The 72,089-nt window shown below is 36.9% G+C and overlaps 3 protein-coding genes across 3 annotated transcripts; all 3 read right to left on the bottom strand.

Annotated features, from left to right (window-relative positions):
* Positions 1 to 14,186: 14,186 nt before the first annotated feature.
* LOC110730860 (glycerol-3-phosphate acyltransferase 1-like) lies at positions 14,187 to 17,679 on the bottom strand. Its single transcript, XM_021910692.1, has 2 exons — positions 16,565 to 17,679; positions 14,187 to 15,533 (listed from the first exon to the last, which is right to left on the bottom strand). Exons 1-2 carry the CDS (start codon positions 17,321 to 17,323, stop codon positions 14,640 to 14,642), a joined length of 1,653 nt encoding a protein of 550 aa, XP_021766384.1. The 5' UTR covers positions 17,324 to 17,679; the 3' UTR covers positions 14,187 to 14,639.
* Positions 17,680 to 29,401: 11,722 nt separating this feature from the next.
* On the bottom strand, positions 29,402 to 33,225 carry LOC110730859 (glucan endo-1,3-beta-glucosidase 12-like). The gene is made up of 4 exons (XM_021910691.1): positions 32,674 to 33,225; positions 30,907 to 31,362; positions 29,943 to 29,973; positions 29,402 to 29,852 (listed from the first exon to the last, which is right to left on the bottom strand). Exons 1-4 carry the CDS (start codon positions 32,747 to 32,749, stop codon positions 29,690 to 29,692), a joined length of 726 nt encoding a protein of 241 aa, XP_021766383.1. The 5' UTR covers positions 32,750 to 33,225; the 3' UTR covers positions 29,402 to 29,689.
* A 900-nt stretch (positions 33,226 to 34,125) lies between these two features.
* LOC110730858 (ribose-phosphate pyrophosphokinase 4) lies at positions 34,126 to 45,163 on the bottom strand. Its single transcript, XM_021910690.1, has 7 exons — positions 44,923 to 45,163; positions 43,759 to 44,074; positions 35,533 to 35,628; positions 35,349 to 35,417; positions 35,118 to 35,246; positions 34,705 to 34,804; positions 34,126 to 34,577 (listed from the first exon to the last, which is right to left on the bottom strand). Exons 1-7 carry the CDS (start codon positions 45,036 to 45,038, stop codon positions 34,447 to 34,449), a joined length of 957 nt encoding a protein of 318 aa, XP_021766382.1. The 5' UTR covers positions 45,039 to 45,163; the 3' UTR covers positions 34,126 to 34,446.
* Between the last annotated feature and the right edge of the window lie 26,926 nt (positions 45,164 to 72,089).

Below are 72,089 nucleotides of genomic sequence, written 5' to 3'. Positions count from 1 at the left end.
TATTATGCTAATTCTCGGACCATTCAGATTTCCTGGTCTCCTCCTCATCATGGTGTTGTTAAGATAAATTTTGAAGGGCTTGTACGTGGTACCTCAGGTGTCGCAGGTGTAGTTATCAGAAATCACTTGGGAAATCATATTTGTAGTCGGTCTTTTAATATTGGCATAAGTACGCCTCTTATTGCTGAAGCTACTACCCTTCGTAATGGACTTTTACTTGCACAGTCGCACAATTTTTCCCATATTTTAATTGAAGGGGATAACTTACTTATAATTAATGTTTGCAAAGTAAAGCTCAGCGCCCGTGGAAGATTCAGTTACTGCTTGAAGATATTAGGGAGCTCCTTCGTCTGTTCTCTTTAGTCGAATCTAGGCACATCTATAGAGAAGGCAATAGAGCAGCAGATTATGTTGCCTCTTTAGGTCATTTCATGCAAACGCACCAGGATATTGATCCTTTTTTAGATAGTAAATTTTCTTTTTTTTATTGCTTCAGATAGGGTGGGTTACAGTCTTGAGAGAAGACTAGCCTAACTTCTTCTATCTTTCCTTTATATATATATATATATATATATATATATGTATATATATATATATATGTATATATATATATATATATATGTATATATATATATATATATATATATATATATTGGTTTGGACTTATTTTTCTAGATACTTAAAATGGTTTTAAAAAATAAACTTATAAAATTAAAGAATATTAAAAAAAAAAAAAAAAAAAAAAAAAAAAAAAAAAAAACCTCTAACCTCCTTTTTCTCGCTCTCTCCTAAATCCTAACCTCCATTATTGTTTGGGAAGGAACTTCAATTGATTTTACCAATGGAAATCCCCAATCTTACTTTTTTAAAGATTTTTTTCGTTTTCATTTGTTTTTTAGTTTTATAATAATGTTTCATCTTGTTGAGAGGAACTAACTGTAATACCCCTTTGTATGTATTTTAATTTAAATGAGTATTTCATAAAGTATTTAAATAATTCAAAATGAACTATTTATAGTAATTTATTTATTTAAAAGGTTTATTTTGATAAAAAGATCCATTTTATTTATTTAATAGTGTTAAAATATTTAATTTCATGATTCAGAAACTTTGGGGTATATAATTTATAAAAGGAAATTTTAAAGTCAATGGGATTTTCAAGAAATTAAAAGACTAGGTTGATTAGAAGAAGAGATTATTAAGGGTAAAAGGAGAATTTTAGTTAGAAGGGTTTAGAGAGGGGATACAAATACCCATCACATGGGCAAATTGTACCTTGCCCAAGGTGGAGAATACCCAAAGGTAAACTCTCTCTCTCTCTCTCTCTCTCTCTCTCTCTCTCTCTCTCTCTCTCTCTCTCTCTCTCCTCTTATTTTCTCTCTCCTTTATTTTCTTCCTCCCCTTTCATTTTGCACACCCACACACACACGTGTGGTTGACCGGCCACCACTGCAGCCACCACCGACCGGTCACCGCAGCCACCGGCGAACGCGCCAGCAACAGCGACGACACCGGCAGGCGCGACAGCAGCCTAGCCGTGTGTCATGGTTGCGCGGCCTTCGGAAAAAAAAAATAAATAAATAAATAAAAATAAAAAACCTTCTCTTTTTGTTATAATCCTAATCTAGCTTTGATTTAAAAATTGATTTTGGGTTGTGTGATGATTTTTATGATCTTTGATTATAAGTATTTTGTATATAATTTTCTGATTAAGTTTTTAAATTAAAAAGCCCCAAATTGAAAACCCTAGGTTTATATAAAATATTAATATGTATTGATGGAAATTGATTATGGATGATTGAAATTATTGAAAAAAGTGATTTAAAACACAATTACAGCAAGTTTACATGTTTTTAATAAAGCTGAATTTTTTGTATATAAGCTATAATTATGTTTCTTGAAAGGATTCTTAATTACCATTAATTGCGAATAAAAGTAAGGGTTTTAAATTAAATTTCAGCTTATTTTAGAGAATTTACGAGTGATTTTAATAGTGTATATATATTGCAGGAAATTTATATTAGATAAGTATTAATGCCTCTTTGTAATTTTGGATTGTTGGAGATTTTTAAGTGAGTGACTTTATTTAGTCGTGGCGAGTTTGAGATCATATTCAAGGTACGTTTGCGTACTTGATAACTATTTGAGCATGTAGAAGCATGCTAGCTAGGCTTTGATCAATTTAATTGCAAGGATGCAGTGGCGGATCTATGTGTGTGCACGGTGAGTCACGTGACTTAGCAGTGAGGACAAAAAAAAATAAAGTTTAATTAAAAAAAAAAACAAAAAGTGAAAAACGCGTGAAAAGCGATGAGTTTTCACTGACTTACTACTAACTTTAGAGTTTAGACTACTGACTTCCCCCCCCCCCCAAAAAAAAAAAGACTACTTACTTTCCTCTTTCCTGACTTTTTTTTTTAATTTTTTTATTTTGAAAGATTCCTGACTTTCCTTCTTTCTCTCTCTTTCCTTCTTCTTTCTCTCACCTCCTTTTTTATTCTTTCTCTTTCCTTCTCTTTCTGCTCAAAAAGTTCAATTACTTCTCTAATGGCTTTTCTTGGCTCTTCTTGATCGCCCATTTGAAGTCAAAATAGTAAGAATTTGATGTTGCTACTTTTGGATTTTCTCACTTCAAATAATCAAATTAACCCCAACTTCAAACTAATGGAAAAAATTCAATCTTTTTCTCTACCAAGCTCTGGAGAAATCAATTTGTTATTTTTCAGGTTTCATTATATTGTTCTTTCAAAATTCCATGAATTTCACTTTTAATTTGTTGAATTAGGTTGTGGAAATTACAATTGGTTGTCGAATTTTTTTATTTTTTTTTGTTTTGTTGTTTTGAAACTCAATTAGTTGGGTTTTTTTTTTGTTTTTTTTATGTTTATATGTTTTAATTGTCTTTATGTTCTGGAGTTTTCTTTTGGTCGTAATTTGATCTTTTTTGGCTCATTCTTGAATCTTGATCGATGGAAATAATTAGGGTTTGTATCGAATTTTTGTTTTCACGTGAATTGGTAGCAGATTTGAGATGTTATGTTGTTGAAATTGAGATTTTTTATTGAATTTTGGGTACAATTATGGAGTTAGAATAAGGTTTATAATTTTTCCCAATTGGTGTTTGTTTGAGAAGTGATGGCTGATCAAACAAAATATTTGATGAATTTGGACTTAATTTAGGGCCTAGGTCTCCCCGTCACCCGTGTTAGGCCCGGAAACGAGGCCGTCATCAGGCGAGATGGGTGGGACGTGGGAATCACCTTATTATGTTAGCTAGGGAGGCTCTTAGGAAGAGAATTAGGCATCGGTGGAGTTGGTCGTTGGATCAATAATTCAGGGTGACTCACAAGCTCGGATATCCTGGATCCGCCACTGCAAGGATGCATCATGATAGGGGATAAGTATTGATTGGAATTGTTGTATGGATTGATGTTGGTGAATGATTTGTGGAGTATGGATTAATTATGGTGAATTGATAATTGGAATTAATTATGTTGACATGTTGGATATGAATCACACTTTTATTATTAGCATGATTGAAGGCAAGTTTAATTAAACTAAATGTTTAATTTGGTTTGGAATATTAAAAAGAAATTTTATTATGATTCATATAATTTTTATTGATGCTTTAAGCATGGGAATTGAGCTATCAAGTGTCATAGTGCACAGAAATTAATTATATTGTGGTGCCTATGTGCACTTAAGGTGTTTTCAACACCGAGGGATAGGTTTTGTGGCGCATTATGCGTTTAAGGTGTCTTTGACACTGAGGTAGATTAAAAAGGATTCAACATTAAAAATTATGTGGTCACTAATTATTCAAGAATTAAATTTGTATGATTGATTGTTTGAATGATTATAATTTTGGATTGTGTTTGGTTTGAGAGTCATCACCAAGTTTAAAAACAAGTAAACCACGTAAAATGAAAGAGATTACGCTCCAAAACTTGAAATGTATATACCTTGAGTATGAATATATGGGGGAGGAGTGATGTGACTTTATATTTGACCATAACTTCTACTGAGAATACAGGACGTTGCATTTTTATTTTATTATTATTATGCGCAGGACGTCCGTCACTTCATGTGACATTTGCCTATCTGGTTAGCTTCCGGTGTAGTTTACCTCAATTTATTTGGGCCATGGATTTGGTTAAAAACCCGTTCGATGCATAATCAAATTAAATGAGCATTTGTGTTGGTCTAGCTAGTGTTGTATGCTTGTATACAGGTGCAACAAGGTAAGTCGTGTGTTGATAAGAATAAAGCATGTTAGTGTGTTTTGTTTACGCTTATGTACTCAGCATTGCTGATTGTGTGTTTGTATGTTTGTTTGGCCTTGTCTTTATCTTGGTCCTACGACGACCCATTTCTAATGGCGAGTAATGGAGACAAGTAAAGAGAAGTTTTTCAAGTAATGAAACATAATCATGGGGGGGCATGAGTGAAGAGCAAATCATGCTTAGTTTCCATAAGTTTATGATGTGGTTTGTTGCTTTATATATTATATTATATTATACTTGTGAGACTAACTCAAAGGTTTTAAGTATTGTTTTGATTTAATAAGGGCCTACCATAGTTCCAAGTTGTTGGTTGACTTTATTTGACTTTGGTTTCGTTTGATTTACTTTTAAGCTGACTTTTTTTGAATGGTTTTAAATTAAAGATAGTCTTCTGTTGTGTATCTTTGATAGTTGTCTTAGCCGTTTTCACAGTGGTGGTAATGTATTAGAGTTTCCTAATTTGTATTTTAAAAGGAAAAAAGTGGTATTTTAAAGGAAAGAAATTTCTACGGTGTTATACTTACTCCCACAAAAGACATGATTTATTTGTTATATTTCCTTCGAAAGACAAAGTTTTCCATCATGTCTCGAAAGTTTTTTTCCTACTCTTTTCAAAAAAGACTTGTTTTACATTAATATTAAGGATTGTAGATCTAATGGTTTGCTTTGAAAATTGCTTTGTTGGTTATAATTTATTGGGGATCGTAAAAATTATTGATCGTTTTTTCTAATTACAATAAGATGAAGCAAATGAGTCATTCTAGCTAAATTAGCTACTATATATCATAAAAAAATAAAAAAAAATAAACACGGAAGTCATTCTTGTGATTACAAATAATCATTAGATTGTCCTTCTAAAAAGGTTGTATTATCTATCAGCGACATAACCAGTAAATGTCCCACTGTGTACGAATTACATGGTGATTGTGGTTATATGAAGGAAATCTTAATTTGAATCAATATGTTATGTGCTTTTTAATTAAAATCGAATTTCTTCTGTTAATATCGGACTTAATATTAATGGATTGATTTCACTATTAAAAAAAATACTTTGTTTGAAATTATCAAGGAAAAAATTTATTTTGTTAAGGCCTTATTCACTTCACCTCAAAAAAAAATATTCAATAAAAAACTAAGTTCAGTTAAGTAAAATTATTTTTTTCATTTCAGTAAAAATAAATTAAGTTTACTAAAGATAATTTTAGTTTAGTAAAAACCAGTACTTTAAAGAAACAATACTTTCTCCGTTTTTTTAATACTTACTTCGTTTCTCCATGCGTGGAGTTTCAAGAGAAAATTAGATAAAGTAATAAAATATGAAGGTTGTGGGTTAGGTAAAAGAATAAAAAATTGTAAAAAGCAAAAGTAGTGGAGAGAATTGGAAGAGAGAGAATATATATGAAATTCTTAAATATGATTTGGGTTGGGTTTACTAGTTGATAGAAATGAATTAAATATTATAAGGACTTTCTAAATAAGGAAATAGAGCAAGTATTTAAAAATGACCGAAAATGAAAAGTGGAACAAGTATTTAAAAACGGATGAGTAATATAAAAGAGAATCGATAAAAAAAATCATTTCAGTATAGTAAAAATAATTTAAGCTCAGCAAAAAATAATTTTAATTCACTAAAAATAATACTACCTCCGTTTTTTATTACTCCGTAGTTGACATGTGTTGACTTTAGCACTATTCACACGCTTCACTTTGACCGTGTTTTGTTATTTATATGTAAAGAAAAATATATTAATGTGAGATCTTGTTAGAATTGTCACGATATACGGAGTATATTTTCTAAATATCAACTTTTTATATTAATGGTTGAATTTGTGCATTGGCAAACGTGACTAAAGAAATATGTCAACTAAAAAGAAACGGAGGAAGTATCAGTTTAGCAAAAATGAGGCGGAATGAACTAGGCTTAAACCTAGTCAATTTGAACTTTTGTTTCTAAACATAATTAGACTAATTTATTTGGTTTAAACTCATATCTATCTAGTGTATAAGAATTTATATACGTGGTATATTTGAACTTATTTTGTTTGCACTGATTAATTTCGACACGTTATTTTTGAACTTATTTAGTTTAAATTTAATATATTCGAAATATGAAAAAATTAGTTAAATAAGATGAAATAAATAGACCCTTATGATAGGCTAAATAAGAATAAAAAGATCTCGTTAGGAATTCTTCATACTCTCCAAATTCGGCATTAGATTATCGGAATATTTGCAAATTGCAGCCATTTAAAGTTAGAATTTTGCTAATTGTAGCCATTTTAAAAAAAATGTAAAGCATGGGCTTGTTTGAACCTGATCTCTTAGGATTTTCAAAATTGCGCATCTCAGAAACGTAGCACCTACTTCCCTGATTTTCTTAATCATCCAAGTTATCGAAACATCCTTACCAAGGTTGTCCTACAGATTGTTAAGGCTGGGGATAGAGTCCAAGAGCTATAGAATTCCTCCCTTTCTCCTGTGCTTTGGCCCATTTCATTATTTCCAATCAAGCCCATGTTAACATGGTGGCCCATTTCATTGCTTCCAAACAAACCCATGCTTTGGCCTATACTTGTTTATTAATGTAATTATATGCATGTTAACCTACAATTCTACTGCCAAGATGTGTCAAAAGTATAATTCGAGATTAACCAAACGAACAATTAAAATAATAAAATTTATTTATATTCATGCTTATTAGCAATAAATTACGGAGTATGATTAAAGACTTTATGCATTAATGACGTAAACTAAGCTTATACTAGCTACCTCCGTTACATATTAGTTGTAACTTTGGACAGGGGCGGATAATTGAAGAGACTCAATGGGGCTTGGCCCTGATAACTTTATATATATATATATATTTAGGTCCACATTAATAACCTCTGAAGTAACCCCTCTAGTAACCTTCGTAGTAACCCCTGTCTAGTAACCCCTTAAGTAACCCCTCTAGTAACCCTCGAAGTAACCCTTGAAGTAACCCTTGAAGTAATTTCTCTAGTAATCCTCGAAGTAACCCCTGTCTAGTAACCTCCGAAGTAACCCCTGAAATAACCCCTCTAGTAACCCTCGAAGTAATCCCTGTCTAGTAATCCCCGAAGTAAATCCTAAAGTAACCCCTGAAGTAACTCATCTAGTAACCCTTGAAGTAACCCCTCCCCTAAAGTAACCCATGTCCGACCTAGTAACCCCAAACCAGATCTAGTAACCCTTGGCCAAATCTAATAACCCCTGGCTGAATCTAGTAACCCCTAACCTAACCATTAATTCCACCGCTAAAGCGCGGCCACGAAACCACCAATTCCAACCACCACAACAATCAACCACCACCCATTCCAACCAAAATTACCAGAAGAATACGGAGTAGTCTAATAATACTCACAACTTTCAATATTATGAAATAATTTTCACACACACAAAAAAAAACAAAACTGATTAAAAAAATTACTTGTAGTATTGTATAAAGTATAGAAATCATATTTCACAAAATATGCTTGCAGTATAATTTCGGCTATAATCGTTTGAGGAGCCATCAAAATCATCATCATTTTCAAATAATTAGATGAATTCCCGACCTTTTATATGCCTTGAATCTACCAAGGGATTATATGCTAATATTCTTGCGTGCGAAGACGAAGACGAAGACGACATAGACGAAGATGATGCCAGAGGTGACAGATCATCAATAGGAAATTGGAATGAAATTGATGAATTGTATCTAAATCTATTGAAATTTGGGGAAAATGTTTGGGGAAAATGTTTGGAGAATCTGTATATGAATCTATTGAAATTTGGGGAAAATGTTAGGGTTGGAGCTTTGAGGAGATCTGGGTTGGTTTTGAACTTCGAGGAGCTTCGACTCGAAGACGACGACGGTGTAGACGAAGATGACAACACAGAGACAAAGACGATGACAGTGGAAGTGAGTGCTCCAGCCATTGATGGTTAGAGAGAGAAAGTTAGAAAGAGAAAATGAGAGGAGAGGAGAGAGAAAACTTTAAAAAAAATTAAAAAAAAAAAAATTGTGGTTGGCCGCACCTGGTCAGCCACATACGAAACTTTGTGATACAAAAATCTTTTTTAAAAAAACAATCCTTGTTTTATTAATGGTAAAGTAGTATGTAACTCCATATATGTCATAAATTATGTTTAGAATTTTATGGTATCAATATATATTTGAAAAGATACATTAATCTTTTCTAATTTTTTTTATAAGGAAAATCTTTTAATCGATCTTTTATTTATGTATAAGATTTATTTCCTATATATTGTAGATATTACAAAAAAATTAAAAAAAAATACTAAGGGACACACCAGAAAATAACACGTGTTATTGCTGGTGTGTCTTTTAGTATTGATTATTGATGATTATTGATTATTGATTAAAAGAAGCATACAAAATTACAAACTACTCCGGACAAACTTCCTTCAAGTAATTACTCCGTACTTTGTATTAACATACTTCCTTCGCAACTTAAAGTTGCTTGATTTTTATTGTTCCATATTCACCTACTCTATCTAGATTATTTTGACGAGATTTTCTCCTATGAAAAAAAATGTAAAAAATACTCAATAAAAAAATACTAAAAAATGTAAAAGTCAACCCATTATAACTAACAAAAGTCAACCCATTAATTACAAAAAAAAGATAACGGAGTTCTATAACCAATTTTTAAATGAAGATTAAAAAAGCGCAATTAATTTATCCAGAAGATAGATGGCGAAGAGAATGGGGCAAAGCAATGTTTTTGGAGACAACGGATGAAGGCTAGCTGGGTTCGGTTCGGGGACTGCCCCACTCCTACCTTGTATAGGAAGTTTTAGCAAAGGCAACTTCTGAATGAGATATTGACCCTAAAAGATGATAACGAATCTTGGGTGGAAGGGCAAGTGGAAGTTGAAGAGGTTATCTTATCCTCCATTAAGGAGGTCTACGATCCGGGTACCATTGACGATCATGGAGAAAATATCGATCTCTTATTAAGGCAGCTTACCATTCCCACCCTCTCAGCCGAAGATCGTCTCTGGCTTGACAGGAGTTTTTCAGAGGGGGAAATTAAAAAGGCAATGCTAAATATGCATTGCTCTAAGTCGCCTGGGCCGGATGGTTTTACGGTAGACTTCTTCAAGCTCTATTGGGAGGAGGTAGGGGGGCTTGTAGTGGAAAGTGTTAAGCAATTTCTGAGGACGGGGAATATGCTCAAGGAATGGAATTAGTCTCTTCTGGTTCTGATTCTAAAGGTTAAGGTACAAGAGATGGCAAGTCACTTCAGACCTATCAGCTTATGCAATACTATTTATAAATGCATCTCTAAGTGCCTTGTTAACAGGCTCAAATTGGTACTTCCGAATCTTATCTCGGAATACCAACATGCTTTTATCCCAGGGAGATATATGGAGGACAACATTCTGCTAAGTCATGAGTTGATGCATCTGATAAACTCGAGGAAAGGGTCAAATTTCACATCAGTTAAGGTCTATATGTCAAAAGCCTATGATAGGGTGGACTGGCTCTTTCTTCTCAAAGTTTTGCAGGCTTATGGGTTCTCTATTCACTGGATAAAGATGATATCGCAGTGTATCTCTACGGTAAGTTTTAAGGCTGTTATCAACAGAAACACCTCGGAACACTTTGCTCCAAAGTGTAGGCTGAGACAAGGGGACCCTTTGTCTCCGTATCTCTTCATTTTCTGTATGGACATCCTGTCAAGGATGTTGACTTTGGCAGAGGACATAAACCAATTTCAGGGGCTGAAGGTTTCTCGGAGGTCTCCATCAATTTCGCACCTCTTCTTTGCAGACGTGCTATGCTTTTCTTCAAAGCAAATGAGGAAGCCTGTTTGTGTATTTCCGACATTCTCCACAGGTTTGGCAAAGTCTCAGGCCAACAGTTAAATTTTCAGAAATCTTTTCTAAAGTTCTCTCCAGGCCTTGATAATGATAAGAAACTTGTGGTGAAACGACTCCTCTCTATGCCTGAAATTGAAAATATAGGGATTCATCTGGGGGCACCGATTGATATTGGTAGAAAGAAGAGTTCTTTCTTCCAATTCCTTGTTGACAAAGTAGCGGGGAAAATCATCTCTTGGGCTCCATTACGCTTTTCCCAAGCCGCAAAGCTCATCCTTATCAACACGGTCCTGGTAAGTATGTCTGCCCATATTATGAAATTTATGAAACTCCCATAGGGGATTGTAAATAAGGTTGATTCCTTGATCTCGAGGTTTTGGTGGTCTAACAATGGGAACAAAGGTATGCATTGGGTGAAGAGGAGTGTAACCCAACTCCCGAAGGGTATGGGAGGATTGGGTATTAGGGGCACCTCAATTCTTAATGATGCCCTCCTTTTCAAACAGGCTACTAGAATGCATATGTAGTATCAACACTCCCTACTTCAGGAAAGGGAATGTCTCAATGGGTAGGTCCAGTGTTCAGAGAGTCACTCAAGTATTCAAGGAAGGGTTTGCTTAGAAGGTAGGAAATGGCAATCACATTAGGGCAATCAGCATGCCATGGGTGAAAGGGGAAATTCCCCTAGTAAACTCAAGCCAGACCTTGAGGGCTGCCTCAGAGTGGAAGGTGAGTGATTTTATTGATGAGGATTCAAGGGCTTGGAATGCAGAGAAGGTTAGGAAATGCTTCGATTGGAATAGTGCAAAGGCAATTCTGGCAACGGAACTCCCGTACTCTATGGAGGACGACTTCCTCTACTGGAAATACCATCCTTCGGGGAGGTATACTGTTAAAACAGGGTACTACTTTTTGTTTAAGGACTTGGGTTTAGAGTCGGCCAATTACTTGGCCAGGGATCGGGATTTCGTTAAACTAATTTGGAGATTGGAGATCCAACCAAAATAGAAGCTTTTTATGTGGCGGCTATTCCATGATGGTATTGCGGTCAAAGGTAATTTGGCCAAAAGGGGGATAGGTGTGGATGCCACCTGCGATCACTGTGGAGTGGAGGAGGAAGATAGCCAACACCTATTCCGATTCTGTATTCTGGCAAAAGAGGTTTGGGAGGATGGCTCCTTGACTATTTGCCATGACTTTCCTGGATTCGACTCTTTGAGAGGTTGGATCCAGCACTATATCCTGCTGTTTTATAGCGAGGATGGTAAACATAGTGCCCGATTTGTCATGTTTATAGCTACTCTATGGGGCATATGGAAAGGTAGAGATGAGAGATGCTTTAAGGGAGCTAGGGGATCGACAAGTCTGGTTAGGGAATTCATTGATCAAGCTATGCAAGACCATGAGAATTTTAATCTACAATCCAGTAGAACGACCGAGTCAGAGGCCTCTAGTAAGGATAACACGATTATTCCTCCGGGTTTCAATTATGTGCAGCTAGGTATAGTTAAAACTGGTTTTGAGGATTTCATTATGGAAGCTGATGGTTCTTGGGAAAAAGGGTCCCTACATGCAGGTATTGGTTGGGCAGTGAAGTCCAACCTGCAGGGTTTGGGGGTTGATGAAGGAGGAAAACATGGGACTGCCTCTTCTGTCATTCATTGCGAGGCTTGGGCTTGCCTTGAAGCAATGAAGTGGGCTAGGACAAAGGGTAGACAGGGTATTCTTCTGCTCTCCAACTCAACTTCTCTTTTGCATAACTTGCAGGACAACAATGGTAAGGACATTTCGATCAATTGGGTGCTTAAGGAACTGAGGGAAGTAGGGAGCTCGTTTCAAAGGTGTACGATTCTAAAGGTTCACAAGGATTAGGTTAAAAGGGCAAACGACATTGCTAGGGAATGTCGTGTTACTCTTTCTAACTTAATATAGTTTTCTTCTTGTTCCTTTGCTTTTATCAAAAAAAAAAAAAAAAAAAAAAAAAAAAAAAAAAAAAAAAAACTATACAAGTATATAATAGAGTTAGGTGGGGCAATAGAACAATGAGTCAACTATTAAGAGCAAAGTTTGTAATTTTGTATAATGTTCATTTCAAGAAAATCGCCAATGAGGCCGATTAATTAAGTTTATTGCATGATTATTGGACGGCTTTCTTAATTAATTATGTGCCTAGCCCAATAAGCCATCAATTTATCTCCGGCTAGGTAATAAGGTGAAAATAGTATAGTGCACCTGGGTGCACCATGCGCATGGTGCACCCGGAAAGAACATTAGACATATTTTAAAGAACATGGGCAAAAAAAAGAACATGCCAGTCTTTGAAAAAGAACATACCTGTGTTTGACAAAAGAACATGTTTGTGTTTGACAAGAACATGAAATTACAAAGAACATAAAGTCTTTACAAAAAGAACATGTTATTTTTCATGGTTATTTGGGTGGTTAAACGTGTTTGAAAAAGAACATTATATTTGACAAAAAAAAACATGTTCGTGTTTGACAAAGATATAGGTGATCATTGGGCGGACCGGGCCAAGGTTAAAAAATCAGCTCACTTCTCGAGTCGGGCCAAGTTTTGGGCTGAAGTTTTTGTGCCCAAATCTGCCCAAAATGGCCCGGCCGTGCGGGCTTTTCGTGTTGAGTATAAAAAATCAACTAAAATGCATAATAACGCAATCCCAAACCCGCCCAAAAATTTAAATTAACGGGGGTGAAATTTTTTTGCCCAAAACCTGTCCAAAATCAAGTCGGGTCAGTCTAACTTTGATCACCTCTAACCAAATAACATAAAGTCTTTACAAAAAGAACATGATAATACAGTAAAGAACATGTTCTTTAGTCTAGTTACTCGGGTGATTTTTTTTTTTTTTTTTTTTAATGTACATACATTAAAGAACATATTGTATAATGTAAAGAACATATAGTTCAAACTCAAAGAACATATTAATCAAAATTAAAGAACATATTATGCTCACGTTCTTTATAAATATCTATAATATTCTTTTTTTCGCCCATGTTCTTTTAAATATACCTAATGTTTTTTCCGGGTGCACCATGCGGCACCAACCATACATTAGTAATAAGGATGATTGACTCAATATAATTTCTCTAAATATAGAAGACCTTAGCCGTATAGGGTACATACACTTAAGTTTTGTGCAACGCACTGATGTTATATGTTAGTTTGGGCTACTTTATGAAATTAAAGTTACAACAAGTTGGGGTCATTACAGGAAATCAACAATTATACGTACATAAATTTTTGACTTAATCCTTTATTTTTTTATATCTATAGGGATGCCTTAGCATTTGAAACTACAATATTTGAAAATTTTCATCTTCCGGGATAACCTAGCATCCACAGACCTCAAGTATGACATTCCAAAAATGCATGTTTTTTGTAAAAAAAAAAAAAAAAAAAAAAAAATTACATTGAATAACTCGACGTTCTCTTATATTAAAGAAAAAACACATGTACACACGACGAGTCCTCAAACTAAGGTTGTTCATTGGTGAACTACGGGACAAAATCAAATCGGAATGAAGGTTGAAATTTGAAATTCAAGATCTGGATGATAGGATCGGATTTCACCTCCCGATTTCACACCAAGCCATTTTGGACCTAATTGATTAGAAGATTGAAATTTGAAATCCAAACCTATCTAGAGACTAGACAATGTGCTAGCTAGGATCGGACCGAATTTAGACCAGAACTCCCAAACTCACACCAAGCCATTTAATTTGGACCTATGTTTCTACATTTGTTAAGTATATATTTCTTTTACAAAAATATATAAAAAATGAAAATGTGAATAAAAGAAAACTAATTGTTTCATTTCTTTTTAACCCTAATATAAAAGATGAGTATTAAACGTATCATTACTTTTTTTCGCTCAAATTGATTTCTTTACCAATTCATGAGTGTATACGTATTTTTTAAAAAAAAATTATTTTTTTATTGTGAAATAATATTTTTACTGATTTACATAGATTTTTACGGATAAAAAAATACTTTGTATTTCTAAGGATTATAACCTCATATCAAAAAGTTTGATTTAACCAAAAAATAAAAATGAGATGACTGAGAAATGAGAACGGAAATAGCATTACATTGAGAAGAATGAGAACTTTATGATAAAACTGTCTGTCTATTTATAGTTATAAATCAATTGCTTGACATAAAATAATGTAGTTGTATCAGAATAATTAATGGATAACAAAATATATACTCCATTATGAAATATATTACATAAAAGAATAGTACACAACCAAATAATAAAATCCCACCTACTACAATAATATTAGTGCATTTTCGTCTGTGTTACATCGGAATATAGCCAAAAAAAAAAGGTTGGGATACATGATCCAAAAAAAAAAAAAAAACTCCTATTTATATATATATATAACTAATATTTCTAATATTCTATGTCCTAAAATTCATCCAAATTAGGATAAACATTCAAAATAAAGATAATAATAAAAATAAAAATAAAAATATACTATATGGTCATGGACCGACCTTTCCTTCATTTCCAGCTAACATTAAGTACTTGTCCTTCCTAGTAAGAGATGTACACTCGAAATCCAAGGCATTAGCCAATTGTCTTTGCAAATTGTTAGCCACTTCGAAACATGATTTACCACCAGCACAAGTCATTTCTTTTGGCACCTTCCCTAGCACATCTAGGTAGTAAATAGGACTTGGGTTCATTAAAAAGAATATTGGGTCCAAACATTTTAGCCCACTGGCGGTCGTCCCATAGAACATGGTCACCTTTGTCTCTAAGGCGACCGGTACAATATCATCCGCTAATTCCGCAAACAATGAGCTAAATCGTAACAAGTAGGGTTCCCTACACGTGGTCCCCTCAGGGCACACCACTAGGTCACCTTCACTTAAGAGCCTTTCCATTGTTTCGCCGTCAATTTTCCGATCACGTGTTAATCGGACAGTTTTAATTGGTGCGATTATTTCTGATGTTTTACTCAGACTATACGTGACAGCAGTCAAGGGTTTTTTAAGACACACGCCAAGGATGACTGGGTCCAAAAGTGTCCTATGCGTGCACACGTATAGGACACCTTTGTGGCCGTTACTAGGGTTTAAATTAAGGGATGTCCCCTTGATTCGTAGGCGTATGCCACTTAGTTGCCCTAATAGATTGGACAACTTAAAAGGCAAGTAAACACCCACAACAACCCTAAAAATGGCAAGAAGAATCCCTAAGGGAAGCCACATGAACATGCACAAAGTAGCTGATGGTGTAGGAAGAAAAGCTAATCTTCCATCATGAAATATTAAGGGCTTAGGATATTTGTCCCTTGGCATTATTTTTGATGATGTTACTTCCTCATTTTTGCATATTTTGTCATCTTCTTGTAGGTCCACAACATATGCTTCCTGTAACATAAATTTTAAAAACTTATTACATTACTATAATATTTATCATACACTATGTATTTATGATATCATTAAATGCTATGTGTGTGACAATGATATTTATCTTCTTGTAAGTCAATTATTATTTCTTTTCTTGGTCAAAATTGAAATCATGAAACATGTCAAGAGCCTGAATTACTAGATGCATGATTTGTTGCCTCATGAACAATTGAACACCAACACAACAATATAATAGTGATAATTTAAATTTATTACTATACCGCCTCCTAAGTAAATAGAGAGTGGCCTTTTGATGCTTATTTATTAATAATAGGGGTAAAAATGAAAAATACATAGGAAAAATCATAAAAATTCAGTGAGTCAGTGGCATGACTAACTATAATATAAATCTTATAAAATACATGAAAGATTTCTAGCACAAAGATTGTTCCATGTATTTTTAGTTAAAAGAATAAACTAATTATTTGGTTGCATCACATCACATTTATAATTATATGAATGGAGTAGCCACAAAAAAATAAAGTAGATGCATAAATAAAACTTATAAATAAACAACTTTATTTATTTTTCTCTTATTTTAAGGTTAGGGAAATTCAAATTTCAGTACTAAATTACTTATAAATTTATAATAAAATAAAAATAAAAATAATGGAAAATCCAAGGAACAATAATAATGTAGAAAAAAATTGGAAAATCCAAGAAACAATAATAATGTAGTTAATAATTCATTTCCCTTTATATTTTCATGCATTATTGGTGTTTTTTAAGGACACCTACTTTAATTAGCAATCAGTCAATCACTACAATTCTTGTTGTTTGTTTTGCATGTACTTGTGACATTACCTAACTTTGACTATACTATCTATGGTTTGTTTTGCCTAAATATGTATTCTTAAAAACAAACAAATATAGAAAGTCATAATAAAAAAATAAAAAAAAAATTAAACAACATATATAAAATGTAATTAATAAGTAATTGATGCATAAATAAATTACAAAATATATATGTAAAAAAGTAAATAAACATTTACCTTGCAAAATTGCATGAAGAAGTGATCAACAAAGGTTGAATTTCCAATGCAAAAATCAGGTCTTGCATCTGAAAAATATTCCTTAATTGACCTATACTTAACAAGCAAACCTTCATGAGATAAAAGGCCAGAATAGTAATTTCCAATTACGTTCAACTCAGTCCCAAAAACTTGATCAACCTTCAAATACTCCTTAAGAAACCCTTCAACCATTACCCTTGGGACACGTGTAAAAACAGCCTTATAATTTGCCCTAGTTAAAGCTTGATAAACATGATAATTTACCTCCTCAAGGTAAAACTTGGGTAAAACGGTCCTTTCAACACAAGCCATATTTTTTACCTTAAGCCCACAAAATGTTATAAAAATCATAACCCTAAGTTGAAAATCATAGTCTAAAAAATAAATAAAGGGGTATGATAAGAGCAAAAGAAATGATCTTATTAAACTACCACCTTCAAAAGCAACCAACATGAAAAATGGGAAGAAAGATTGTGATCTTAATAATGTTCCATTAAAATCACAAACCATAGTATTAAAATGTCGGTCCATTATTTTATTCAAGTGTTTTGATAAACTTTGGTACGACGTTGAAGATGGTTGTTGTTGGTGTTGGTGGGTTGTTGATTTAAAAGAAGGGTTTTTCAAAAGATGGAAACTATAGTTTCTGATTTTTCTAGCAACGGGAAAACAAGAGTTGACAAAGAGTTGATAAACAAGCCATTCTATAACTCTAGAAACAACCGCTGGGAACAACATGGTTGTTGAGTTGTTGTTGTGTTTTTCAAAATTCTTAGAATTGAAGTGAATTTTAGAGAGAGAAAGTGAAAAGAGAGAAAGAGAGATTGTTGTGTGATGTGTGAGAAAGAAACTAACGAGGGATATAGTTAGGAAGAGAATTTATAGAGAATAAAAACTCAAGTTGACTGAAAAAGTACAACATTTGGCTTCAAAAAAAAAGAGAAAAAAAAAAGGTGCAACATTTGGTTAGCCACACCGCATGCATTAATTGCGTTTTTAAATCTCTTTTCTTCAATGTTTACCTTTTGTTGTTTTTAAGGGGTTTTTGGGCAACGCTAGCTACTCAAATTAATTTTAAAGGCTATGGAAATTTATCATAAGAATGATAATATAAAGTAATTTAGGCAAAGTAATCTTGGCATATATGGGAATTTTTAAAATTTTATAATAATATGTGTATAAATGATTATATAATAAGTATGAGTTAAAAAGCGTAGTTACTTAATTAGGAGTGACTTACCTTACTCGATTTAGAATATCTTATTTTGATTCAGTGTTACATAGTGTTATATTTTAAGGACACAAATACATATAATATTCCTAAAAGAAAGGGGAAAATTGCAAGAAATACCATACGTTTAAATGGAGGATTTTGTGCTTTATACTCTTGGTGTGTTCCACAAATCCAACGTATTAAACATTACGAGTATATAATATGTTCATGTGAGGGCGTATAGATGCGGCATATTGTTAGCTAGATACTGTACGTATTTATTCTTGTCACCATTTGACAACATGGAGATCTTGGCCATAAATTGCCTTTTATATTTTATTTTATTTTTTCAAAAAACAGAAAAGAAAATAACTCCCGATCGAATACTTAAACTCTCTAGTAGCGATTATAATGAATCCTAGTAAGGATTTACTAGGAATGTTCGTCCGATCGAGTTCATATATGGTTTGCTTAAGTTGTATGATAATAATCCTTCTAATATATGACATAGTTTTTTTGGCCTAATAATAAGCATCTAATTTTGTGTGTTCTTTTCTTCGGCTCTACCTTACCCTTTTAGCTAGAAATCGGTTCTATGATGAACACATGATGCCTTCAACAATGTTAAACATTAGTATTTGATGAAACAATGAAATGAAATGAATTGAAAATACTAAAAATAAAGATGTATGCCCCACTACATTATTTGATGAAACAAATAATAATTTGGTACATTCCAAAATAAAGTAACATGCAAACACTATAAGACGAAGGGTTCTTCAATTTCCTATATAACATTAACATTTTATAGTCATATATATATATATAAACTATATAGTATGAAAAAAATAATAATGCAGTGTGATAACATGCAATGTTGCAATCAACAGCACAAGTATGAAGTATGTAAGTTGGAAAAATAGTATTTGCACAAAATCAGAGTTTAATGTGTGATACGCGTAGATGATCTGTATATAAATTCTGTCAAAATTGTAGGATCATATTGTCAGGAATTGCCATTCCTCGTGAAAGAAGTATAATTGAGATTATCAGAAGAGCTGCAAATAAAGATTCATTTTTTAAGAAAAAATTATGGAGTGGTTCTTATGGCTTGAATTTAGTTGTCACGATCCTAGTGTAACTAAATAAATTGTAGGGATTAGCTTGTAATTTTCAAAATTAATAAAGTAAATAGCTAACCACTGAAGCTTTTTTAATAATGGCCAAACTAAGCAAATTAACTCTACAAAACTAATTAGCTTGGAAAAACAAAGAATTAAATTTATTATTTATTTATCTTATTGAAAGAGTAAGTAAATACTAAATTAATACTCCCCCCATTCTTTTATTATTGTACTATAGAGGTTGGCACACATTTTTTAATAGTGGGAAAAAGTAAGAGAAATAAGGGTAAAAGTACGAAACTGTCCATATGATGTAAACATAAACTAAACAATAAAGTGTTAAAAGTAAGAATATATTAGGTATTTATAGTGTGAACACAAATATTTTGTTTCTTAAAATGGATATGGTAATATTTGTGAAATTTTCTTAACAGGCAAGGGGTGCAATAATTAAAAAGTGGAGGGTTATACGTAAACATAATTTAAAAAAATATCTTAAGCAACTTGCATTGCTAACCATTGGAGCACAATAGCTTCTTGAAAATCTTATGTGGCATATTAAGCTAATAAGTATATAGGCCAACCATTAAGTTGTTCTAAATAATAAAAAATGATGTTTATTAAAAAGAATTTATGATATTATATTACATTCAGCTCAATAAAAATAAATTATATTATATTTAGAAAAAGGTTTGTTTGTTTTTTTTAAAGAAAATCTTATGAATTTTATGATTATGTATTTCCTTTTTTTTTTATTCTTATTTCAATTAATGAACAAAATCAAAGTCTTAATCCTAACAACAAAGTTGTCTAATCACTACGAAGCAATATATACTTTCTAATAAAATGAAGTCTTAAATTAGAAACGCATATCAAAATCACATATAAAATCCAAACATAAAGAATAAAAATAAACAAACTTAGCAAGTCATGTACTTCTATTCAATCTCCATCTTTAAAGTCGTTTTTCCTAATTTGACTGCTAATCAGCATGACGATCACTGTCCAAACATAACATCGAAACATGAATAGTTTTTGTAACGTGTTGATTTGACTGCAACTCGTTTCATTTTGCATGATGCTCACCACCGTCCAAACATAAATTCAAACACGAAGAATTTTTGTGAAGACGCATACAATATTATTAGACGGAGAGAGTAAAATTAATGACAAAATAGTTTGAACAAATAATGTTATCCTTGGAATGTGTGTTATAGGTGATACCAAGTGGAGGCAACATAATAAAGAGATGTGTAGAGATGATAAAGACTTGCACCCGTTGACATGCTAGTGTTAGTTTGCGTGTGAGAAAGGAGCTGACTAGAAAATTCAATATACAACCGGCGCGGCTATATTTCCGAGGCCATCCTACTACTAAAAGTCTACGCTATCTTTCACTTATTATTACCAACTAACCCTGTTATTGTCATGTTTTTAAGTCAATGTTTTGTGTTGGGTGTTGTTGATAAGGTGTTATAGGTCTTAATTCATACGAGTACTACAAATATCTATATATAGATCAATACATAGATATTTTGGTACAAAAGGTTGGAATTGTGACCCCATTGTTCTAATTGTAAAAGGGATATGAAAGTAAGAAAAGTGTCGTATATGTAGTAGGTACGTCCACCGTACTACTTCATTCTTAAAACTTTTCTATCTTTCTTACAAGATAGGTTAAACGAGGTAGAGGTAGAGGGAGAGTGAAAAATGACTTGGTTGGAATGAGTAGGGAAGGATATGGCATATGGATTTGAAGTATTTGATCGCAAGAGATGGAGTAGTAGAAGATTCTTGTGGATGATTATTCGGAATAATCACTTTTGATTTATGTAGCCGACTCACTCATGGGATAAGACTTTGATTAATTGATTGATTGATTGATAGTATGTTACTAGATGCAATGATGAAGAGATTTTGTGATATGAAACATTTTATTGTCATATAAAATGCAATGTCGACTCCACTTATTGTCATATGGTTGTGGGATGAAACCTCATTTGGATTTGTGATATGAATTCTCTCTCTCTCTCCCTCTCTCTCTCTCTTTCTCTCTCTCTCTCTTGCGGATGCGGCCCAATTTCGTATTCAACATGGTATTAGAGTCGTCAGGCCTATGGTATGGGATTTCTAATGGCTTGAGTATATTGCTAGGCCCAAGGTTTGGGGCCTTTAATGGTATTAAGGAAGTGTTGAAGTATATCTTACCAAATAACGCATGTAAATGTCCCATATTGAAAAAACAAAAAATAGTTAAACACTTTAACAATATGACACTGTGACATTTTACATTTTAAGTCAATGTTTCATGTTGGGTGTTGTTGGGATGAAATCCCTTTGTATTTGTGAAAGTGGAATCTCTCTCTCTTGGATTAAGGGGATGGCCTAGACTCGTATTTAGCAGTATAACACGTGACATTTTACATTTTTACATTTTAAGTCAATGTTTCATGTTGGGTGTTGTTGATAAGATATTTTAAGTCTTACTTCATGAGTACTACAAATGTAGGTGTATATATCGATCAATATATAGATATTTTGGTACAAAACTTTAATTAGTGTTGTGGCCACATTGTTCTAAATGTAATAGGGATATGAAAGAAAAGTGCCATATATGCGTAGGTTGAATTGTCAAGCATGTACGAAGTACGTACACTACTTCATTCATAAAACTTTTCTCTCTTCTTATAATATTGTTGGCATGTATGCTAGATGCAAAAGAAATTTTATATATATATATATATGATATCTCAAAGTTATTTAATATACTTGAATCTTGTCTAGCTAGAAGATACTTGTATATGATTTTCAAGGCTAGCTTACATAATGCTATTGTAAAAATTCTTGCATATACAAAGTATATTGACAAGATCCGATCCAATTGATCAAATCAAAATTAATAAAACAAAATTATTATAAAATTAGATTATCATTTCAAAATTAATCTTCATATTATTAAGAAAAAGTTACCTTTTTTTTATTTTATTTTTTAACATAATAATAAAAAGGCTTACTACTTTACAAGTAGTCCAAGCTAAGACCAACTAGAGACATTTGATAAGACAATATGACACGTGACATATTACATTTTCACTTCTCCTATATCTCTTATATGAAATTAAAAGTAAATTATGTTGTAATACTACCAAACCTTACAAGAAGGTATTCGAGCTAGAATTTTTACAAGTTAAATGCATTATTATTCATGAACACATGATGTAGAAATCGTAGAATAAAAAATGGGCTGATACAACTACTAGACAGTATATTGTATAGCTGTATGAATTCTTCTCTATTATGAACAAGAATATTATTATAATGCAAGTCAAAGAAAAGAAGAACAATATAAAACTCCAAATCTAGTTGGTTGATGTAATAAATATGGACTAACAAATGGTGGATTTAAAGGAATAGTTTGTCACAGTTGACAATGTAATAATAAAGCAATACTACATAGTACTATGTCATGTGAAATACCATCCTTAATTAGGCAACAGTTGCCTTTTTAATCTTTAATTAATATAGGAGTATGTATCTTTTTCTGTTCCCTTTTATTAATTTATTAATTAATTAGCATAACTTTAATAAAGTATAATTGAATTTGAGCCATGCATGCAATAGATGGATGTAGTGAACTTTATGGAGAAGAAACAAGAAAGTTTTTGGTTCACACATAAATTGTGATAATCACTCTCTTCTTCTAAATTATATGTGTCACAAATTATCACTAAAGTATTCATGCTAGAATTGCTTAAATTGTACCTTATTTAGTGATTTATTAACTCTTGTATTGTAGTAAACCTTTCTATGTTCTATTATGTATGTATGTGTTGTTGGGGTAGTCATACCATACACTTGTACAAGTTTATTGGAGTGATTATAACACAAAGTATAGATAAGTCATGAGAAAAGCTTAATTATAGTCAAATAGTTACATCAAATGTTCATATCAATTACCAAATAAAGTAAAATGCAAAGTCAAGTTTTGTTTTATTATATGGAGTAATCTAGAAAATGATCATGTGAGTGATGAGAACGATGTAAGATGAGCCTTTGTTTTTCTAAAGAAAATTAGAGGGATCATAATAAGCCAACGTTATTGTTTTAATCCAATATTGACAAGTGTTACATACTCTTGAAAGTAAGGGGGAAAACAAGGGATACTATACCCTTTAACATACACTGTATTATACCTTTAGAGCATCTACAATGATTATATAAAAGACTTGCTTGTATTTAATAAATAATGATGTGACAACCCAAAACTACATTTACATGTAGCTAGCCATTGTCAGGCCCCTCTAAGACCCTGTGCAAACAGTCCCACTGCACAGAGCCCCGCAACTAAGAGGGCCTCAAATTGCAAAGTCTAAAAGGTTTAAGCATCAAGATTAGACCATCTTCTTAATTGATAGGTCAGCGGAACAAGCCTTATTAACTGCATTTTTGTATGTTTTTTTTTTTTTTTTTTTTTTTTTTTGTATGTTAAAAGAAAAATAAATTCTATTAATTCAAAAACTTAATATAGAGTTATATGAGTATAAATTCTATCAATTCATAAACTTAATACGGAGTTATATGAGTATAAGTTTTCCGAAGTACATGTTAATAGTTTAGTTAACTTGAAAAAGATAATTTGTTATCAACATTGAAGCTTATTAATACGATCGAGTATAAGTATTTTATTTTAGCATATAAATGAAGAAAAATAACGATAATATGTTCATAAAAAGAAAAAAAAAAAGAAAAAAAAAGAAAAGAGGTAACATAATTTCATATTTAAATTTGTGTGGTTTTTAATTTGGAGGACCTATAATTATTAATAGCACAGGCCCCCTAAATTGTTTAAGACGGCCCTGCCCCTGGCCAAGTGACCATTGTATATGAATGCTCTTAACAACAACATTTGAACTATGAAGCAAGTTTGGCGTCTCTTTACTAACCCCCAGTTGTTCGTGTCGAAAGTTTACGGTGCGCGTATGACCTTTCTTTCCAGCAACCCTCACGGTCGGCCACGGGTGTCTGGTCGTACTTCGTATGGCCTTCGGGGTTTACTTAAAGCAGATACTCTTCTACAACAAGGCTGCAGTTGGAAGGTTGGTAATGGGCGCTCGATTCTAGCCGAGTCAACTGCCTGGGTCAATGGCAGTACTCCTGAGTTCAAGCCCGGGATTTCCTTACAAAACTCTGCAACCCAAACAGTCAGTTTCTTCATTCATCCTCAAACACTAGGGTGGAACACGGATAAAGTTGTTGATTGGTTTGTCCCTTCGGATGCGACCACGATGTTAGCTATGGAGTTACCTTATACGCTGCAAGAGGATTTTCGGTACTGGTCTGGTACCCCGTCGGGCCGGTACTCAGTGAAAACTGGGTATGCGATGCTACAACAACAACTCTCTCCCATTTCAACTAATTCGAGTATGGGTTCCTTTTGGAAAGTTCTTTGGTCTCTTCAGTTACAACCAAAATGGAAGCTGTTCTTATGGAAACTTCTACATCGCGCACTTGCAGTCAAGGTGGAACTTAGTCATAGAGGGGTTCCAATTCAAGATGTTTTTTGTGACCTTTGTAGGTCAGCACCAAAGGACTTGCAACATCTCTTCAGAATGTGTTTCAATGCTCGAACGGTTTGGAGGGGTGGATGCCTCGGCATTCGCTCAGAATTTAATGGAGACCTTTCTCTCTCAGATTGGATCCTACAGTATATCCGACTTTTTATTAGTCAGGGTGGGCCTTCCAGTACTCGCTTAGGTACCTTCATTGGTACGCTTTGGAGTCTGTGGTTATGTCGAAACTCCAGAATCTTTCAGGAGTCTACTGCTTGCCGGCCTTTTTCTTTACAATTCGCGGACGTTATGAATGCTCATGCAATCTTTGTCAGCACGGATGCTCCTGTTAGTACCCACTACGCGGTGGGGGCCGGCGGGGGTGCCTCTCCTCCACCTGGTTTTTACATGGCTCAGTTGGGTCAGGGTACTCAAGGGCCAAATGCGCTTTCTCTACAAATTGATGGCTCCTGGTTTAAGGACTCTCTACAACCAGGGATGGGTTGGTGCGTGGATAATGATGACCCGTTTGATGAACGTATCTTTGGTGGAAGTAACTTTGGGGTTTGTACCTCTGCTTTACATACGGAGGCACTGGCGTGCATGTATGGGTTACAGTGGGCTATGGATCGAGGTTTTCATTCGGTAACGGTATTCACTAACTCCTATAATCTTGTTTCCCTTCTTCGGGGGGATGGTCATGGTAACATTGCTTACCTTTGGATCATTCGCAAGATTATTCTCCTTGGCTCTACCTTTCGTTACTGTTGCATACACAAGGCGGATCGGCACCGGGTTCATCGAGCTCATCAAATAGCTGGGGAATCGTCGGTTAACTTTATTTGCTTTAATAGTAATAAATAGCCTGTTTGTATCCGTTGTCAAAAAAAAAAAAAAAAAAAAAAACTTGTAGGATTTAAAGTAAAAATCCTCTCTACTGATAATACTAGGGATGGCAACGGGTCGGATCTGGACCGGGTCCGGATGGACCCGGATCCAGACCCGTTTTTGTATATAGGATCCGAATCCGACCCGGATCCGTCGGGTCTAGAAAATGAAGACCCGGATTCGGATCCGCCGGGTCCAATGGATCCGGGTCCAATATATTTTGCCTAATTGTTTTGCAATAAATGTAATGTTCGGGTCAAAAAAATTTATTTCAAACTTACGTTGTTGGTTATTAAGTTCAACCCCAAATTAACCAACTTATACACTCATATTTTGAATTAAAATTATAAACAACAAAAAAAATACGATGTTACATATGAGCTAGTGAAAAAACAACGATGATGTTTATAATATGAGCATCCAAAATTCATCTCTTGAAAGGGTTAATCTTTATCATTACTAACATTATCAACATTTTTAATTTAGAAACAAACAATTTTAGTTTTTTTTAATAGGAAAAATAAAAAAACAGGTCCACGGATCTGGATTCACGGATCCGGGTCGGGTCCAAATCCATTGCCATCCCTAGATAATACCAAGCTGATTCGATAATCACCCAACCTGATCATACTCGCCTGCTGACAAATTAAAATAATACAACATTTGATATTATTAAACTTTAAATTATGATCCACAATCTTTATGATGTTCAGAGCCCCTCAATTATTTTCCACTTAATAATAGACTACTGTACATAACAAATAAAATAAAAAAAAATAGAAAAAAAGAAGTCTATGTACTGTAATAGTGTAATTACCGTGGTCACACAAATCCTGTTAATAATTTGGTGAAGAAGATGCAATCATTTGATGCAAATGCTAGTGGGTGTTGAAACAGTGTACAAAGTCATCAAACAAATTCTGTTTAATAATTTAGCTGGAAGAAAATAAGAAATGACATAAATTTGATGTTTCACACACATTTGCTGCTGCTACTACATACTAGTCTCATGCATGCACAAATTTATTTCAAAGCTACTTTGCATGACCATCATATCACTTTTCATTTTAAACTTTACATACTCAAATTATTATTCCACATTCATCTACTGTTTCAAGTTGGTTCACACATAAAGAAGGGTAACACATCTTGTTGGATTTGTTTTGGAACACTCCCTATATGAAAAAGACTGGAAAGAATGAAATTTTGTTAGTTTGAATGTATGTACATACGTCTATGATCAAGTTAATTGTCGTAGTAGTTTGATTGACACACTTGACAATGTATCAGTTTGAGTATTGATATCTCTAATTATAAGTTAGTGTAACTTACGAAAAGTTGATATATTGATAATATACATTAAGAGAAATCTAAAAACATACTATATAATATATTAACATTTGTTTTTATATATTTGGTAAAATTTATAACATAGAAATAAATAAATAAATAAATAAATAAATAAAGAGTCAACCTGTTACATCCATTTGAAATGGAGAGGATATTGTACAGACGTATTGTAAAGTGTAGGATAGATGGGATCAGGTTTGTTTCAAACAATCTGAAAATCAGCTCAATCTCCCCGTTTGCGTATGTGTTCCTTCATAAAAACCCTTTTAATTGTTACATATATGCTCTCAAGTCATAGCGTTGAAAGTCTACAATATTTTTTTCATGACCTTCCAAAGAACATTTTTCTTTTTAAATGTTAAACTACGAGGGAGGGCCCCCCACCCTATCACAGGAATGGGAGGCTATGAAGAGTCGAATCCCCATCACGTGGGAGGGAAGGGGGGAGATGGAGGGACTAATCCTTCCTTCCAAAGGACTTATCAAAACATGGAACTCCTTTCAACCGCGTAACATTTATCTAATGCACCATGCCTTGGAGGAGCCACACGCCAAGTAACCAACCTACATCTGCTTCATGCTAGCCATATGCTCCATCTAATCGTCAAGAACACCATATTATACTATGTCTATATACAACACACATTGTTGTAAATATACACAGCCCTTATTTTTTTTTTTATTTTTTTTTTATTTTTTTTTTGTGGTTGTTGTTGTTGTTGTTTAAATAATCAACCTTCTTTATTTTTACTGTTTTGGATGGTGATATCATGGGCCTATTCCAAGGCCCTAGCTTTTGAAAGACTAAATTCTTACATAGACTCTGGTCCACCTATCCTATGTATGTGGACTAGGCATTAAACACACTCTTCTCTTAATTAAACACAACTTTACCTTGTTCTTCAAATCCCGCCATCTTAACTTTTTTTTTTCCTTCTTTATAAGATCACTCTTCCCTATTTAATCTGATTTTTTTACTTCTTTTTCGATCATAATTTAGATCCACAACATTGTCTAGATCAAAGAAATCATCAACATTATCTCTTCTTTTTCTCTATTTTCTCCTTAATTTCACTCTTTTGAACTTCCTCTCTCTTCTTCTTAACATTTTCTTGCTTCTTCTGAACTTTCTTCTTTTGCGACTCTTTCTTAGCCTTCTTTTGAGCTTCCTTTTTAGCTTGATTTTCAGTCTCCTTTTGACTTTCCTTTTTAGCTTGATTCTTAGCCTCCTTTTGAGCTTGATTCTCAGCTTCTTGGATTGGTGTTGGGTGGTAGATTTGGGTTGAAATTCAAATTGGTTGCTGTAATAAAACAAATGCTTCTTGAATTAAAAAATAACAATATCAAAATTTGAACAGGAATCACAAAAATATATTAAATAAAATCATAAAACATTTGAACAGTAATAACAAATTATATGAACTAAAACCACAAAGTATTTGAACATTAATCACAAATTATATGAACTAGAACTACAATATATTTGAACAGTAATCACGAATTATATGAACTAAAAACACAAAACATTTGAACTTATAAAATAAATGCTTCTTAGTTTAAAAAATAATAATATCAATTTTTAACAGTAATCACGAAATATATGAACTAAAACCACAAAATATTTGAACGATAATCACAGATTATATGTACTAAAACCACAAATCATTTGAACAGCAATTACGAATTATATGAACTAAAAACACGAAATATTTGAGCCTATGATTTACCCGGTTTCTCCATTTTCTGAATGTTGCTTGTCTATCTTTTTTAAAATCTTTGGATCAACAATTGGACTTGTTATATCCAATTCTTCTTCCTTTTGTTTCGGATTTGAGAAATTGTCCTGTTCAAACAAGGTTTCAATTCATCATTTAATTTCAAAATTCAACAATTATATAGGGTTTTAATTTACTTACAATTGATCTTCATCACTATCAGAAGAATTTGGATGCCTAAAAAATATGAAAATTGTACCTAAAAAATATGAAAATTGTTCAAAAATTATACCCAATTTACAAAAACTACGAATGAAATTTTAACAAATTATAACAACTACGAACGAGTAATTGCAAATTCAAAGAAATTTAAACAAAGTATAAGTTCAGAAATTTTATTTACCTTTCTGCATTGTTTTCTTACTTTTCATCCATGGCTATGCTTGAATTTTCAGAGGAGAGAGAAACGAGAATTTTTCGTAGTGTTTGTGTTGATGGCTATAAGCTCAGAATTTATTATGTCAGAGTGTTGTTGGAGTGGAAAGAAAGAAATGAGAGGTTGGGCCGCTTTATTTGTAATGTGTTTGTGATGATAGATTGGAGTATTTGGGCTAGTGGTCCACCTATTTTAGATGGACCAGGGTCTACCATAGACCTATTGTTTAAAATCAATTAAAGCCCAAACCCTCCGATGATCTGTTCTCATAATTCTATAAACCAAAGGCCCAAGAGGAGTGCTTCCAAGTTCCATCTCCTAATTCTCATCTGCATTATTTGTAAGTTGTGACTTCTAAGGCAAAAACTTATACAAAACGCTCTCCAACAATTTACATGTCTTGAACCTTCAAGAATAGTAATTTAGCGTGACTCGAATTAATTTTGGTGCCTTTTAACAATGTCTGATTATGTTTCATTCTCAAACAGTCAAACTTACAAGCAAAGTTACTACATTAATACATACCACAAAGGCACAAAGGAACAAAGCACAACCCTAAATTATGGTTATAAACTCAAAAATTATAAACATCGCTAACCTAACCTTGCCCCTGCATTCACAGGACTAAGAATCAAACAGCACTTCAGCCGGAAACAAGTAAATACATAACCTGACTTACATGATTAAGCTGCCCCTCAGATTGCTAAATGCTACGGAGTAATACATGGAAAACATATCCTACACGGCTAAACATCTTCATCACTAAATTTTCTACAGAATGATAACAGTGACTGAGCTTCTTGAACTAATCCTTTACGATTAACAATGTCTAATGACCATATCTTAGCAGAAGAACCATGAAACATAAGGATCTTGAAAGGTATGAAACCTTGCTATCAAGGGTTGCTGCTGAATTAGACGGTCCAGGTGGTCCCACACCAAAAACTGTTGAGACGTTTTGATTGGTTGTGTCTAGCACAGATGAACTCGTGCTGCACTCAGAGAAACAAATTACAGTTAATAACTGATTCAGACAAAATAAAGCAAGGAAAAGACAATGCACTAAACTTATGCATATTCACCTTGTAGAGGGATACTGACATGTTTCGGTACCTGAAATATGATAAAGTATATTGTGACATCAGTACAGAGCGAAAATGAAGTATGACTATTAAAGGTAGCACAACATTTCATAAGAAATGGTAACAATCTTGATTCCAGAGATATGCATCCAGAAATGATGTAACATTTTATGCAACAGTAATAAGTTTCCATTTGTAAATTTAATTAATGAACATATACAAAAGTTAGCCAAAAGTAACCGACTGCTGTAACGTTGTTTACTACTTTATCTCTAGTGAAAGTTAGCAGAGTCTATAATTAATCCAGCTTTATTAAAAATGTACTTAAAAGATACCACGGGTGATTAGAATAATTAGTGGCTAAGGCCTCAGATAAGTGGAAGTCAAAATCAGGCACATGGAGAGCAAATTTGCACTTTGCACCACCAGTATTCACCAAGTGCAATCACATATTCACATTACATCATAATTCACAATAAACTACGACGAATATGAAGTCTCTCCCTCTCTCGAACACCAGAGATCCTGTTTTGGATACCTTTAAACTTGAAATCTCGAGGAAATAAACTTGGGGGTAGACCTTTTCTTTAAATGACTAGTATACTTCTCCCCTTTCGTGGTTCATTGAATTCCAACTATGATCATTTACTTTCTGTACAGCTAAATTGTATCAACAATACAAATAATTAAATCCTTTTTCTAGACAAAGTCATCAATGTTTTAGTGTTAATAAATAAAATTTGCACATTATTTCTCCATTTGCAACATATGCCTAATGCAATTTCTGTGTGAAATCTGATTGACATGTATCCTACTTCATGAACGGCCAAATTAGTTTCACATAGATTATATTCAACATGTCCCAGTTCAATAAACAACAGACATAAAGAACAAACAAATTATACGCTGCACAAAAGAAGAAAAGCACAAATGAAAATAGGAGAAAAAGAAGTGTTGATCATACTTGGATTAGTGCTGGTGACAACAGCAGTCCCCCCAAAATTACAGCTATTTGGAATCGGGTTCTTCTGATAGTACGTGTTGAATGCATAAGAAGCATGATCATGGAGTGTGTTTGGGTAATAGCAACTCCCACCAGATTGAATTGCAGTGCAATCAGCACCACCATGGCCACACGCATAGTCTAAAGCCATCTGCAATGCTAACTGAGCAGCAGTTTGGCTGGCAACACACCAGCTAGCACCTGAGTTAACAGGTGAAGATGTGGTTGGGGTAGCAAATGGAACCCACTTAGGCGGGTCTTCAGGGATTGAGTTTGGATTCAATACAGGAGCAGATGACGCGCCTGTGAAATTTATGGTTGGTACAGTTGTAAGAGGTGAGGTGATGTCCTTTTGGATAGCTGCTTCAGTAGGAACCTCACCAGGTCCAACTCCTCCCCATGTTATAGTACATGAAACTGACAAAACAAAAACCGATGAGAGGATAATAGAAGTGCATTGTTAAATCACACCCTTAATTGATGTGAAACTTACTTTTAGCTATAATGTACATATATAACAAATGACACAAGAATATATTCTGATATGCTTTTATAGAACAAACTCTTCAGATCATCGATTATGTGCAGCTATACAAGTACATTCCAAGTATAAATCCTAAAAATCTTCAAGAAGTCCAAGTGATCGAAAGTGAGTGGGAAACAAAATTAAAGCGAAGCTTAACATGAAAACTAACATATGTCTTCTAAGGAATATACAATGATAAGCAATGATAAACCTATCCTCAAGATTGGACTATCATAGTTTCATTAATTTTACAAAAATGATGTGTACATGTAAGGACATGTAGTGGTTTTCCAATTAAATTGGGAGCACTATTCGGATGACTATATGAAATTATCACTTTTGATTCATGTAGCCGACCTAGTTATGGGATTAAGGCTTTGATTGATTGACTGACTATTCGGATTACTTGAGATTAGATCGAATGATCCAATCTCGGAGATTGGTCAAGAATTCCTAGACAAAAAATGGACTTAAAATGCTTTAGCCTAAACTCGAACATACCGAAACAAGGTGTACAAACAACCAATTGACCAATTCTATAATGACGTACACATAACAAATGCTTAGTTCCTAGTGTACATGATGACAAACAAAACATATAATATGACCAACAAATCGAATCACAAAGCATATAAATGCTTACTTCCTAGTTTAACCAATTACTAGAATATTTGTCCACAATAACAAGGAAATCAAATGCAACTTCTGACTGTGAGAATCTTAATAATACGACAAAACTATCCAAAAAAATATTAGCTAAAATATTAATTAATCCTAAGTTCAACTAGAAAATAAAAACAGAGGAAAACACTATTTACAGACTTTGTTTTTTTACCTTTCTGGGTTTCTTCCACTCAAATTTAACTCAAACCCAACATGAATCATACTATGAACAAAAATTGTAGAAACTCAACATGAATAAGACTTAAAAATCAAATTCCGTTTACATTATTGTTTAATATAACCACCTAGTTAAACAACAATTCACAAAAATAAGACTTTGCATTTCCGAAAGACTAACTTACAAATCAAATCTCGTGTACATCATTGTCATTTGCCATGATATAGTATAACATCAAAACAAGACTAGGCAATTCCAAAGTGAGGACCAAGACCAAGTAACAACAAATAATGATGAAAACAAGGCTAACTAAAAACAAAGGAAATAAAAAATGTGGACCAAAAAAGCAGAGAAAAATCACCTGAAGAGAAGAAAAGAGGAAGAATGATGAAGAGTGAAGAAGCAGAGGAGTGAAACAAAAATACCCTTTTACCCATTTCAAATATTTCAAAGAAATTAAAGCCTGAATAATAATTATAAGTGATTGATTACCCAAATGTAAGAGAACAAAAAAGCTGCCATAGTATTCTGACCTTATCTTTTTGTAATACTAGTATATTGAAAAGGGAAAATGAAATAGGGGTAGATTAGAGAAATAGGGTAAAATATAGGACAGCTGAATAATATTTGTAGAAGCTAAGGTTTGAAATTCAAAAGACGAAGAAGAAAAAGAAGGAGAGAGAAAGGTTGAGAGTGGTGGAGACATTGTGGGTGGTAGAAAATAAGATGAAAGGAAGGATCAAACAATGGGGGAAAAGATAGAGAGAAGAAGAAAAGCAAGAATTGTTTGTAATATTAAGTGATGATAGTAATGATGACCTTAATTAGTGAGTGCCCATTTTCTTCTTCTTTTCCAGGTTTCTCCTTTTTCTTTTCTTCCTCTTCAAAGTCTTCATCTTTGGTGTTTAGTAAATGTAGAGGTGTAGGGAGGCGTCAATTCGAATGATCGGATCAAGTTAAATAAGGTCGGATTGAGTCGATTTTTAAAGTTGAGTTATGTTAAATTATTGTTTTACACAAGTTAAACTTTAAATTGAATATTTTTCGAGTAGGTTTTGGGTTGGGTGGGGTGTGGTGTGGTTTTGAGACCTCTAGGTGTAGAGTATGATATTTGGTGACGCTTAAGGGATGACATGTGGGTATATAATTCTGCACTAAATACGTGTTAGTTGAAATGAGTATAAATGATCTAATGGGCGAGTATGGACATCAAAAGTCATGCTCCACTAATCATGAGTACTACAGAGTTTATAGGGTAGTGAATTTAAAATCATATTTACCCTCGTATTCATTCATTTGCTCTATATCAATTCATTTGTCCAAATTCAATCATTTTAGTTTCATAACATTATGTATCGTCAAAGAAATTTTAAATTAATATTAATAAGGACTACAAATTGAAAGTGTATTAAAATAACATAAAAAAAAAAAAAGTGTTAGAGATTATAGAAGTCTAAATGTAGCCTTAAATTTGGGACAAAATGAGTATTAAAAAATGCAAGGAAAAAAAAATTGGAAAAAAAGTGAATAGAAACTGTGCTTTGTTCTTGGATTATTAATTTGTTACTACTCGTATTTGAGATCTTAGCCAAGTTAAAGATGTATATTATAAAAACACCAAAAAAAAAGTTGAACAGCCGGTGCCGCAGTCTTAGGGTGCTAGAAGCCCAAAGTCCAAGAAATAGGGAGAAATTAGTCAAAAGTTCTATTCCTTTTTTGTATTTTATTTCATTTACTTTTGAAAATTTGCATTACAGAATTTAAGAGTATCTAAAGAAATGACGATAAACATATTTTTGGATTATAAAAGGCATTTGATTTTATCACTAAACACTATAGTATCGATTTTTATTTGTAAAGCAATAAAATTAACTTGATACATTTTTCATCTTATTATACCCAACAACTAGGAAGTGTTCAGATTCAGGAAGTGTTCACTTGTCTTAACAATAACTGATCTACAAGCTACGGCTGATACCGATACTGAACCTAATGAAATCAAACCGAAGGAGGTTGCAAAGCAACTCTGCCTCATAAATCCTGTTTTTCAAATTCGTATCTCCACCAAGACATAATACAAATTCGCATAACCTTACATTATCAGTTATTCCGGTCAAATAGCTCTGTATCTTTTTCATATTTGAAGAGCATCAGCAATCGACCCAGCAAGGCTCAGAACTTCGAAAGGAGCTCTATTTGCAATTGCCTTTACAGTACGAGGGCAAGAATCTGTGATCCAAAAGTAACTAAATGCTTTCTCTGAACCTGGGAGAAGGTATAAACAAAGATATTGAGAGTAATCATTAGTTACGGATTTTGCAATCAAGAAACATCAGATATACTATGTTGCAATCATGTGATAAATTATCAATAATGGCCAAAGAGTATTTACCATCATTTTTATGCGTGAAACGCTCATATGAAGCCTTTGGAAATACAGCATGGGTCACATAAGCACTAACCTTCACTGCACCATGCGCGGCCAATACTTTCTGCAGTCCCAATAACCAAGTCATATACAAGTACCCGTGAAAGCATACAGATTTGATTGGTAAACATGAATAATATAAATGTAAGATTCAACTTAAAAAGATGAGTGAAACTTGGAAAACACAAAATGACCAAAATTTATAAGTACCTAGCCAAGGTAATTATTAGTGCAAGGAAAGCAGCAAGTCTGCTGTTGTTAAAAAAGGAACGAGGTATTTCATTGTCTGCATATGTACACGACTAAATGAAGCCTAGTTTATTTAACACAGACATGATTGCTTATTTGCTTTCTCTCAACAAAGAAAAGAAAAATACCTGGCATTCAATAAGAGTACCACCAGATTGTACTAGGTCATCAACAATGACAACGTGACATCCAGCAGGGTTGCCTTCCTTAAGCCTCACTATCCGTTTATCACCTTCACGAACCTTTGCACAAACCACCTGGTTTTGGATGACATGAAAATTTTAATTGCTACGGAATATGCAGGATTAAATTGGTCAGAATAGTTGTAATAATCACACATGACATAAAAATACACAAACCGTAGGAAAATGATCTAGCTGCTTGTGGAATCGCTTCCATGCTCCATCATCTGGAAATGCAACTACTATCTGGAACAATATTGTGGAGTAAGCAGTCATTAACATACAGTTGTAAGGACAGTGGAAAATTCTGTGCGGAATTAACATAATGGCCAGTGGAGAAGTGAAAACATATTATAGTAACCTTTTCAGCATCCGGGAGTTGATCAAGGCGCTGCTTCAACAGGGGGATCCCAGTTTCAAACAATGGTAGTACATTGTCACTGAAATAAAACCTTTCCTGCAAAACAGCAAATATAAAGTGTCAAACATGCGAAAAAAAAAATGTATTGCAGAAGATAGAGACAGTAGTCAGTAGACAGAACCGGGAAGAAAGCTTCGGATTTGAATTTTATGTAGTCAAAGTTTGAAAACCCAGGCGGCCTTTGGTAATTTATATGAAGTACATAAGAAAAAACACTATCATGCAAGATCTTGTTAAATTCTTTTCAATGTGTCATGATGTTGACTTTTTAACAATTTTAAAGGTAATAATGGTCAAAGGTGTACATTGAAGACTGCACAAAATGCAAACACAAATATCTTAAAGTATCAAAAGAAGTATGATAGAAATTATAAATAATCAAGCCGGAAGTTAGGGACCTAATTTTGTATGAATAATAAAGGGAACAGACAAAGTAAATTCACCAATTCGTGATTAATCCAAAACAGGCATATCATGATATCACTTGTTTCACCAGGTCAGGCATTCTTGTTAGCATTTCAGAAATTTGCACTCCAACGAAAATGCTCCTATCAATACTCCCTAATATAGTAAGTTCTGATAACTTTTCATTTTCCAATACCCAAGTTAAAAACATAACAAACAGTTCAAATACCCAAGATTGAAAACAACTGGTTTATAAGATAATAGTCATAGTAACCAATCTCGAAGCAATTAGTAAATAAATCTAGCATTAACTTTTCTATTACTATCTTATATTTTTTTGTACTTCTCTTTATAAAGTTTATAATCATATCCTAATCCTACTTATTGTAGTTACATGAATTACATCAGGCTCCATAACAACCAATAATGTAATTATCTAAGTAATAGCCACCTCTCGAGGATACATTACACGATATTAATACCTCTGATATCGAAAAATTACATACCCTCTGAACATGGTACTATCACAAAATACCCATATTTTATGATCCCCTAATATACGATAAAGATCTGAGAAAAGTTAAATACACAAATCAGATATATAATCAGTGATTTTTTACACTACTCTCTTTGCCCTTTCAACGTACACTACAGTACTATTGTCTCCATAAGAAGAGAGTACAGGCATTTGAAAATGGTACTACACATTTTATTTCCTAACACTTACAATGACAGTTTTTAGAAGTGAGACAATTTAACCGTCTTCAGAATAAAGTTTCTTCCTAACTAAAGAAAGAACATATTGAGCAATTATTCAGATTTACAATGCAACACAGTATAGTATACACAAGAAAATTCTGCTACCCGTCTTCTTTTCAAACGCTGTCTAGTAATGTGATGTAGACCCATGGTATTTCAACTGAGACAGAAACAAACTTTCTGCAATGACTCTAAACCCTCACAAGCTTATTTGTCATTGCATTGACATTCATTTACAACGGTGTTTTAAGCTTTCAGTAATTCAAGCCAATCTATAAAGGATGGTTCCTGACAGCCTTTCTAGCGGGAATTTGAATACTAGCACCTTAACAACATAATATATGTGATGTATGACCTACATCACCTTTTAAGTTCTTGCTTAGATGGTTGGCTCTAGTAAGTCTTGTCCCAACTTATCCAAATCACCTGTCACTCAAACCCAAACCCATATCACAATAGCCAATACCTGACAAAGGCAAACCAAACAGTACAATGAGTACATAGGAACTAAATCCCCACACCCAAAAATAAGGAGCTCAGAGCCTCATAGAAATTCTTTATCAACTTTCTATAGTCTGCCTATGAGCTATAGTAATCACTGAACAAACACATCTGAATTATATAGAAAACAAAGGTCATGTCCTAATATTTCCACCAAACACTTCTCAGGCCCTATATGTGTCTAGTTACTTAATAATATATCTTCTATTTAAGCTGCTTCATATATTATTATATTACAATATTGTTCCTAGACCATCGACAATCACACATTATCTAAAAGTTACAGCCTCTTGTTACACGGATAATACTGCATCTTTTCCTGCTTCCCCACTTTTTATATAGAAGAGAAAAAAGAAAGAGCAAGCACTTCACCAGCTACTAGGAACAACAACCTCAGAGCAGATAATTGTCCAAGAGGACCAAGGCCTGTTCATCCAACAAATTAGAGTTTGAAGCCTCAATTTATCACCACAATTCAGACTATTCACAATTTCAGGGCAATCAATCCCAAATCAATTGCACGTTTGCTGAGTAAAATCATGCAACTCAGTCACTTCAATTCAAACTTTCATGTGTAGTAGAGGAGAGCGGGGAATATAATGAATGTTTAATATCAGATGATGAATGTTGTCCTACAACAAGAATTTAGAAAGACAACACCCACCTACAACTCATTCTATTAGCAACAGAAATGAGCAGCATTCAACAGAGATTCACTACCCTTTTCTAGTTTCTACAAAACCTATTAGGCTGAATTTTGACAAGTTGATCTTAGTTACCTTTACGGTAACATTCTTACTATCGGTTTGTTCACAACTATTGATGATATTAGTGATGCTGATCACTATTGCTGATGTTCATACTTTTGGTGTGCTCTTGCCATGCTGGCAGAGTTTGTTAGAGATGCTGAGTCAGCAAATTCTGTTACAAAGTTTGTTAGATATTACAGCCTATGTAATAATATCTAGTAGCTTATATATAAAGCTATCTTGTATTAGATTTTTCATTCATCCAATTATGAAATGAAATTACTCTCTTCTTTCTCTCTCTAAAGTTCTTCTTCTACTTCTTCTCTATTCTTTAGTTCTTTCTAGCAGGTTTCATCATGGTATCAGAGCTTCTGGTTTTCCAGAAATTTAGTTGAATTCTGCTAGTTTTTGATGTTCTTCCGCAATTATCTCTGATATTATTTGATATTTGATTGATTTTCTGCTGTTTTTTCGTTTACTGTTTGATCAAATTTCTGCGGTTTCATCTTGAGAGTTTGATCATCAGTTTCTGCCATTCTTTTGGCTATTCTGATTTGATTTGAGGTTTATACTCAGCTATTCTACAATGCCAAAAAATTCTGGAATTCAGTCTCATATTCAGGATCCTACAAGTCCCTATTTCATTCATCCTTCTGAAAATACTTCACAATCCTTGATTTCTGAGAAATTTTCTGGTGAAGGCTATGGTGAATGGAAGCGCAGCATGACAGTTGCTCTTTCAGCTAAGAATAAGCTGTGTTTTGTTGATGGCAGTCTTGCTAAACCAGCTATTTCAGATCCAGTATATTCAGCTTGGAAGAGGTGTGATGCAATCATTATTTCTTACATTCTGAGGTCTATTGATACTTCAATTGCTAGGAGTGTTCTTTATCTTACAACATCTAGGGAGATCTGGAAGGATCTAGAGGAACGATATTCTCAGACCTCAGGACCTCAATTGTTCACTCTACAGCAAAAATTATCAGATCTTCAACAAGGTCTTGATACCTCAATTGCAGATTTCTTTACTTAGATTAAGGCTATTTGGGATCAGATCAGTGAAATGAGTCCTGTGCCTACTTGTTCTTGTAATGGTTGTTCATGTGCCTTGACTCAAAAGTTTCTACAGCAACAGCAGGAGGAACGCTTAGTTCAGTTATTAATGAAGTTGAATTCTAAGTTCAACAGATCTAACATTCTTATGATGCAACCTTTGCCACCTATTTCTCTTGCTTACAGGTTGCTAATTCAAGAAGAAAAGCAAAGAGAGTTGAGTGTTGATGACTCCAACACTAAGGTCATGGAATTTGCAGCTGATTACAAGAAACCTCAACAGTTTTACAAGCCTCAATACCAGCATACTTCTGGAAATCAAAAACTGGTGATGCAGAACAGGAAGCCTAATCCAGTTTTCTGTGATTATTGTAAATTTCCAGGACTCTGATGCTCAGGTCACTATGTCAGTAGATCACTATAATTCAATTCTCAAAGCTCTGCAATCTCAGGATATTGGTGCAAGCTTAGCTGGAGGTTCACTTGCACCAGAGTCAACTGCAGGAGTGTATATGGCAGGTACTTGTCTCATTACTTGCTCTCATTCAAATTGGATAATTGATAGTGGAGCTACTGATCATATATGCTCTAATCTTGCATTATTCAGTGAATACAAGGTGTTTGATAGATTTCCTAACACTATTACTATTGCTGATGGTAAAAAAGTAATAGTTGAACATATTGGGACTGTTCAATTTGAAAATGGAATCAAACTGCAAAATGTTTTGCATGTGCCTGGTTTCAAATTCAATCTGATTTCTACATACAGATTGTGTAAGGACTTGAACTGTGAAGTGACCTTCACTCATGATAAATGTTTAATACAGGATCCAACCATGAGACACTCCTTGGTTCTTGGTAGTCTCAGTTCTGGTTTGTATGCTACTGATGATTTTGATCCAGTGAAGCAGAACATTGTGGATTCAAAAGACACTTCTCTTTTGGCTAGCACAGAAGAAGCCAAGCTCTGGCATCTTAGACTTGGTCATATTCCTTTTAATAAACTTCATCTTGTAAACAACCATTTTGGTTGTAACTCAGGGAAGGATGTAGTGTGTCAAGTTTGTCACAAAGCAAAGCAGACTAGGTTACCCTTTCATTCTAGCACTTCTAGATCATCTAAGTGTTTTGAGTTCTACTTGGGGTCCCTATAAGACTAAGACTCATGAGGGCTGTAGTTATTTTTTAACTATTGTAGATGATCATTCAAGACACACTTGGACTTTTTTGATGAAATATAAGTCAGATGCTGTTTCTATCTTGAATAACCTTGTTCTTTTGATTGAAAATCAGTTTACTGCTCATGTTTTATGTATCAGAACTGACAATGCCAAAGAATTATGTGAAGGAGACATTTTGTCTCTCTACAATGGTAAAGGTATTATACATCAAAGATCATGTGCTGACACACCTCAACAAAATGGGGTGGTTGAGAGAAAGCACAGACACTTGCTGGAAACTGCAAGGAGTTTGTACTTTCAATCCAGGGTGCCTATCAGATTTTGGGGTGAGTGTTTGCTTTGTGCAACACACATCATTAATAGAATGCCTCTTGGAAGCATTGATTTTAGTTCACCTTATGAAAAATTACATGGCTCTAAACCCAAACTTGATCATTTGAGGGTGTTTGGGTGTCTTTGTTATGTCTCAACACTCAAAACTGATAGAGCTAAGTTTGATACCAGGGCTAGTCCATGTGTTCTTCTAGGTTATCCACCTGATCAGAAAGCATATAGGGTTCTTAATCTGGAGAGCAACAAAATTGTTATTTCTAGAGACATTGTCTTCTATGAAAAACACCTTCCTTTTCACTATGATACTAGCCTTACACAGCCTAAACTACCCATATTTTTGCCTGTGAATACCCCAATAGATATTTATACCGTTTTTGAAATACCTGAACCCTTTGTTCTTTCATCTGAAACTCCTGATGATCCCATTTCCCAAACACCAGAACAAATACCTCATTCAAATTCTCAGACTACAGATTGTCCTGTTCCTGAGCCTATTTCAGCACAGCCTTTTTCTGCAACCCACAACACCAATTCCGGTTCAAATACAACCCTTATTAGACCTACCCAAACTCCTCAAAACACCTCAGCACCACTCAGACATTCAAATAGACCCACAAAATGGCCCTCTCATTTTGACAACTTTGTTTGCATTGCAGACAATGCAACTGAACATTGGTGTAACATAGTTCAGTTCAGTGTTATTCCTTCTACAGCAAAGGCCTTGATTAATACTGTTGCTCAAGTCTTTGAACCTATCACCTATTTGGAGGCATCACAAGACACTGGTTGGGTTCATGCAATGCAGAAAGAACTGGATGCTTGGGCTAACAATCATACTTGGAATCTAGTTCCTTTGCCCAAAGGTAAAAAACCAATTGGCTGTAAATGGGTGTTTAAAGTCAAATTAAAAGCAGATGGCTCTGTTGAGAGACTCAAAGCAAGGCTGGTAGCTAAGGGTTTCACACAAAAGTATGGTATAGATTACATGGAAACTTTTTCTCCAGTAGTTAAAATGGCTACTATAAGGTGCATTTTGTCAGTTGCTGTTGCAATCACTGGAAAATACATCAGTTGGACATCAACAATGCTTTTCTGCATGGTGATCTCATTGAAGAAGTGTATATGAAGGCTCCTGAAGGTTTGGTAAATCCTAATAAGTTGGTCTGTAGACTCAAGAAGTCTTTATATGGTTTAAAACAGGCATCAAGACAATGGTTTGCTAGGTTGAATACAGAACTTTTGGCAATGGGTTTTATGCAGTCTAAAAATGATTATTCTCTTTTCACAAAGAAGAATAATGGTGATTTGACTGTGGTAGCTGTCTATGTTGATGACATTATAGTTACAGGCTCAGATTCAGTTGAGATAGAAAATTTCAAGGATCATTTACACTCTACATTCAGCATCAAGGACTTGGGTTTGCTGAATTATTTTCTGGGAATTGAAGTGACTCATTTGTCTTCTGGTATACTGATGACTCATGACTCAGAAGAAATTCACTAAGGAATTACTTAGTGAATGTCAGATGGATATTTCTAGATTGGCTAAAACTCCTCTCCCAACTGGTCTTAAATTGCAGGATGTTGTTGGTGATTTTTATCCTGACCCTGAGCACTATAGGTCCTTGGTTGGGAAATTGAATTTCCTTTCTAACACCAGACCTGACATTGCATATGCAGTCCAGACTCTTAGTCAGTTCCTGCATCAGCATAGACTTCCACATGTTCAAGCTTTGAATCATGTTCTGAGGTACATAGCTCACACATTGGGTCAAGGGATTTTTCTTAAGGCTACAAACAAAATCACTTTACAGACATTTAGTGATTCTGATTGGGCTTCTTGTCCAACTACAAGGAAGTCAGTTACTGGTTATGTTCTCCTTCTTGGAAACTCACCAGTTTCTTGGAAATCAAAGAAACAAACTACAGTTTCTAAAAGCTCTAGTGAAGCTGAATACAGAGCAATGGCTGCTATTGCATCAGAGATAACTTGGCTGGTTAGACTTCTTGGTGATCTTGGTGTTTCTGATTTGTTACCAGTTACTCTGAACTGTGACAATCAGAGTGCTATACATATAGGCAGAAACCCAGTGTTTCATGAGCGCACGAAACACATAGAGTTGGACTGTCATTTTACTAGGGAGAAAGTTTTGGAAGGGTTGATCAAGCTCACTTACCTTCCTACTGCAGAGCAGTTGGCAGATATCATGACCAAGGCTCTCTCAGTTTCTCAGCATCACAAGCTTTCTTCCAAGCTGATCATGTCTGCAGATGACATCCATTCCAGCTTATGGGGGGATATTGATGATATTAGTGATGTTCATACTTTTGGTGTGCTCTTGCCATGCTAGTAGAGTTTGTTAGAGATGCTGAGTCAGCAAATTCTGTTACAAAGTTTGTTAGATATTACAGCCTATGTAATAATATCTAGTAGCTTATATATAAAGCTATCTTGTATTAGATTTGTCATTCATCCAATTATGAAATGAAATTACTCTCTTCTTTCTCTCTCTAAAGTTCTTCTTCTACTTCTTCTCTATTCTTTAGTTCTTTCTAGCAGGTTTCATCAACAACAATAACTCACAGTCTACTCTTCTAAAAGACTAGTTCTTCCATTAAAAATACTGATGCCCTTCACTCCCATCTCCAACATTACACTTTGACAATTTTAGGTTTACACAATTAACTTGGAGATGATGAACTCATACATATACAAAATACTTCCAATGACTGGATTTTATAGTCACATTGATCATTTAACTTGAATAAGTTGAATTCGTAATGTGAAAATTACACCGAAGCGGGTTGAACTATAATTTATCACATATCTAATCATAATTATCATCAGCCCATTTCAATCTCTTTAGAGAATGTTGATAGCATATTTCTTTCCTTTTTTTTTTTTTACAAACAAAAGTCACTTCAAATATGAGTGTCAACCCGCATATTATTTGGCTAAGTTCTCAATCAACTCATTAAATCCCTTTTGACAATGTTATACATGCAATTTAAAATCTAGAAAGAAAAGCACAATGTATCGGATTTTCAACAAGAGCCCTCATAATACTCAATGTACACAAACATAATCATAACGCATGTAAAAGAAATTCCACTACTCAAGTATTATGACAATAGGGAACCAGTATCCATAACACATTCTAGCTTCTACTTGATTATGAAACTCACCTGCAAAGCATGTATGTCATATATGACCACACTAGTTGGTCCACCCCTTGATATTGGAATGTTGGATAATATCCTTGCCATTGTAAAAGCTGTGGCAACATCTCCTTCCTCTTCCATTCTCTCAAAGGATCCAGTTGGAAAAAATGGTAAGACCAATGTGAAGGACGCGACAAATAGCCGCGGAAGAGCAAATATAACAGACAGTTGTTCAAATATGACTGCTGGTGAGCTAAAAGCAGCCAAAAAGGCAACATGTTGGCCTCTTATATCTTGTGCATTATTTATGAAAAGATTTGGAAAACCGTCATCGAAGCTCCTGATACATGATACAATTAATCAAACCTCTAATAGAACACTGAATAAGAGAGGTAAACATGTTATATAATACGGAATATAATACAGCTTCATGTTTATTGTCCATAAACCAGATAAATGAGCAAGCCTACTGCCTACTAGCCACTAGGCTACCACAAATGAAGACCTGTCTAAATTCCCTTATCAAAGAAAAGCTAACAAAGTAGTGCATAATTTTCGAGCTCAATAGACAACAACCGAATGATGAAGGTTGCATTTTCAAATATGCAGCAATGTACCATACATTTCACTTTGTAGATTAATCCATTTTGCAAGATAAAACCTAGCAGGAAATACCTAGACTTCAAGGCAGACAAATGGAACTTGTAACATTTCCAACAAACAATAACAATTCGCAGCCAAATTGTTGTACAACACGCTATAAAACACTTGTAACATACAAAGAGAAATAAAACTACAAATTATTTACATTTCTAAGATACACCATTTCATTTTGTACCCATGTCGGATCCTCGTCACTCCAACAAGGTTATAGACTCTTCTCTTGTATTTCTACATTTAATTTTGTATTTCTACATTTAATTCTGGGCTAAAACTGTGAAAATTATTCATAAAAAAGCCGACTTGGACACTTGAACAAGTACCCAAATCCAAGTAATTTAAAAACTAAAAGAGTATCGTTACACTAACCACAAAATTACACATACATGAAATTCCAGGAAATCAGTTAAACCCATGAATCAGAATTATCAATAAAAATTGAAATTAAACAAATTCCGGGTAATGGGTACAAGAAATTTCACAAAAATTCCAAAAAAAAACAATTGAAGCAGAGTAAAAGAAAGACACCTCCAATTGATGGATTGAAGATTGATAAGATCAGATTGAGCCGCAACTTTACGAGCAAGTTCTTCAGCCTCAACACAGTAAAAGAGCAAGACTTGCTTCTTGTTGGGTTTCTCCATTGTATTCTCTTTGGGTTTGCTGGGGTTTTTCAGTCTTCTGCTTTAGTTATATGCTGATATTCTCTTGTATAGTCAAGGAGTAGAAAAGAGTGGCGCTGTTACAAAATGGAGTAGTCAGTCAAGTAGAAAAGAGCACACTTTATTCTACAGTGCTTTTAGGGGAATTTATGCGATTTGCAAATTGCAATTTTGTAGAAAATTGTATGTGGACTCTTCACATACAACATTGTTGACGGCATTTGATTGGTTTGTATTTTAGGGCCTACTTTCCCATCTTGTTTCCTCCTACTTTCCCCATCTTATTTCCTCCTATTTTTTCCCTCTTATTTTATTCCTTCATGTGGCATACATACAGTGATATTGTATGTTGGGTACTACATACAAGTAGGGGTGTCAATTCGGATAACCGGATAGAGTTTGGATCGGGTCTATTCGGGTCGGGTCTGTTCGGGTCGGATATGTTCGGATCAAAATTATCCTTTTAACTTGGATCGGGTCAAATTCGGGTCATGGTCTATCGAGTCCAGGTCGGGTCAACTTCAGATTGATTCACTTTTGGGTCGGATATATTTGGATCGGGTTTAGCAACTTCGGGTCGGATGAATTTGGGTCGGGTTGATTTCGGTTCGGATGATTTCGGTTCGGTCAAGTTCGGTTCAATTCCTTTTTGTGTTTGGCTGGATTTTGGTCGAGTTGACCAAATTCATATCCAAATAAGGTTATTTTTAAACTAGAGATATTGTTTAGTTTTTACCTTATTATTGAGTCAATATGATTATTAATTACGAAGCACGAAGTTTTAGTTTTCTCATTTGATCAAGTTATGTGTAATTTTTATTTTTGAGGAAAATTGAGATTGAATAATTATCGATGACTTATCATACCTATATAAGTGAGAAGTGAGACCGAGCTAGTGATATATTGACGAATAATAGTTACATATTGATTAGGGGATTTTGCTCCCACCAATCGGAATGCGCCACGTGGGCCAATCAGGTCCTGCCAAGTGTCCCCCAGTTGGAACTGTCAGGGTTTTCCACGTGGCACGCGCTTATTCGTCCACCTTGGACCTATTATGTCATGACACGTGGCATACTCCATGCCTAATGGAGAAACCGGCCACCCAGGCCCAACTTCCGAGGGAAGCCCAATCAGCCCTAGGTTAATCTAAACCTAGGATTGGCACGTTTCCCAAGGTTATAAATACCTCCCTTAATCCTCATTAAGGGGGGATTACAGAGATTACAGAGAGATAACAGGCTGATCACGCTAACAAAGCAGATTACCTACATTAAACACTCTCACCTAGAGAGACCCAATCACTTTAATTTCCGCATTAATTACTCCTTAATCAAGTACTAACTTGACCGTTGGAGGCGGAGCTCCCACCACCAGGAGTCTCCGTTGTTTTGCAGGTACAGGCGTCCGGTTCCAGTCTCGGAATTGTAACTCTCCCGCAGGACATCAGAAAACCCCGAAACATTTGGCGCCGTCTGTGGGGAGAGTACTTCTGAGATGGCATCCAAGTCTGTACCGACTCCTGAAGAGAGGCGTCCCCTAGACGACCCTCAAGTTCAGTCGGACCACGATACTGAGAGTGAATTTGAAGTTGAAGCTCACACAGCTTCAAACGGGACCCTAAGGGCCCGACGTACCCGTCATACCGAAAGGAGGGAACGGGAACATCTTCAAACAGGAAGCGAGCCAGCAGGCGCACCGCCTGTTCGGCAGCAGCCGACTGATGGGTCTGCTCCCATCACAAGGAACGAACTTATGACCTTCATGAGGGACTTCAAGGGAGAAATTCAAGAGTTGATCAACAAGAAGCCGCCTGCTCTGGACAAGGAGCAGTCGGCTAAGAAACCTTCCACTTCACTGAAGAGGAAGCCAGTTCAAGGGCGAGAGGCGACTCCTCATCCTAAATCTAGGAAGCGGGAGCCGACTGCCCTTGATTTCACAAAATACCGTTTTCCTACTCCAGGAAATAGGAAACCTGTTCGTCATATTCAGGCGGACGGGTCGAGGAAATCATACACAGACGCTCGGCTACTGCTAGAGCAGAAGAAGAGTGACCGATTGTCAGAGTCGGCCTCTACTTCAAACTTCCAAGACAGTCTGCGAAATACCTCAATGAGGCATACGCAGTCGTATCATGAGAGTCAGTCAGGCGGCACCTCCCGTCAGTCTGGCTTTCATAGCGACCAGGCGGTACCAAACATACCGTTTGTGCCGCAACAACAATATTTTTTACAGCCACCTCCGTTTGGTGGACATGCAGCAAAAAACGTCCAACCTATGGACTGGCAGCTACGGTTGCTTAGACTTGGTGAACAGCCGTCGGCCTTCTCCAAGGAAATTACTGAAGCCGCTCAGCCGGCCCAAGTGAAAAATGTATTAGTAGGCGCCTATGACGACACTACTAACCCAGAAGACCATCTAATGGCCTTCACCAACCTGATGTACCTTCAAGGGTTGGATGATCCCACTTGGTGCAAGTGTTTCCCAGCGACTCTCAAAGGAATCACACAACAATGGTTCGGCAACCTGCCGACTGGTTGTGTAAATAGCTTCAGGACGCTTGCTTACTTATTCACCTCCAACTTCGCCATGAACATCCCTACGAAGAAGACGACCCTTGATTTAGGAACAATTCAGCAGGGCGAGAAGGAGGGGCTTCGTTCTTACATCAGGCGGTTTAACCTGATGAGAATACAGATTCAAGGGTTACCGGATGAAGTAGCCTATACTGACTTTTTCAGAGGTCTCAAGGACGGGTCGACCTTCAAATTTGATTTGGTCCGAAAGAGGGTGGCGACTCTTCAAGAGGCCTTGATTGAAGCGGAAGCCTATATACAGGTGACTGATCTTTGTACGGTAAAACAGTCGGACGGGAAAAGGTCCGACAAAAGAGAAGGACGACAGAAACAGTCGTCAAACAAAGATGAGAAGAGAAAAGAGGTCTGGGCGGCTGATTTCTCTAAACAGCCGGCCCAGAAAAAGAAAAAAGAATTCAAACCATACTCCCCAAAGTATGCGTTTAACAAGGATAACCAGTTTATCCTAAAAGAAATCAAGGGACGGATCTCAATTGAGAAGCCGGTCCCCATGAAGGGTTCTGCAAACAACCGGAACCAAGAAAAATTATGTGCTTATCATGAAGATGTTGGTCATCACACCAATGACTGCATCAGTCTCATGCGGTATCTGGACCGCCTGGCTGAGCAAGGTGATCTTGACACTTTTGTCAAGAAATCTACGGGGAACACTTCCTCAAAAAAGCAGTCGGCCAAAAAGAATCAACAGGTCGACAGCTCCGATACAGATGATGCAGTCGTCTACACCATTGCAGGCGGCTTCTCAGGAGGCGGCCCCACTATTAGGGGCAACAAAGACAATATCAGGCGGTTAGATGTAAATTCCGTTCACCAAGAACGGCCCTCCAAATATTCATTTCCTGAGATTGTCATTACTGAAGAAGATCTAGGAGGGGTAAGAGGGCCGCATGACGACCCTATCGTTATTGAATGTAAAGTGGCCAACCAGAGAGTTGGTCGAATCCTCATAGATACCGGAAGCTCCTCAGATCTCATCAGTAGCAAATGTCTGTCGAAACTAAAATATCAGACTGATTGCATACATCCGGCATCCCACCCTTTAGTAGGGTTTGGAGGAGGAGTCGTCCACCCACTGGGACGAGTGGATTTACCCATCCGCCTGGGCGAAAAAGGGGAAGGACGACACATGGTAGTCCGGTTCTTGGTAGTAGAAGAACTCTCGGCCTACAACATGATTCTGGGACGACCAACCCTGAATAATTCCAAGGCTGTTATAATCCCATCTCTTATGTTGCTCAAGTTTGAGAGGGATAATGGAACAGTCGGGTCCCTAAGGGGAGATCAGAGGATGGCCCGAGAGTGCTATCTCTCGGATGTCAAGCCCACTGTTATGGCCACTGGGTCGACTGGTGGAAAAATAGACCTTGACAATGTCAAGGAGAGTGCGCCTGTTCAAAAAGCAGGCGGCAAGAAGAGAAAGGCATCCCAGACAGGGGCCGCAAGAAAAGACAGAAAATAGCAATCATTGGCAGAGAAGCGGTCGGATGAATTCCACCCTCAGCCACCTGGTGAGCATACGGACCTGATCCTAGACGACTCACGTCCTGACCGAACAGTCAAAGTTGGGACGACTGCTCTGAGAGTCCTAGGTGACGACTTTCACAAACTATTGAAAGAATACAAGGACATCTTTGCATTCGAAGTCCATGAAATGCCAGGCATTAGTCCTGATCTGGCGGTACATAAACTGGCCGTGGATCCGAAAAAGAAGCCGGTACGGCAGAAGAAGCGGAACCATGGCGAAGAAAGAAGTCAGGCGGCAGCCGCCGAAGTTAAAAAATTATTTGATGCAGGGTTCATTCGGCAATGTTACTTCCCAGACTGGGTTGCAAATGTGGTGCTTGTTAAAAAGCCGAATGGCACCTGGCGAATGTGTGTAGACTACACAGATTTAAACAAGGCGTGCCCCAAAGACAGTTACCCTCTGCCTAAAATTGATAACCTGGTCGACTCAACAACCGGCCATGCTTTGATGAGCTTTATGGACGCCTACTCTGGTTTCCATCAAATTCCTTTATGGAAGAAAGATCAGGAGAAGACGGCCTTCGTCACTGATCAGGGGTTATACTATTACACAGTTATGTCGTTTGGTCTTAAGAATGCCCCGGCTACCTTTCAGCGAATGATAAACACTGTGTTCTTTGATTAGATTGGGAGAAACGTCGAGGCATACATTGATGATATGATTGTCAAGACTAAACTTCAGAAAGATCATCTGTCGGACCTCCGAGAAACTTTCGCCACACTCAGGCGGCACCATGTCATGCTCAATCCCAAGAAATGTGTCTTTGGAGTTGAGTCTGGGAAATTTCTCGGATTCCTTATCAATCAGAGAGGAATAGAGGCGAACCCTGAGAAGGTGCAGGCGGTCATTGACATGCAGTCGCCTCGTACCATCCGAGAGGTTCAGAAGTTAACAGGTTGTTTGGCGGCCTTGGGAAGATTTCTAAGCCGATCAGGCGACAAATGCCTATACTTTTTCCAGGCAATTAAGAAAAAGGCAAGGTTTGAATGGGGGCCGGATGCTGAGGCCGCCTTCCAGAAATTGAAAGTTCACTTGCATTCCTTGCCGAGGCTGGTCAGCCCTTTGCCCAAAGAAGTACTCTACATGTACCTGGCCGTCTCTGATCATGCGTTAAGCGCTGTTCTCCTTGCTGAAAGAGACGGCTGTCAGCTCCCGGTCTACTTTGTCAGTCATGTACTGAAAAATGCCGAGTTGAGGTATCCCTTAGTGGAGAAATTTGGTCTTGCACTCTTCATGGCTGTTAAAAAATTGAAGCCCTACTTTTTGGCACATGCAGTCGTCGTGTATACAGACCAACCTATCAAGCGGCCACTGACCATCATGGAGTCGTCAGGCCGAATGATCAAATGGGCCATAGAAATACAGAGCCTCGAAGTTACTTTCGAGCCTAGAAAAGCAGTGAAGGGGCAAGCCTTTGCTGACTTTATTGTTGAGATGACTCGTCCTCCTGACTCTCAAGTTCCAGACCAAGTCTGGAAGGTATATGTGGACGGAAGCTCTACTTCAAATGGTTGTGGAGCAGGCGTCATATGTCAGTCGCCAGAGGGCGACATGTACGAGTATGCTTTACGCTTCAGTTTTCAGGCCTCAAACAATGAAGCAGAATATGAAGTTTACTAGCCGGAATCCGCATGTGCAAGGCGGCAGGGGCAAGAAAAATAGACGCCTGTTCCGATTCACAATTGATAGTGAGTCAGTACAATGGCGAATACGAAGCAACCCATTTGGCCATGATCAAGTATTTACAGGCGGTCCGACTAGCAGTCGGCTCCCTTGAGGATTTCCATCTGATCCAAGTGCCGAGATCAGAAAACAACCAGGCGGATGCACTGTCAAAATTAGCATCATCCGCCTCCTCTGATACTCCTCGAACTGTTTTTTGGGAAGTAATGGAGAAGAGAAGCATCGAGGAAGACCCTATTGGAATCCTAGACAGAAGCTCAACCTGGATGGATCCAATCAGGGCATATCTGACAAACGGTACCCTGCCGGATGATCATCAACAGGCGGCAGCACTGAAAAAACGAGCAACCTGTTTTGAAATAATAAAGGGAGAACTTCACAAAAGGGGGTACCTTCAACCCTTCTTAAAGTGTGTTACTCCAGAAAAGGGACGGGAGATACTAGACGATCTTCACTCTGGTTACTGTGCTTCCCATATAGGCGGTAGGACGCTTGCTCAACGGGCAAGGCGGCAGGGCTACTTTTGGCCTACTTTAGAAGCAGATGCAATGGCGACGGTGAAACAATGTGACAAGTGCCAAAGGTTTGGTAAGCTAATTCACCGTCCGGCTACTGACCTCACTACCATTCATAGCCCACTACCGTTTGCTAAGTGGGGCATGGATATTCTGGGTCCCTATACGCCTGCTACAGGTGGAAGGAGGTACATACTTGTTGCAGTCGACTACTTCACTAAATGGGTGGAGGCGGAGGCTGTAAAGGGAATCAAGAAGAAGGATGTAATTTCATTCATGTGGAAAAATGTCATCACTCGGTTCGGGGTTCCCATGTCTATGGTTTTTGATAATGGTCCCCAATTTGAGACGCCTGTTCTCAAAAGCTGGTTGGATGACCAAGGAATTGCACACTACTTTGCATCTGTCGGCCGTCCACAAGCAAACGGCCAGGTAGAAGCCTTTAATAAAATCATCTCAGACGGTCTTAAGAAAAAGATTAAACGAGCAGGCGGCCTATGGGCGGATGAATTACCACATGTTCTCTGGGCCATTAGGACGACTGAAAAAGGGGCGACTGGAGAAACTCCATTCCTCCTAACTTATGGTGCGGAAGCTGTTCTTCCAATAGAACACTACGAGCCGACTCTTCGAGTAATGCTATATGACGAAGAGGCAAACTGGGAAGCCATGCGCCTGGCATTAGACTCACTTCCTGAAAGGAGGGGCAATGTTGTCTTGCGCCATGAAATTTACCGCCCGAGAATGACTAGATCATACAACAAAAAAGTACACAGGCGTCCACTCAAAGTGGGGGACTTTGTACTAAGAAAAATGGAAGCAGTTGGTAGGGCTAATGAGTCTGGCAAACTAACTCCCAACTGGGAAGGACCCTACCGAATCTGTGAAGAGGTCAGGGACGGTACCTACCGGCTGGAAATACCATACGGACAACCGTTGCCTCGAACTTGGAATGTAGATAATCTTAAGAAATATTTCTTTTGAATGATGTAAATAAGCAAGGGCTACTTAATAAAAGTTTGCACTTAATATTCAATTTTGTACTAAGAGGGGCACGCCTACTAACAAATAGTCGGCTACTCTCCATGTTTAAATTCTTACTTAAGAGGGGCATGCCGTCTGTACCTTTACAGTCGGCTACTCTCCATTGAGTATTTTACTCTCTTCAGAGGGGCATGCCGTCTTTACCTTTACAGTCGGCTATTCTCCATTGAGTACTTTACTCTATCTTCAGAGGGGCATGCCGCCTGTACTTTTACAGTTGGCTACTCTCCATTGAGTTTTACTCTATTTTCAGAGGGGCATGCCGCCTGTACCTTTACAGTCGGCTACTCTCCATCAAGTATTTTACTCACCATAAGGGCATGCCGTCTGGACATATAGTCGGCTACTCTCCATAGAAGAGGGCCGACTAGTTCCAAACATACAGCCACCCCCCTTATACTTAGCTAAAAAAGATTAGGGCCTGGCCGACCCTGTGCCTAACAGGCGGCTACCCTTCTTTTACTTAGCACCTACGTTCACCAAGAACTAACCAAGGCCACAGGCCGAATGATCAGACCAGGCGCCAAGCCAACTGATCAAATCTTCAAAACTAATACGACCTGTCCCAACATCATAGCAGGCGTCCGGCGGCATCCCTCCGGATGAAATTCGTCGCAGAGAGAAGCTCCCTTTTGGGTGGAACATTGCTCTATAAACTAATTACACGGCACCTATACGACTGCCCCCAAGGGCAACCACGTAGCCGTTTTTGAGACAAGGATAACTGTATCACTAACCAAACCAGTGGTAGCAGTTGACATCTGAGTCAGATGACCGCCTGTATTACTTGGGATAAATGCAGGGGGTACCTCTTGAGTTAATAGCCAACAAACATTGGCGAATCAAGGGGTCTAGCCGGCCTCCGCCGCTTGGTACCTCTACTTCTCAAGCAAGAGTGATGGCGACTGAGTAACACCAACGTTAACTCATAGTCACTCCCTCAAACTTAGTATGGAACCTAAAAGGTTTGAGTAGACCGCCTGTTTTTTGGCAAACAGGGGCACTCAAATCCCTATTCCTACTAGGTAACCTCTTGAGTTAATAGCCAACAAAAATTGGCGAATCAAAAGGTTCAGCCGGCCTCCGCCGCCTGGTACCTTTACTACTCAAGCAGGAGTGACGGCGACTGAGTAACTCCAAAGTTAACTCATAGTCACTCTCTCAAACTTAGTATGGAGCCTAAAAGGTATGAGTCGTCCGCCTGTTTTTAGCAAACAGGGGCTCTCAACCACTACTCCTGCTAGGTTAACAACTTATGAGTTAAAAGCCAACAAACATTGGCGAATAAAGGGGAACAATCGGTACCCACCGCTTGATACCTCTACTACTCAGTTACTTGGCAACTAGGCAACAATCATGTTTACTTGGTCAGACCACTTTCCTACTTGGTTAATTTTACAAATGACAGGGCCGCCTGCCTAAAGGGGATCCAGTTTAAAATGGTTCGAATACCGATTGGATAAATGGCCGATTGATCGTCTATCCTGGAAACAGACAACCAGTTGTCCAGGGGCATAGGCGGCGTGACTAACTATCCGTACCTGTCTGCAACTATCGGCCATGTAAAACAGTCGGTATAGTGTACAATTGGATATCAGAATATTCAATACTTGAACAAATTTGAAGCAAAACAAAAAATTCATTTAAAAGAAGCCGGTCATTAAAGACCGGCAAAATATTCAGAGCCCCGGCCCCCTGGCCGGGTAAATACAAAACAAACGGCACGCAGGCCGTGGAAAGAATACATAAAGCTTAAGAAGGGGGCAGATCTTCAATATTAGTAGCTGCCGCCTAGTCAGCACTCTTCTTGCTGGACTCGGCTTCAGCTGCATCCTTCTTTGATGCATTACCCCCAAGCGGCACAAGCGCCACTACCGGCTCCTCCTCCTCCAACGCTTCCTCCAACGCCTCTTCCTCAGCAGCCGCCAGGATCTCTTGATTATATGTGTTAGAACACTGGCGGTACGTTTTTTCCCATGAGGCAAAGTCGGCATTGGGGAAGAGGCGGCCCCAAGTCATGCGCTGGATTTGAGCAGAGTCTTCCATCATCTCCCGGACCAGCTCTTTCTTCTCTTGCTCGGCCTTTTCCGAGAGCTCCTGAGTAAGACTCTTCTCCTGGGTCACCAGGCGTTCCTTTACGTTGGCCAAGGATTTCTCCAAGGCTTCGTATGAGGACATCTTGTGGCGAAGAGGTCTCAGCTCGGCCTTGAGGTTGTTGATGGTCGCCTCCAGCTCGTCATTCCTCTTCTGGGCCGCCTCTAACTGAGCCCGGATAGCGGCGGTAGCCTGCGCCTGATAATAAAGAATATCAATGGTCAGAACTTCATTTTGGGAAATTTGAAACATTGCCTTCTAGGTCAAGGGTGCCGACACCCCTGACCGCCTCCCTTTCAGCTGGAGGAACGGCCTTGATCATAGACTTGGCCACCTCGACCAAGTCAGGCTCATGAGGGCCGGCTGCATCAAGCATAAACAAACAGATTAGAACTAGTAAAAAAGGGAGCAAGTCTAAAATTTACAAGGACAACTTCATACTTCTAAGCGGCCCAGCTGGAGTTTTAGAAGAAGTGGTCGGCTGTTTCTCAGCCGCCGCATGTTTCCTGGAAGAACCAGGAGAGCTCGCAACAGTCGTCCTCCGGGCCTTTGGGTCCGGCTGTTGGGAAGAAGAAGCTCTTGGAGCGCCCGTCTAAAAAAGAAGAAAAAAGTCAGTATATGCATAAACACAACTCCAAAAAGAGGGTGAAAGGTTCGAAGCCCACCAAGGGTGCCCCCTTCTTGGGGGAGTCGGTTGAAGCTTGTTGCATGATGGAGGCCCGCAACATGGCCGCCGCAGTCTTGGAGGCGGAAATTTTGCTCATGGCGTCCGCTGCAAAAACAAACAGCAAAGTTAATAAAAGTTATAACAAAAATGCACGGAACAGCAGAGTATTCGACAGGCCGACTACCTCTTGAGGACCGACTGCTGAGGCCACAGGCGGCCAAAAAGTACTCGTCGTAGAGCCATTTGAAGCTCGGGACGCAGTGCAGGGGTACTTGCTCTCGTACCCCTGAAGTAGAGTCGACCCTCGACTCTACTTTAAAGAGTCCTTTATCCAGGATCTCTTTCTTAGCTTTGGGGGGAACAGGCGGCATGCTGCGGCCGCCTGCAAGAAGGGGCGGATTCCTGTTCCACCTGTTGAGGCGCTTGTTCAGCTCCGTGTTTGAACTCTCAATGATGAAGAAGGTGCACCACCAGTCCTTCCACTTGTTTGCTTTACCTCTCGTCATGAGGTAGCCCCTGTGGCTCGTCAATTGATACCAGCCGGTACCGCCTGCCTTAGGGGTCCGGCTGAGGTAGTTCATGTGGTCGAAAGCCTCGAAGCTCGGCTCCACCCCGTGCAGTTCGCACCCGGCCACATAGCCGAGTACGTTGACCCAATAGTTCGGGGCTAACTGCCATAACCCCAACTCATACCCATCCAAGATCCGCTGAACAGCCGGATGTAATGGGAAGCGCAGCCCAGCCTTGATGGCCGCCTCGTAGCAGCCAAAGCAGGCGCTATCATAACTGGTACCAGCCGGCCAGACGACTGTGTCTTCTGGATCCGGCACGAACACTAAAAAGCCGGGGCCCATTGAGTGGTTTGCGATAAAGCTCTCCACTTTCTCTTGCATGGCTGTGATCCGGCCCCGAGGTACCGTGCAGTAGTAGGGGGTATTTTGCTCTCGGTAAGAGGCGGATGGCTCCGCCCAATTGTCCCCCTTCTCAACTGCGTGAGAAAGCCTCGCCTCTTGCAGGCGGCTGTTTTTCTCTTCTGTGTCCAGAGAAGCATGGCCAGAAGAGCTAGACTCGGAATCGTCCTCTGACGAGTCCGAAGAGGACGACTCCTCCCCTCTCCCGGAGGGGCCTGCCTCCTCTCCTTTAAAAGGAGCAGGAGAGAATGAAGAATTGTCAACTGAGAAATGGGAAGGGGTCGCTTTGATTCCTCCCTCAGAACAGCCGGCTTTCAAGCCGCTTTGTTTCACGTCCACATCTGGCGCCTGGTTAGATGTTTCACTAATCGGCACCCTGCGGGAGGAGCCGTCTGAATTTGAGATCCTGGCAGTCTTTTTTGTTCTGGCCATCATGCTCTGCATAGACACGGATACAGTCGGACTTTGTATAAAGGGCAAAGATGGGTCCGGAAAAGGGCAGGTGGCACTCCTAGTCCTAGATTCAGCCGTCCCCGGTGACCGACTGATCACTAACCTAGGTCGTGTCGTGTGCTTCCGTGGTGCCATTTCAAAAAAGTAAAATAAAGAGAAAATTAAGAGTAAGAGAACCGACGGTTACCTGAACGAGTGACGGTTGATGAAGTTCTGAAAATCCTTTGCAGTCGGCTTGTCAGAGCAGGCGGTAGGCAGAAAGAGTCCAAAATGTCAGAGCAAGTTCAGGGGTCCGAATGTTCTCTCACAAAGTTCTCAAGTGTGAATGACTGAAGTCAACACTCCCTTATATATAGGCGAAGTGGGAAGGCGAAGGGTCACTTCCAGAATTCAAAATTTGGGCGGGAGAATCTCTCGGCCTTTCGCCGAGTGACACCTGTAGCAGGCCGTCGCCTGTTACAGTGCGGCACCTGTCACAGGTAACACGTGACCAGTCACGTGCCACCTGTGAGGGGCAAATGATTAGGGGATTTTGCTCCCACCAATCGGAATGCGCCACGTGGGCCAATCAGGTCCTCCCAAGTGTCCCCCAGTTGGAACTGTCAGGGCTTGCCACGTGGCACGCGCTTATTCGTCCACCTTGGACCTATTATGTCATGACACGTGGCATACTCCATGCCTAATGGAGAAACCGGCCACCCAGGCCCAACTTCCGAGGGAAGCCCAATCAGCCCTAGGTTAATCTAAACCTAGGATTGGCACGTTTCCCAAGGTTATAAATACCTCCCTTAATCCTCATTAAGGGGGGATTACAGAGATTACAGAGAGATAACAGGCTGATCACGCTAACAAAGCAGATTACCTACATTAAACACTCTCACCTAGAGAGACCCAATCACTTTAATTTCCGCATTAATTACTCCTTAATCAAGTACTAACTTGACCGTTGGAGGCGGAGCTCCCACCACCAGGAGTCTCCGTTGTTTTGCAGGTACAGGCGTCCGGTTCCAGTCTCGAAATTGTAACTCTCCCGCAGGACATCAGAAAACCCCGAAACACATATGGTGATATATATACAAAAAAGTATGTCATTTTTTTTAGGTTATTACAAGTTTACAACTCTTCATCAATTGTACAATCATATGAGGCTATGAGTTCTGTATTATTAGTTTAGTTTATTATTGATTCAATTTTTTTAAAAGATATTTGTTAGAGTTGTTAGAATTACTTTATTACTAATTTAATTTGTATATTAAAAACTTGACATTATACATATTGATAGTTAATTGTTACTATGTAAATTCTTTTTATTTAAGCATAAATTATTGCATATGTATGTAGTGAGTATATAACCGTGCGATGTATAACGCCTATAATTCTACGATAATGCACAATTGTACTCCGCACTTTTAACCAATAACTTCAGTTTTATCAATATAACATATTTCCAACAAGTTTAAAGTAATATTAATTAGTATATTACGAATCATATGAGTTATCAAACTAAACATTAAATGATCTATAATATACAATAATTAAGTCTATAAGGGTGTGTTCTATTAATCAAATTTTCACTAACCTTTAAAACTTTATTTATTTTGCTTTCATAATTGTTTCTTATAGGTTGCACCAGACTAGTAGTAATGTGATTTATATTGATATAATTGGTTGTAGGTGTTAGAGAAAAGAATTACTAGTTCATAAAATATAACAGAATGGGAGGAAATTCATTAAAAATGACAATAGGCTTTAGGCAACATTTAACTAGAGCTTTAGAAGCAAATCAATTAACTCCCGCTTAATGTTTAGGTTTATCAGATCTTGTGGCATTTATTAAAGCTTAGAAAGTAAATTAATATAATTGATATGTACATGAAGTAAACTTAAGACTCCGGATTATTTCTTTGTAGTAAAAAAGTTAACTTATTAATAATTAGTAAATATATAGTATAAGAACTTGAATAAAAAAGTAAATAATTAATTATGATCGGGTTAAATTCAGATCGGGTAAAAATCAAATCGAGTTAAAATCGGATCGGGTTAATATCAGTTCGGGTCAAAACAGATCGAATTAGATCGGTTATTTTTCGGGTCAATTTCGGATCGGGTTGAGCTTGGGTCGGGTCAAATCGGTTCGGTTTGAGTTCAGGTCGGGTCAAATAAGATTCGGGTTATGTTCAGGTTGGATCAAATTGGTGCCGGGTTAAGTTCAGGTCGGGTCAAGTTCGGATTTGGGTTGCGTTCAGTTCGGTTACAGATCGGGTTTGGGTCTTGAATTTCTCGGATCAAATCAGATCGGTTACAGTTTGAAACGCATAATTTTTTTCGAGTCGGTTCGGTTTTGACACCTCTACATACAAGTGATACAACCATTGTATGTGTATCATCACTCCGTATAACTTGCTCTATCCATCTCCTCTGTGTTTCTGCCGCCAGCTTTCCCCTTTTTTTGTATTCTTCTCTCTTCTTCTCTGTTTCCAACTTGGATATTACAGTATTTTAAAATTATTACCATTTTTTTTCTTAATAATACTGAATTTGTTCAACTGAAATTCTTTCCATTCTACTTTTTGTAGTATTTTATATTACAAGCAAACTCAACATCTTCTTCTTTTCTAACATTGTAGCTTAAAGAAGGAAGAAAATAGGAAAAGTAGAGTAAAGGGTAGTTGTAGACACCCATTTGTGTCTCCCCAAAACCAAATCCAGTGATGAGTACCTTTCGCGTCGAATCATAATCGAATGAAGTGAAAGTGTGGAAAGACTAGTGTTGCGGTTAGTTTTTATTTCTTTTCTTTCTCTCTGTTTTTGAAAACCTATTTTAAGAAAACATCCAATCCAGTTTGTTTTAGTCCATGGCAAGGGTCCAATAATGGTGTAGTTGGGTCGGATTCGAAAAGTGCTTTCCAACGATATATTATAAGCCCAATTCCGATGAATAATGAGGAAGTTAAGGCCAAATTACTAAACTGGGTCCGATTTGATATTTATGTGCGACCCAATGATCTAGAAGAGGGCTTAATATTGATTTATCATTCCTAATGCAATTAGAATTTATTATAGTCTTCTAGATTCTTCTAGAATGTTCTTTTCATTCCTAATTTAATTAGCATTGATAAATTGACTTTAGTTGACTTTTTAGAGTTTTAATCAGAATAAAAGAAGTGTTTTTAAGGAAAATACAATTTTTCCCTTCTATACGGCTAAATTTTATCAAATTAAGAAAACGCGTGGAAACCGTTGTCTAGCGTCTGACGACAGGACTGGCGTCTGGCGCTAATGTCTGGCGTCTGGCGCCAATTCGTTTTAATCTTTTCGAAACTCTGATCCGTTTTTTTATCCATCTGGCTGATTTTCTTTATAAATAGCCTCCTAAAATCTCCGTTTTGAATCATCAATCAACTATCAATTCTCATCAACTCTCTAATTCTCTCTCACACCAACTCTCATCAAGAATTTCTTGATTCTCTCTCCCTCTTTTCTAAGCCTACCCTTTTTACAAACAAAATTCCGCATTCACAAGATCTAGACATACCTAGCCAAGTTCGAAGTTGACTTCTCCCTAGATGTGAAAGGTTTGATTTCTGAGGGTTTGACCCAAATCTAGTCTAAACTTTCTAAATCTCCATTTCAATTATTTAATTTAATTGTTTGATATTATTATTTTCTTTGAAGTTACTAACGTGTGTATTTTGTTAGTAGAAAGAGATACGAGGCATCCAAGTAAGTACTTTAATGGTTTAATTGATATTATGATATAGAAATCATGCTTAGATTGTTATTTTGATTCCTAGTATCATGTTTAGGACAAAGAATAAGTTCCTTAAATCAAGTATGATTGTTATGATGCTTCCTATTTTATTTCCTAATATTCATGTTAGGGTTAAATATTTGATCTTTATTGCTTAGTGACATGCTAGGGTTTGTTATTAATCTTGTTAGTATCATGCCTAGGATCTTGCTATTATTATGCTTTAATATGATTATAATTATGATTATTATTTTTATGATGATAATTATGATTTATTATGTTGCTTGATTATATTTTATATTTATTGCTTGATCACACCTTTTATGCATGTTTAAAGGGAATTTGTACTTGTAATCATGCTTAATAAGATAAGTAATAATCTTTTTTAGGGTTAATATGATTATAATTCAAGTGGTCGCCAATAATAGTTTTATTTGTGCATTAATATTCAACCAACATAGATTAAACAGGTTTAGGATTAATCCTATTGATTGCATGTTAGTTAGAAAGCGCACATGAATATGATCAGAATAAAGTAGAGGCCTATTATTAGGGCAGGTTCAATCTCTTTTAGGTTGGATTTGTACCTTCATCCCCGAACTACCAGTCATGGTTCCAGACCTATTGGAGTTGACGATCTCTTGGATCGTTAAGGGGTGTAACCTTCACCTCGTGAACGGTTTACAAGTTCCTAAAACTTGTTGGCGACTCTTTTGCTCTAGCTTCCTTCCCTTTGGACGCCACCGTACTTTAGTGTATGATCATAGTGGGGTTCAAGTTTTGGGTAATGCTTGAAATATTCCCTACAATAGTAGTATTGTAGAGTTAATTTTAGACAAAGAAAGAAAGAAAAATGGTGAAGAACAACAAGAAGCAACTATAACAGCAACAATGTTACATTGATGTTTCATCTGAAATCATAAATTCTCTTTCTTCTTCTTATCTACAATCTCTTCTTGTATCCCATCATTAACCCCATGTTATTCTAATAAGCAATAAAATAGAAATTACTTATCTCTTGATGCGTGAACCAAACTGACAATAGTCGTGTCGTGGAGAACCACTGACCTAAAAGACGATTCCACACTACCTCCCGGTGCAATAGACTAGAAGCGGTCGCCCTCCAGGGTAAGCACGACACCGGAGTTTATGTGCACTCACAAACCCGACTGGACTCAAAATACTTGCCCAGAAAACAGAATAGAAAGAACTCGTGTTTAGATGATTTTAGAGAAGAGAGAAGACTAATTGGTGTTGTGTTTTGGCTGGGAAAACCACCGAGTATTTATAGGCAGAAGATAAAAACGGGTTGCATAAAACGTGGGAAGAACTTAGCCAAAAATATGACCAGATGAACTTGGTCAGTCAGGAGCAATTAATAAGGGAGTGAATTAGTCAACTAAAAACAAGAAATTAATGGCTGATTAATTTCCCAACAGTAAAAAACGAATACTTAGGAATATTATGTTAACAAAGAAAAGGAAATAAAATTTCTCCAAAAAGATAATAAGGACCCATGCCCGCGCATCGCATTCCCCAAGACCCAAGTCCCGAGGCCCGAGCCCGATCCGACCCGACCCGGCTCGGCTCGGCGCGCGTGTGTGTGGAGTAACACATACCTCCCACTCACCCAACTAAGTAGTGTTAAGGCACTACAATATAAAAACAAGGTAAAACCTTTCTCTCCAACCAATGTGGGACTATTTTCCTTTCATTTGCTTTTCTCTCTCTCTCTTGTTTTTCCCTAACTCTCTTGTTTTATATCAAGAACTTCCAACAATCCCCCACAGGTTCAAAGATATGAAAAAGAAAGGAAGGAAAAATGAATTCTGGGCAAAACAAAACAATTGCATAAGTGTCTATATCTTGCGACTTGAATTAACACATAGTGGACATCAAGCTATGATCCCTCACCTACCAAGTGACTTTCGTCTTGAACTCAATAGGGAGTTAGGGACCCGTCACTTTGAGCCACACAATTGAACATGTATAATATTCCGAAATTCCGCAAATAAAGATGATGCATTATACTGGCCATACGTCCAGCCTGGATGCTCATAGGTGCTCTAGAGTGTAAGCCCACGAAATACTCATAGAAAGCGGCCACACTTCCACACCTAAGCAGGTGAACTCCATCAAGTGTGATCCACAACACACCTCCAAAAATATGGATATGGGTTCATTAAGAGTCATATGCTCAACCTCCTTCTCATTTGTAGCTAAGCACAAAACAAACATCTAGAGATGGACAAATAAAATAAAATAAAACTGTGCTTCCGAATTATTACATAATTTTCCCCTTTGAACTTATTGCGAGTAGGAGTTCATTACTTCACAATTCATACAACGGGCTTTTAGCCCCATCTCTTCCAATGTTTCCAAAACTAGTTATTTTACATAGGCCTTTAGTTAACGGATCCGCAATGTTATTTTCGGACTTAACATAGTCCAGTGATATCACCCCTTCAGACAACAAATTTCTAACGGCTTTATGCCTCAGACGGATGTGTCTCTTCTTCCCATTACAGGCATGGTTGTGTGCAACAGCAATTGCAGCTTGCGAATCACAATGAAGTGCAACTGAAGGAGATGGCTTCCCCCATAATGGAATATATGCAAGCATGTTCCTCAACCATTCTGCCTCATGAACTGCCAATTCAAGAGCAATAAACTCATATTCCATAGTAGACATAGCAGTACAAGATTGCTTACAAGATTTCTAGGATACGGCTCCACCCCCAAGGGTGAAGACATAGCCATTAGTGGAGTTAACTTCATCATTATCGGATACCCAGTTGGCATCACAAAAACCCTCCAAAACTCCAAGAAATTTGTAGTGCAAACCCCAATCCGAAGTACCCTTGAGGTACCTAAGTGTAGGGAATATTTCAAGCGTTAATCCCTAGCTTGAACCCCACCGTGATCATACACTAAAGTACGGTGGAGTCCAAAGGGAAAGAAGATAGAGCAAAAGAGTCGCCAACAAGTTTTTTAAGAACTTGTAAACCGTTCACGAGGTGAAGGTTACACCCCTTAACGATCCAAGAGATCGTCAACTCCATAAGGTCTTGAACCAAATAGGGTTCGGGGATGAAGGTACAAGTCCAACCTAAAATAGATTGAACCTGCCCTAATAATAGGCCTCTACTTTATTTTGATCGTATTCATGTGCGCTTTCTGACTAACATGCAATCAATAGGATTAACCCTAAGCCTGTTTATCTATGTTGGTTGAATATTAATGCACAAATAAATCTATTATTGGCGATCACTTGAATTATAATCAAATTAACCCTAAACAAGATTATTAATTATCTTATTAAGCATGATTACAAGTACAAAATTCCTTTTAAACATGCATAAAAGGTGAGATCAAGCAATAACAATAAAAATCAAGCAACATAATAATAATCATAATAACAATTATTATAACAATCATAAAATTATAATCATAATCAAAACAATTATAAAAATAATCACGAATCATGTTAAATCATAATAATAGCAAGATCCTAGGCATGATACTAACAAGATTAATATCAAACCCTAGCATGTCACTAAACAATAAAGATCAAAACTTTAGCCCTAACATGATACTAACATGATATTAGGAAGAAAATAGGAAGCATCACAGGAATCATAATTGATATAAGCAAATCACCCTAAATATCATACTAAGAAAAGCATCCTAACATGATACTAGGAATCAAAATAACATCCTAAACATGATTTCTTTATCATAATATCAATGCAAACAATTAAAGCACTTACTTGGATGCCTCGTACCTCTTTCTAATAACAAAATACAAACGTTAGTAACTTCAAGGAAAATAATAAAACAAACAATTAAATTAAATAATTGAAATAGAGTTTTGAGACCAAACCCTCAGAAATATCAAACCTTTCACGTCTAGGGCGAAGGCAACTTCGAACAATGCTAGGCGTGTCTAGTGATAATGTATGAGGAATTGTGTTTGTAAAAGGCTAGGCTAGAAAGAGAGAGAGAGAATCAAGAAATTCTTGATGACAGTTGATGAATGAAAACGGAGTTTTTAGAAAGCTATTTATAGAGAAAATCAGCCAAAAAGATAGAAAATCGAAACAGAGTTCTGACGCGCATAAAACTTGATTAGCGTCGACGCTGGAAATTTGCGCCAGGCGCTGAAGGTTAGCGCCAGGCGCCAGGCGCTAATGCTTAGCGTCGGGCGCTAATAATCAGTTTCATGCGTTTTTGTTTTTATCATATCTTTTGATCCGGAGGTCCAAATAAGGCATATAATATGTAGTTAGAAAGCTCTTGAAGTCTAATTTTCAACCAAATTTTAATCAGATAAAAATATTTTGTAGATAAAAAGATATGGCCGAAATAGTGGAAGGGTATCAGTTTTGGATAGAGTTTCATGTCTCATTCATATCTTTTTCGTTATAACTCGGATTTAATATTATAATATATCATTAGAAAGATAATTTCAAGATCTATCTAAAAATATAAAATTTGGATAAAGATTATGAGTTAAGAAAATAAAATCTGAATATATTCCACTTCGTACAAAACAAGGATTCTCAAAAGGAGTAGTTTTATTCAATTTCAAACTCTTTAAAACATAATTATCAATCTTAACTCCATTAGGATTTAAAAGAACCTTCTAGAATATCCTAGAAGACTATAATCAATCCTAATAGCTTTAGGAATGATAATTAATAATAGGCCCTCCTCTAGATCATTGGGCCGCGTATAAAAACCAAATCGGGCCCAGTTTAGTATTTTGGCCATAACTTCCTCATTATTTATCAGAATTGGGCTTATAATATATCGTTGGAAAGGTCTTTTCAAACACCATCCAACTACACTATTATTGGACCCTTATTATGGACCAAACTAAACTATAATGCACGTTTTTCAAAAATAAGGTAAGAAAAGAAATATTTTCAAAAACAGAAAGAAAAGATATTTTAATAAAAACATCCTCATCACTAGACTTTTCACAATTTCTCTTTGTTCGATAATCAAATGACGTGAAAGTTATTCATCACTAGGTTTGGTTTTGGGGAGACACATTTGGGTGTCTACAGAAGCCCCCACTTTGCCCAGTTTAGAGAAACGCAAGTTTCGAAAACGAAAGTCAAAGTATCGATAGGGACGGAGAATGATTCAGAACGTTCTGCGATCCTAAATCATTCTTGTAACGCCGATACCTGCAAACTAGCATTAGTTAAACAGATAAAAGAGTTATGAAACGCGTATCTTGCACCGTCGAGCATACGTCTCTGAAGGGTGACCGATTTGTTGTGACAATCTTCCGCAAGCTAGAGAATACCGCCTGAAGACTGCTACACCTGTAACTGCCTCCAATTTCCGTTGTGCTAGTCTTCGAAAAGATCACTGCTTGTTGATCCTTAATATAATGCTGCTATGCTAGTACGTCGGCGCTTTGCTGCTTGTGAACCAGTATTTCGATGCTTTTGCTGTGATGACAATCCTCTTTTCTTTGGGAATAGTTGCCAACACAACTCTTGTATGATGTATGACAATCCGATTTAGGGAAAGTTGTCAATGCTTCGTAACAATCTATCATAAGAATTTTGCTACGATCGACAATCCACATCTTGGAATATAACTCTTGAGTGCAATCCACCTTGGAAATTTGCCAACGCTATGCGACAATCCTTTTAGGAAAATATTGCCACAATTGACAATCCGCGTCTTGGAACATTTGCAAAAAAGAGTCGACCGACAATCCAGTTCGGGAAAATTTGCCACTTACTGAAATGAATGACAATCCACGTTGAGGAACCTTGGCCGAAATTTATGATGAATAGAGTCCTACATCAATCCTTTGGGAAATTTTTCCAAAGGGAACTGGGTGTATGACAATCCAATCTTGGAAAACTTGCCAGTGATGACAATTCGAACTTGGAAAAAATTGCCAAACAAAGAAGGAGCACGACAATCCACTCTTGGAAACTTTGCCAGAGATGACAATTCAATCTTGGAAAAATTATTGTCGTTTGAAGAAGATGCGCGACAATCCATATTTGGAAATATTGTCAGTGGGGGATGACAATCCAATTTTGGAAAAATTGTCGTTTAAGAAGAATGCGCGACAATCCATATTTGGAAATATTGTCGTTTAAGAAGAATGCGCGACAATCCATATTTGGAAATATTGTCGTTTAAGCGCTTGCTTTTAAACCTATACGTCGGTGCTTGTAATGAGCCAGTGTTTTAGGCGCTTAAACTAAGTGAGACGATTTTTTATCCGGTCAATCACTTACTACGATTATAATCGAGCCGAATACTAATCATGTCAATTTGCTTATAGGGGCTAACTGGCGTACCAAGGAACCCGAAATTGCTCTATGAGGTCGAAATAACCATTCTGAGCGGCTTCGAGCTCTGTCGCTGCTGAAATATCGCTGGCGTCAAGAATTGGCTCTGTCGCCAGACGCTGAGATCCAGCACCAGGCGTTGAATTTTCTCGCTAGGCGACAACCTTGTTGTCTGGCGCTGGAGTCGGGTCTTCCCTATTCTGCTCTTGCTTCCGCTGTTGCTCGGTTTCGCTCCGAACTTTGAACTTGGTCGTTTCCTTTCAACCAAATCCGCTCAAATATTTTGTAAATTAAAGATCTTCATCTCTAATTTACTGATCTATGTAATTTTGCTCAAACTCCTCTTATCTTGGAAGAATCTCATGTATCATATTCGCAGTTTTTTTCGAAAAAATCCGGGAATGTTCTTGCTTGCTCGGATGCACCTGCATTTAATCTTTGACTATAGGACTTTGCTTATCTTTCTTTAAGGTTGACCTAAGACTTAGTGTTTCTTGACTCATTGACTTGTCGTGACTCAAGGTATGAACTTGACTCGCTGTAATTGACTCGACTCGAAGAGAAATGACACGTGTGACTCACGACCCGTGTGTGCATTGTGTTGTGATCGTGTGACTCGAAAATGCAAAAAAGCAAAAATTTTCCGTCATTTTTGTGGAGGGTACCGACTTTCTCCCGAAAAAGAAAAACGTGAAAAGAAATCAAAGTGCTTGAGGGTGCATGTTGAATGAGCTTATTCAAATGTTGTTTCTCATAGTACAAGAATTGTAACATCTTAGACTATCCTAGTTGACTCAATAATCAAAGTATGTAGGTAACTTAGGCACGGAGGCTAAGCACTTCATACTTTGTGGTGCAATGACAATTATGATTGATGAGTGATGCTGATATGACAAGGCATGCTTCAACGTTGTGTTAAGATTCCATGACAAAGGGTTCCTAAGGGAAGTATATTTGGTCATGTATCTGTGATGTGTGTGATAGTTACACTAAAGTTAGGCCGCAAGGGCTAAGTGTGCGGGAAAATATATATATTTTTTTTAAAAGAGTCAAATGGTGGTGACTCTTAGGCTAGGTAAGCTAATGATGTAGGGATCAAGCCCCCAAGTCTAGCTTTAAGTAATTAGGGATGATCATATGAGATCCCTTGATATGATAATGGTGTGTGAATGTGAATATGAATGCATGTTTATTACGTCCGCACCTTGATGTGAGGTTGCCTACGTATACGTTAGGAATCAAGTTGAACGTAGCTCTAGCCGAACCTCGCACAAGTGTGCGTATACCTCAAAAAGGTCTTTTTAAGGGTTGTAATGTGGTTAGGCTAAAGGTTGAAGAAGAAGGGGATAAAAGGCTCAAGACCCTAGATAAGCCCCCAAGGTGTGCAACTTTGCTTTTGGAATATTTATATTTTTATGCTTGAGGATTTTAGCTCTTTTTTAGCTCTCTTTTCTCTTTTGCTTTAGCATCTATTTTTTTTATAAGTGTGGGCAATCCCGATCATGCGGTCTATCACTTACTTGGCATTCATGTTTCTCAGGCATGGTACCGAGCACTCGATAAGAGACGCAATCTGAGACGTGTTCATATCAAAGACATGTTCATATCAAAGACATTGGAACACTTGCCCTTTTGTACACGTTTATTTATTTTTTATTTTATTATTTTGCTATTTTAATCTTTTGAATTCACTCAAGCCTTTTTTAGAATTGCATAAGTTGCACACTGTCCCATCCCAAGGTTAGGTAGATATGGGTTGAAAAATGAAAGGTCTATCGTTAGACAAGGCTAAGAGTGGTTTATGAAGAAAGGATTGTAAATTAGAAGGGTGAAAGACAATATGATGTGGCTACAAGGGGTGCCTCAAATCATTGGTATACCTCGTGCTTAATTCGACAATGATTTTTTTTTTTTTTTTGTGAAATGTAATGAAATGATCATATGCAAGAAAATAAATGCTCATTTTATTAAAGGAAAATAAATAATGATCCTACAAAATTAATCTAAGGGAAAAGAAAGAATCTACAAAAATAATGTAAGGGAAGAGAAAGGTGCCTATGCTAGACTTATTGGGGAAAGGAAAAAATTGAAAAAGAAATAGAAAAAGAGGTCATGAAATCTTGTCGTTGAAGTTCGCCTCTTGTCTTGTGTTGTTTGCTCCGACATCATCCAGTCTTCTCGCTAGCTAGGGGCAATGGGATCTTGTTTGCCTCTATGAGATCTTGAATGAGATTTTAAAACCTGTAGCATTCGTCAGTAGTATGACCACGTCCTCGATGGTACTTGCAATAAGAGTTGGGATTCCATCTCGAAGATCGATTTTCTGGCGTTGGATCCTCGGTAGGGCCAATAGGTTTGATTAATCCTCGATCATAGAGACGATCGAAAGCAGCATCGTAGGTCATTCCAATAGGTGTGAACTCTCTCCTGGATTTCCTTCTAGATCCTTGATTGTGCATGGCTAAGACACCATTATGGTAAAAGGTATTAACATTATTACTAGAGTGGGAGTTTTTGGAAGAAGAAGGATTGTCGTTCTTCTTTCCTTTCCAGCCACTGTGGTTACTATTGTTAGTAGCTTTTTGTTTTGCGAGGTCATCTTCGATTTCAATTCTGATGTCATAAACGGCCTTGAAAGTATTCAGATTTTGTTGACATTTTAAATGCTTTGAATACTTCTCTTGGAGATTCTTGATAGACATCCTCATAGATTCTTTTTCAGTGGGCACCTCAATCATCTTAGCGGAAGTTTCCTTCCATTTATTAAAGAAAGAAGTAAAGCCTTCATTCTCTTTTTGTCTTAGCATCTCAAGTTGTCTGTAATCGGTTTCAACTTGAATATTGCACTTGTACCTATCAATGAAAGCGTTTACTATCGATTCCCAGGTAGAGGTTTTCTCTTTGTCAAGAGAGAAGAACCATTGTTGGAAAACGGTTTCAAGAGATAGAGAAAATATAGAGGGAAACACTTTCTTATCAATACCCTTAACACTCATTATTGTTTCAAAATCTCTTAGATGAAAATAAGGGTTGTCAGTTGCCTTGAACTTTGGGATGTCGTTGGTATTGAACTTATGCGGAAGAAGTTCTTTATCCACCAAGACCCCTTGTGAACTAATGACCTGAAATTTATAGTCACTAGATAGCTTGCTCAAGCTTTCTTGCATGAGGTTCATTTGTTGTTGCTTCACAGGGTCATCAATTTTGAGGGTTAAAGCCTTTAACACCTCAGTCACGTCAGTCAGTTGACTCCTAAGTTCATTAACTTCCTCTTGGGTTGCCATTATCCTTTTAGCCTTCCTCTTTTGACGAATCGGTTTATCAAAAAGTAAGACTTGAATAAAGAGGTTATCCTTGATTAATCGCCCTTCTCTCCTCGACCAAGTACTGTGGAAAAGGAATTTGGGGATATTCATTGTTAATTGTTTGACTCAAACTTTATTCAACATGCAATGGATAGAATAAGATAGAAAAATAAGGGTAGTGATATGGATAAAGCATGTAGATGGAGAGATATGAAAAATTAGGAATATAATGTACCCCCAACTCAAATGACGGAAAAAACCGACTCATGCATGAACCTAAGACATGGTCGTGGTGATATATACTCAAAGTGTGTGCTAAGACTAGTGAATGTAGGTGATATGTTAAGACTTGTGTCATGACCATGTGGCTAGACTATGTGACTAGACTAAGTTAAGACCTCATGTATATGCATTAAACTGGACAGACTGTGGTATTTTAGTCATAACTTTTGATCTGTGACTCTGATTGGGATGAAACCAACTCCAAATTAAAGATAAAACTTGGGGCTTTAGATCCATAGGTTTTACGACTATGACTCAATTTTAGACATATTTATTAGCTAAAATTAATGAATTAATTAATTAAACAAAGTCCTTTAGTCATTAATTAGTTTATTAAGTCTTAACGCAAGTCAAACAAACGGTTAGGAAAAAAACATATAGTATGCACAACAAATAATGCACAATTAGTCAAGTAGGCACAATATGATGCAATGAGTTTGCAACATAACCATGGCTCTACTTCTCTAAAGTTCGGGATATGGGTTAGTCAATAGAGGATCCATGGTTAATTGTCCGAATGCACCGCGCGGAAGCCTAACCGTGAAGGTTTGGCGCGAGTGGATGGGACACCGCGAGTTAAGAAAAAAACTCGCTTCCATGGTTTGGTGAATTCAACAATCTCGGATGTACCCTTTGTTGCTCAGAGCGTTCAATCAGGTAGATGGAGCATGAATTCCCAGAGGGTTATGTCCATATGTAGAACATATATGGGTTTCAGAAAAGTGAGAAAAACTCAATCAGGAAGTAGGATCGAGCGAACAATGCTAAAAAATGGTCGAAATTAGAACGCATATTTCTGGCTCGGTATTGGAAGAATTTGGCGCCAGCAAACAGAGATTGGCGCCGGATTTTGGCTGTAGCGCCTGGCGATAGAGCTGTCGTCTAGCGCTACAGTCAAGATTCAGGCGCTAACTTTCTGTTCGCTGACGCTAATTCCTACATGCCTCAGCAGCTTTCTGTGCTCGATAAAATTTTCCAGTTTCGCGCAGTGTTATTTCAGTCCTAGTTGTGAAAGATATTCCTCAAATTTCCTACCTGTAAAATCCTATGTTTTAACTCATTACGGATGGTCTTTCCAATGAGATCTTTTTTATGCATATGACAATAATGTTAATCAAAATTACGCACATGAAATACTTAGAACGTTTCGAGCTCATCCACTCATTCTAAATCATTGCCGAAATAAATTTCAGGAATTAAAATAGAAATCCTCCAAACAGGTGAGTCGCCAAAAACTGTAGGGAATATATCAAGCGTTAATCCCTAGCTTGAACCCCACCGTGATCATACACTAAAGTACGGTGGCGTCCAAAGGGAAAGAAGATAGAGCAAAAGAGTCGCCAACAAGTTTTTTAGGAACTTGTAAACCGTTCACGAGGTGAAGGTTACACCCCTTAACGATCCAAGAGATCGTCAACTCCATAAGGTCTTGAACCAAATAGGGTTCGGGGATGAAGGTACAAATCCAACCTAAAAGAGATTGAACCTGCCCTAATAATAGGCCTATACTTTATTCTGATCGTATTCATGTGCGCTTTCTGACTAACATGCAATCAATAGGATTAACCCTAAACCTGTTTATCTATGTTGGTTGAATATTAATGCACAAATAAATCTATTATTGGCGATCACTTGAATTATAATCAAATTAACCCTAAACAAGATTATTAATTATCTTATTAAGCATGATTACAAGTACAAAATTCCCTTTAAACATGCATAAAAGGTGAGATCAAGCAATAACAATAAAAATCAAGCAACATAATAATAATCATAATAACAATTATTATAACAATCATAAAATTATAATCATAATCAAAACAATTATAAAAATAATCATGAATCATGTTAAAGCATAATAATAGCAAGATCTTAGG

The sequence above is a fragment of the Chenopodium quinoa genome, unplaced genomic scaffold (genome assembly GCF_001683475.1).
Source record: "Chenopodium quinoa cultivar QQ74 unplaced genomic scaffold, ASM168347v1, whole genome shotgun sequence".
In the NCBI taxonomy this organism is placed as follows: domain Eukaryota; kingdom Viridiplantae; phylum Streptophyta; class Magnoliopsida; order Caryophyllales; family Amaranthaceae; genus Chenopodium; species Chenopodium quinoa.
Note: the sequence above shows the minus strand (reverse complement) of the source record. Positions and strands in the feature narration are given on the sequence as shown.

Coding starts and splice junctions, on each gene's coding strand:
- LOC110730859 (XM_021910691.1), bottom strand. CDS start 32,749: ATGGGTAAAAGGGTATTTTTGTTTCACTCCTCTGCTTCTTCACTCTTC. Junction 31,363..32,673: donor TCCTCTTTTCTTCTCTTCAG/GTGATTTTTCTC, acceptor TTGTTTTGTCAG/TTTCATGTACTATAACATGG. Junction 29,974..30,906: donor TGTCACCAGCACTAATCCAA/GTATGATCAACA, acceptor ATCATATTTCAG/GTACCGAAACATGTCAGTAT.
- LOC110730858 (XM_021910690.1), bottom strand. CDS start 45,038: ATGGAGAAACCCAACAAGAAGCAAGTCTTGCTCTTTTACTGTGTTGAG. Junction 35,629..43,758: donor ATGACATACATGCTTTGCAG/GTGAGTTTCATA, acceptor GCTGTTTTGCAG/GAAAGGTTTTATTTCAGTGA. Junction 34,578..34,704: donor TTTCACGCATAAAAATGATG/GTAAATACTCTT, acceptor ACCTTCTCCCAG/GTTCAGAGAAAGCATTTAGT.
- LOC110730860 (XM_021910692.1), bottom strand. CDS start 17,323: ATGTTGTTCCCAGCGGTTGTTTCTAGAGTTATAGAATGGCTTGTTTAT. Junction 15,534..16,564: donor TCTTCATGCAATTTTGCAAG/GTAAATGTTTAT, acceptor TTTATGTTACAG/GAAGCATATGTTGTGGACCT.